The sequence below is a fragment of the Anser brachyrhynchus genome (genome assembly GCF_964034855.1).
Source record: "Anser brachyrhynchus genome assembly, chromosome: 1".
NCBI classification, from domain to species: Eukaryota; Metazoa; Chordata; class Aves; order Anseriformes; family Anatidae; genus Anser; species Anser brachyrhynchus.
Window position 1 is genome coordinate 138,299,537 of NC_137694.1, and position 72,089 is coordinate 138,371,625.

The 72,089-nt window shown below is 38.4% G+C and overlaps 2 long non-coding RNA genes across 6 annotated transcripts; both read right to left on the reverse strand.

Annotated features, from left to right (window-relative positions):
- Window positions 1–6,529: 6,529 nt before the first annotated feature.
- On the reverse strand, window positions 6,530–38,212 carry LOC308193160. Its single transcript, XR_013949425.1, has 3 exons — window positions 38,165–38,212; window positions 10,690–10,746; window positions 6,530–6,858 (listed from the first exon to the last, which is right to left on the reverse strand). It is a non-coding gene; the product is annotated as an uncharacterized lncRNA (long non-coding RNA).
- Window positions 38,213–38,322: 110 nt separating this feature from the next.
- LOC308193111 lies at window positions 38,323–42,359 on the reverse strand. Of its 5 annotated transcripts, XR_013949393.1 has the most exons (6): window positions 41,515–42,359; window positions 41,288–41,371; window positions 39,976–40,635; window positions 39,733–39,874; window positions 38,802–38,893; window positions 38,323–38,708 (listed from the first exon to the last, which is right to left on the reverse strand). It is a non-coding gene; the product is annotated as an uncharacterized lncRNA (long non-coding RNA). The 5 variants fall into 5 exon arrangements; XR_013949390.1 differs by having other exon boundaries at window positions 38,323–38,893; window positions 41,526–42,359; XR_013949391.1 differs by having other exon boundaries at window positions 38,323–38,893; window positions 39,976–40,036.
- Window positions 42,360–72,089: the final 29,730 nt, after the last annotated feature.

Consider the following 72,089-nt stretch of genomic DNA (forward strand, 5'->3'; position numbering starts at 1 on the left):
AATTCCACCTTATAGGCCTAAGTGATTTTTAAGACTGCTAGTCAGTCAAAGTAAAGCTTTTCTACAATGTGCCCCTCTGATGGCTGAGAGAGTACCAAGCCATGTCTGTTTTTCTGGCAGCATAGCACAGTTATTGCTGCAGGTTCAGACAGAGCAGAGTTGTGCCAGGTGGCACGTACTCAAAGTCATTCACTGGGACACAGGGCCACATTAATGCAGAGGTGTTTTGCATACCTGAAACAGCTGAGAAGCTTCATACAGCATTTTCCAGTACCAAAGGCAGTCATCAGCCCAGAGGTCTATTAATACGTTTTTCAGTGAGAGAGAAAAGAAGAAACATTGACACTTCAAAAGGGTAATGTAACCTGACCCACAGAAAGAGGTGGTAGAAAGAGTCAGTTAACAACTTTACTGTTTCCATGTTTTGAAATAAAACAGTAAGAGCACTAGAAACAGACCACCTACCAAAACGGTGACTATTTACACATGAGCCAGAGATTGCAGTCTGACTGTGCTACAGTTGATTGGGAGGAGCTACTCCTGTCATCTCTAAGTTAGTGCAATATTTCAACCAGTTTTCAGAGCTTAAATAAGTTCAATGTGCAAACTGTGTTTAAAAATGGTTCATGACTTCACACTAGTTCCTTCCCAGAAATCTATTTTATTTGGCAATATTCTTGCTTTCTGAAAATATTATCAGTTTGGCACATGGAAGGGGATATCATTTTTGGCACATTTCCTGCAACCAACAACAGGATGAGATGCAGCAATGCTGCCAAAGGATTTAACAAATCAATTCTGCTTGCAGTTGAATATCAGGGTTTGCTCAGGATTTTATCTCTTTTCAGTAGCAAAAGAAGCCATGATGTTCTTTATCAGACAAACTATCTATAGATAAGATGATAACCTCAAACCTACAGTAAGAATTCTATCTTCATAGAATAAGAGATGTCTTGGGACTCCATATCACACAAGACCCAAGTAACAATAAAATTTTCAGCAAGAGCCCTGGATTTTAACCTGGTGAAAAGTGAACTGCGTACATGCCATGCTCAGAGTGAGCAGTCAGACTCCTCTTACTATTTCCACACTCGTTCCCTTTATTCCTTTTTCTATAAACTTCACCAGACCCTACTTTGGAAACAGCATAAAAAAAACATATCCTTTTTTTTTTTTCTTTTCAGATGGTCTCTGCCACTGGATTCAGTCAGAACGAAGCCACAAGTTTTTATAAAGGGAGAAGCAGCACTGGGGACAACCTATTTCGTTACAAGAAGCTTCCCTGTGCATCAGAGCTCTTTATGTAAGTGATTCACAAAAGATCAAGCAAGCAAAGATACTCGCTTGAATAATGAGACATGACCAGCCAACACTGCACTGTTAACAATCTAACTTCCAAAAATGAATTTCAGGAGTTACTTCCTCCTGTACTCTTCCGATGCAAACATCAAAACAGAGATCATATGTCTGATTTTTCTTAGATGATTCAATTTGATTTTACCTGTGAATAAAGTATAAAGTGTATCACGATCGCTGGAGAAATATTTTACTTTATGCTCAGTAGTGTATGTTCATTTCCATTCAGTTATGTACATAAATGTAAAACGTTTCAAAAGTCAGAATAGGTAACTGGGAGATGGTTCCGTATTTTTCAGTATGAGCAGTGCTGACTGAATTGTGTGGTTTGTTTAACATACTACTTGAACTGGTAATATTAATGAATTTATGATCAACAAAACCATCACAGTATTTTTGTGCATATGAAAAGTACACAACAAAAAATTATCTTTTTTCCTCATTGGTAACCATTGAGATGACCCAAAGCTACAAATCTGAAAGTATAAATAAGGATTCCTACCACTAAAAAGCTTACTCAGAAAAATACTAAAAGGCATAATTGATGCAGGATATTTAACTCTCACTATGCCAAGAATTAATATATTTTTTTTCTGTCCCATTCTCTGTTTTCTACAGGGAGCCCACATCATCAACATGTGTCTCCAAGACTGGTGCATCTGCCAGAATTTTGGGTTTTATAATCATGGAAAGAGTCTTCAAGACAAAACTGCTGAGGCCTGATGGGACCCACCTGTCTTGACGCAGGAAATGTTTTTTGGCTCATAAGCTATTAAGACTGATTGAGAAGGCTTTAAACTAGGATCAGTGATGGAGGGGATACCATTAGGAACCCTGAGCTTAAGCCAGAGGATGGTGCGGCAGCATCTGAGGGTGGCAAAGCTAATGGGAGCATCTGTGTCACTCCAGGGAGCACATCTGAAATACTCATATACCAACACACAAAGTATGAGGAAGAATGTGAAAAAAATGGATGCTTTCATCCTTTCCCAAAGCTATGTTATCATCGGTATTAGTGAGACTTGGTGGGATGAGAAGTATGACTGGAGTACCGGGATGGAGGGCTATCAGGAGGGATAGACAGGGCAGGTGAGGTGGAGGTGTTACACTGTACCTAAGAGAGAGATTAGACTGCACAGCCCTTGCCATTAGGGATGGTGCTGTAAAGTCTCTGGGTGAGGATTAAGGGGACAGATAGCAAAACAGATGTCATCGTGGATGTCTACTATCGACTACCCACACAGGACAATAGCACAGATGGGCTCTTCTATAGGCAATTAGGAGAAATCTCTGGAACAGTTGCCCTTGTCCTCAAGGGAGATTTCAACCTCCCAGACATAAACTGGGGATATCATAATACTGCAACAAGCAAGTCTGTAAAATTCCTAAAGCATGTTGAAAATAATTTCCTGTCACAAGTACTCAGTGAGCCAACTAAGAAAAGTGTCCTTCTGGATCTCTTGCTCAAGAATAGGGAAGGCCTTGTGAGAGAGGTGACGGTAGGTGGCTGTCATGGCCAAAGGGATCATGAATTAGTAGAGTCCAAAATTTTTGGTGTAAGGAACAAAAATGTCAGCAGAGTTGCCACCCTTGACTTTAAGAGATAATTTTAAGCTTCTAAGGGAGCTAGTTAGCAGTGTGCCCTGGGAATTGGGCCTATAGGGTTAAGGGGTCCATGAGAGCTGGTAGCTTTACAAGAACAGCCTTTTAAAAGCACAGGAGCAGGCAATCCTACTGTGCCATGAGTCAAGCAAGAGACTGGCCTGACTGAACAGGGAAATCCTCCTGGAACTAAGGCAGAAAAAGAGAATATGTGATTTCTGGAAAGAAGGTCAGGCTTTTATCAATGATCTGTATGCAGGAGTTGAATGCATCCTCAGCGAGTTTGCTGGCAATACTAAACTGGGAGGTGTTGTGGACTCCATGGAGGAATGAGAGGCTGTGCAGAGGGATCTAGATAGATTGGACAGGTTGCATTGCAATCAGCAAAAACATGAACTTCAGCAAAGGAAAATGCCAGGTTCTGCACCTGGGACAGAGTAATGTCAGGCACAGGTGCAGACTGGGAGATGAGTGGCTGGAGAGCAGCTCAGCAGAAAGGGATCTGGGGTTGCTGGTCAGCACCAGGCTCAACATGGGGCAGCCAAATGGACAAAATGCATTTTGGGGTGCATTAAACACAGCATAGTCAGCAGGTCAAAAGAGGTGATTCTCCCACTGTATTTAACATTGGTGTGGCCTCACCTTGAGTATTGTGTGTAGTTCTGGGCTCCACAGCACAACAAGGATGTTAAGGTTCTTGAAAGCATCCAGAGGAGGGCAACAAAGCTGCTAAAAGGGCTGGAAAGCATTTCCTGTGAGAAGAGGCTGAGGACACCTGGCCTGTCCAGTCTGGAGAAAAGGCTAAGGGGCAACTTCATTGCTCTCCGCAATGTCTGAAGCACATAGAGAAGTGCCAGTTTCTGCTCCTTGACACTGATGGTCACCAATGATAGGACACAAGGAAATGGCACAAAGCTGTGCCAGGGGAGGGTCAGGCTGGGCATTAGGAAGATTTCTTTACTGTGAGGGTGGTTAACCAACATAAAAGACTTCCTAGAGAGGTTGTTAGTGATCAAGAGACACTTGGATAATATGTTATTATTAATTACATTATAAAAATAATTAAGAATTAATATGCTTTTAGTATGCTTAATAATATGCTTTAACTCTTGGTTAGCTCTGAAATGGTCAGGCAGTTGGACTTTCCAAGGAAAGTTGGACTTTTCCAAGAAAACCAAGAAGGTTCCTTCCAACCAAATTGTTCTGTTCTGTTCTGTTCTGTTCTGTTCTGCTCTGCTCTGCTCTGCTCTGCTCTGTTCTATTCTGTTCTGTTCTGTTCTGTTCTATTCTATTCTATTCTATTCTATTCTATTCTATTCTATTCTATTCTATTCTATTCTATTCTATTCTATTCTACTTTGCTCTGTTCTGCTCTGTTCTGTTCTGACCAAACTTTTTTTGGTCTATTTGAATATTTTCTTCCTTTCTGAGACTTGTTCCAGTCTTCTTGATTTAGCACAGTTATCATCGGTCAAATGAGGATCACCTGAGGGTCTTTTCAAGACCCTTGGAAGTGTTTTCTAAGATAACACAGATACAGAGCTTAGACTCCTGAGCATGTTTGAAAATTAATGCTATCACTAGTTTATCAATAGTACCCTTATAAATATATTATATATAGCCTTATAAATATATTTATATAACCTTATAAAAAGATGGAAAGAAATGTTATTGATACAGCTACATGCTGAGAATGACTAGACACAACTTTTCTTGACATTGTTAAATTTGTATTTATTAAAAGGACTTGTGTAAATCTTTCAGCAATTTAGATAATTAAACCTCTTACAATTATTATTTGTCAGCTATGATCAAAGAATGAGCCATGAAGGAATACTGCAGGATTTTCTTAGAACTTGCTAGTACAAGACAAGGCACTTTAGATAAGTAGACCACTCTTCCTTGGCAAAATTTTACAGATAAGTATTACTAATATTATATTATATCTGTTTCCCTTATACTGCCTTTTTAATAAATGTCTGCATGCATAGCACAGTTATTTTTTTGTGACTAAAACATGTGTTGCAGATTTAGAAGGTGATAAATCAAATGGAGCAAGAACTCTTTAAGCTTAGGGGAGAGGTCAGGAAACCAAGGGTGAAACAGTCTTGTCAAGCTGTCTTTAGGAAATTCACATCCTTGCACTACCATCCTGCAAACTTTACATATCTAAGTGTTCTTATAAATAAGGTTGTGATAAATGCATATAAATAAACATTTTAGAATCATAGCATGGCTATAGGCCCATAATTTTTATTTATAAGGCACATCTCATGAGATTGTCAAATATATGCACTTGTATCCAAACACGTATATTTTACATTCTTATAGCAATTATTCCTTCCAGATAGCTATTTTGCATCATCTTGAGTCAACCTTTGTTGTTGTTTACAGTGGTTTATATCAGAATCACTGCATTAGTTTAATTTGCAGACTGTGAATTACCAGTTTTCTAAGATACCATATTTTCTAACATCTTTAGACTAATCTGAGTCTCTCCTATAAGAAAAAAAAATTATTTTTACCTCTATAATACTCCTCAAAATATTGTAATGGCAATGTGAAAAGGTCACAGAATATGTCTAAAATTTATGTTGTACTTTGGAGCACTTCCATTTGTTTCACTTTGCTGTAATACCAAAGTTTAATAATCTTTTTCTGTTACAGACAAATGAATCAACGTGAACTTCCAATAGCCTTTTAATAGTTGATTTTGATGAGGCGTTGCTTGTTTCTTCTAAATTAAGGTGTCTAGAGAGTAGCAGTTTTTTGTTTTGTTTTGTTTTGTTATGAACATTTATCTTAGATATCCCAAAATAGAAAATGTACACGTACTGCACTGGACAGAGTATAAATAAATGTTGCAGAATGTTTCTGGTCTGTATATATGTATCAAATACAATCTTCAAATTTTTGACCACATTTAATTTGCTTTAAAGTGCAATTTTAAGGTAGAAGCAAATACCAATAGACTTCAGTAAATATATTCATCTTCCATGGAAAACAGTTTTTCAAGTCTTAGCAAAACATCAAGCTTTTGTTCAAAATAGACACTTGGAAATAAAAATTAGAGAAAGAATTTAGTTTCTCATTTAGAATTCCCCTGTGCAATTGTACATATTAAGTAAAGATATCTATAGGCTGGGAAATGCAAATAATCCTTGCTATCAAAGCAAATCCTTGCTAATCAAATTGCTAGAAACACACTTACTGCACTTCCAGTATAATTCAGTCCTGGTGGGTGTTGGCTTCTTTTAATATATATGTTGGGTAAACAGTTAAGTTTACCTCTTTGGATTGTTTAGCTTTTTTAAAGAGTATGTATTTATGATGGTTTCACTCCTAATAGCCTCTAGAGAGTTTAATGTCTATCACAAACCTTTGCTAATTTGCTAAAAACTATTTCAGTTCCTTGATTGATTTAATGTGGCCCAATTGATCTGAACAGAACAAATGCTTCCATTCCTCATGGTGCCATGGAAAATGCAAAAATTCCCAGATGTGAATATCGTAGTCAAAACTATTTTGGAATTTTTTGAAGTGTTATTAAAATAACTGATATGATTGATGGATATCCCTATGCATACCAATGAGTCATATATAAATAAATCATAGACTCACAGAATTATGGGGTTGGAAAAGACTTCTGGAGGTTATCTCGTCCAGCAGGACTCAAGCAGGGCCACCCAGAGCATGTTGCCTATCACCATGTCCCAGAGGCTTTTGAAGATTTCCAAGGAGGGAGATTCCACAAGCTCTCTGGGCAACCTGTGCCAGACCTTGGTCACCCTCACAGTAAAACGTTTTTTCTTGTGTTCAGAAGGAACTTCCTGTGTGTCAGTTTGTGCCCATTGCCTCTCATCTTGTCACTGGGGACAGGCTCTGACTTCTCTTCTTTTCCTAGTAAAAACAAGTATTTCCAGTATTGAATTTTTTTTCTCTTCAAAATTAAATCCTCATAATCAGGCTGTGTGGTACCAATTTGAAGTACTTGTGAGAGGGTTTTTTTCTCCCCTGTCTAAGGACTCCTGAGAAAACTAGAGGACACCTGAGAGAATGTAGAAAATAGAGGAAAACTGAGAACCTTTGGAAAGAGATTTGTCACACCAGAGCATGGCAGGCAAACCTGGACATACCTTGGTCTCTCCACTTACTATATGGCAGCTCCTGTGTATGACCGAGCTGACATCTGTCTTCTGATTTGGGGAAAACAGCTTCAGACATAAGTGCATATTCAAAATAAACTTGCAACTGTATTGGTTGAATAGGTAAGTAGAACCTAAAGACCTATTTTGAAATGCTATTTTATATATCTTCATTAATCCTATTCATTCTAAAATTTCAATATTAAAAAGAAGGAAAATTAAAAGTGCAGTGTGATTACTATTGCTATGAAGATAAAGGATTTGCACAACACACTTCAGTAATATAATACGGTTGTAAGGCTTAGTACAAACTTGGTATCAGAACTAAGTAGAGATATTTCACAATGATTCAACTTTCAACAGTTTGGTTACACCTGTCACTTTAAATTTTTCCACAAAAGCTAAACTGTAAACCTGAATTGGACTGACAGTAACACTCTAATCTACTTGACTTATTTTCTATAGATAATTAATTTGAAGAAATGTTGTATTTGCTCATTCACGTTGTTATATTTTGAAGGATAGATTGAGAAATTATTTTGAGAGGGGAAGAAAATTGCCCTCATAACTTTCTTTCAGTCACGGTAGTCTTTACTCAAAAACAGGATACATTTAGAAAGAGGAAGTAAAGCAGGAATTAATAGGTTAGTCTGCAGTTTTTCTGTCAGGTGTAAAATGGTGTGGATTGTGTTGTAATGTCCAAAATTTTTTGGGACAGATGTGGTTATGTTCTGTGATTTATGTGTTAAGCATGCTGTTTTGGTGAGTAGATTTCCTGTACAACTTATATTCTAGTAAATAACAGAGGCTTTTAGAAAAACACAGGAAAGAAGGATCATCATCTTCCTTTTCTGTGTGTTTTCCACTAGACCTCACAATTCATCCCAAGACGAGGAAAAGACAGCTAGCAGGAAAAACTTGAAGGTTACTAGAAAATCCTGGGAGAGCCATAGTTTAAGTCAACTTTTCACTGAGCCTAACAAGCTCATTCAGAAAATGTAGGGACTTGGAGAACTAAGCACCCCAGTCAGATAAAGTCTCTCTTTCCGAGAGGAAGGCTTTCAGATTGGCATATAGTGATGCACACTGGGATAGTCTGAAAAGTTTTGGACTTACCTTGGACTTACCTTCCTCTCCAACAAAGCATGGGCAGACAATAACATGAAATGCTTTTATATGGACTTTTTGAAAAACTTTGCATTTTACTGTGCTTTATTCTTTTAATATGAAAAAAAAATGGGAAATAGGAACAGGAAGAAATTTGAGAGACAATTTACTCCACCCACTGCCTGACAGAAGGGTTATCTGTAGATGTCATTCCCTTTGGTGTCTGTTTAACATGTTTGTTTATACATACTTTTACTGGGGAAAACTTTACAAACCTACTGGGTAAATTATTCCACAGTCTTATGGCTGTTAGCAATGACAAAGTTTTTTGTTCAACTCAATTACCCCGCTTGTTGAACTACAGACCCATTATTTCAATTAGCTATCAGGTAAAAAGTCTTTTGTGTTTCCATTACTATATGGAAGACAGTTATCATGTTCCTTTTAGCAGTTTGTTTGTTTTGTTTTGTTCTTCTGTCTAGGCTAAACAACAGCTTATGCAGTCACCCTTCTGAAGCCATTTTTTTCCATATTCTGATCATTCTCAGTGTTCCTCTCTGGTCTCTGTCCAACTGGTTCACATCCTTTCCTAATTACAGTACTCTAAATAATATTTAGTGCTCCAACTGAGGCTTCAAGATCTTCAAGAAGACTTGAAGGACCACTTATTGTGTTGTTCAGAACAATGTGCCTCCTAGAGCGCCTTTTTCACAACACTACTGGCTCACATTCAGCTTGTGCTCCACAATAAGCACAGATCCTTTTCGTTGTTAGAGAGCTGTAGCTCAGCCAGCCCTTCCCCGCCCTGCATTTGCACAGATGGCCGTTCCTAGTAAATACCTCGCCTGAAGAAAGCTACCAACAGCTCCACAGAGAAAACCAGGGATTGCTGTGCAGACCCAGATGTGCAACAGAAAACCAAGACTGACTCAAATATTGAGAAACAAGCTTTTCTACAAAGGGAGAGGAAGTCTTCAGACCCAATGCCTCAAAGGAAGTCATTCCTGCAGACTAGAAGGGAACCCCATGCACACTCCCCGGTGCCATAGTAGGGTTGGAAAGGATTGAGTTCAAAATAGTGAATAGTGAATACAGTAAAGAATTGATCCTTATATTGGGAAATGTTATACAATAATATAGGATGCCAGGATAAAAAGAGGGTGAGAAGCTTTAGGGAGAGATGTAATCCTCATTCCTCTGGAACTGCCTCTTCACCAGAAATTCATTTCAATTCACTTAGTGGTGACAGATTTACTAGAAAAGGCTGAAGGAGTGGCATCACTCCTTTTCAACTCCCCCACCCCTACACACACACACACACACACATAGAGGTTGGCATAGAACATAATCCTAGACTTGGAAGACAAACTCTCCCATTTACAGTTGCTTCCTCATCACCCTGTGGCCCTGTCATCAGACTTCTCCCTCACATTAGCTCCTGTGGCTGAGGTTATTGTTTGCGAAATGGAATTCTGATGATCCGTCCTTCAGAAGGGTTCAGCAATTTAAGCAACAATATTTCCTGTGCCATGTCAGCTTTTGTAATGATGCCCATGGCCAAAGAAATATTCAGAGGCATTTCTGTTAATATTTCAATTTACTTTCCCTTTACCACTTTTTATTTCTTCTTTACATCTAGTTGTAATAGCTTCATGCTGAAGCTTGGTCTCTGTAGAGCAGATATGCAGAGGTGAACTTACAAGCCACTGAAGAACAGAGTCAACGTGTAATGTATGTGTAATGGCATTTTTTAAATACAAATTAAAGTAAGGAGGAGGAACAGACTGCTGCCAAATGCTGAAGGCTGCAACTGGTAATGGAAGAATTATTTTCATGCATTTAAGAGAAAGTGCTGAAGTGCTGAAGAGTTTTATAATCTGTTTTATAAAGTACTTGACAGTGCCCCTCTAACATAAACCTGCTCAGAGTAATTACTAGATTCCTTGGCTATTCTCAGCAAGTTAAAATAAAAGCTCCACCTTTCCCTGTATGAAGAGCTGTGATTTTTGCCCCTTCAGAGGGAATGAACTCATTCTCCTCCTGCTTATTCCACCATATGGCCTCCTCTGAACAGCTGAGGGCCAAACAAAATGCAAGCCTTTTCTGCTTGTGGTTCTTCTTCCCAGAGCTTGAAAGGGCTGCTGCGCCCTTTCTTTCCTACATCAAATTTGTAATGAGCCTCTGCCAAAGCACAGGTCAGCAAGAAAAAAGGAAAAAAAAAAAAAGGAAAAAAAGAAGGAAAAAAAAAAAAGAACACAGGTTCTTTCCTTTGACTTAATCCTTCTGACAGGCACAGATCCAGTAACTCATGAAGATCCTCATCAAGTATGTCTGCTCCATTTCAGTCAGGTGAATATTGTCATGTTGATGAAGTATCCCAGAGGAACTGCTAAGCACGACTTCATTACTTACACTGAAATACCCCATCTACTAATCTTGGCAAGCAAGAGTGACTGTTTCTCTGAAACTCCCCACTCACTATTTGAGCTGTGGCAGCTCCAGCAGCATTTCAGCCATCTTCCTTTGGAAAACTCCTCTGTAAAACAGCAATGACAAGTGGGTCAATAAACATCTATGAAGCATTTGAGCACATATTCTACTTTTACTGGTCCATTAATGCAGGCTCAGTGAAAGATAACTGTGTTTTAATGACTAGCATGCAAGACATTGACTACCAAATGCATGAAAAAACTTTTAAAGCAGTTCTTTCAGAAACAAGTCCTTGACCCTGCAAATATTTCAGATCTGGGCTGCCAAGACATGGCATGTAGCGCTGTCTGTGAAATCATCACTGGCTGCAGAAATATCAGAATCGTCAGCTCTGACTTGGCAAAAGGTTATGTGGTGTACCAAGATAGCTTATACAATAACGGGGTGGAGTGTTCATGCATCTTTTGTCTTCAACTAGTTGCTCATGTGAGTGTGAGAGAGGGAAATCTTGTGGTTTTATCTTTTCCAGTTCTTTGGGGGATGGTCAAAAATATTGGCCAAGCGCAGGTTTTATTTTTCCAGAGAATGAATATACTGCTTTCTGCAAAGCAAAGAACAGGTTTCAAAGCCTCTTTTTCACATTGTTAGAAACTTAGATGTATACAGCAAGTACAGAATTACAAAGGGACTATTACAGTTATTTCAGTTGTGGATGTAATAAAAATTGGCTTTTCTATCTCCCAGAATTTTTACAAATTTATAGCATTTAATAAGGGTCATAGATATAGCAACAGACAAAAACTATGTAATCAACAGCAGGCTGGTTAAACACTTGTCACTCACTTATTTCTTCAGGAAACATTTTTTTCTCCGACATACATAAGTGTGTAATCCTACAGGAATAAACTGTATTTGACCAAAAGAGTCAAGACATTTGGTCACCTACCTTCAGCCTTCCCATCCCCTTCCAACAGGATAACACTACTTGAACTCTGATTGAGTTTTTAAAAAACTTATAATTATTCCCTGGTATCTTATTTACTTTGTAATACACCTTGACAAAGTTATACAAGGGCAAGACTTTTCTTAGCATTCAGAAAGTCATTTCCTTTCAAACACCTGCAGAACAAAATACTCTAGAAACAACAAAGGTCCAGGATGCAACAAACAAAACCAGGCAAAAGCAAATCCTTCTCTCTCATGAAAGGATCTCATGATCCTTAATGTTCGTGTTTTATGAAGAACAGTTTTCAAAACAGTCCTCTGGGAAGGAAGCACACCAGTTTAGGGCTAAGAGCTGCTGCAGAAAATTAGCTGATGTACCTGAGAAAAGGCAGTGTCTGCATCTCCTGCAACAACTCCTACTGTCTACTCTCTAGATCCCTTCCAAGAAAGAACCTTACTTTTATAGTTAAATATTAAAGAGGCATGACTAACTATCCAGTAACATGAAATGTGTTATCTTGTTCAAGGAAACACTGGGTGCTGAAAAACCCAAGGGCTATATTTCTGTTTCTGCTACAGGTTTCTTCCCCAACTATTGTTATTTGTGCCCTACTAACATCCCCAGGCAGGAATTAAAGCTCCATTATTTCAGGTATGGCATATTCAACAAAAGATGATTCATGCACCAAGGAGGCTAAGTTCATGATGACAACTATGTTCTTGTGGTTAATCATGAATATTTTGCTTTCTCTTCCATGAAAACTTGAGACAATAACACCCAACCCCTAGAATGTATTTTGAGGCTAGGAAGTGTTCATAAACATTTGGCAAGTGCTTGATTTTTAAGTTTCAGTTTACTAGAGAAATATAAAGTAATATATATACTTTCCCTCCAGAGCAAAAATAACCATCGTAAAGAAACTATGTAGCACATGTAGCTGTTGCAAAATAAGCAATTGTAATATTTCAGATTTTTTTCCACACAAATACGTGTTCTTTAAATGACCCCAGGGTGTTATGGTAACTGAGACCACATTCCTTCACAAGTCATCACAGCGCTTTTTTTTATTAATAATTATACTATAATGTTCGGTAAGTTACAGTAATGCTGGAAATCTCTGTCTCTTGCACACCCTCACTGTTAGATCATCAGTTTGACAGTGAAATACCCTAAATCCCAAACCAGCTCAGAAATGATCTTTCAGCAGACTTTAAAATTACTTGGTCCTTAACCAGGTCTCTCTGGCTTATCAACAGCCAAATTTTCCCAGCATATGTGTCTGCTATTTCAGACTTCTGTTTGCCAAAGTGTTCTTTTGGCTGGGATCATCCCCCTGGGTGTTGTGCTGGAAAATTTGCCAGAAACTGGGGGGATTGCACTACATTTGGATCCTTCTGTGTTTTCCTCAGATTTTCTTTTTAGTATGATTTCCTCTTCTGAAAAAGGTCAAGGAAATGACAAAAGAGTTAAGCAATTATAACATACAATATTCATGCAACATACTTGTGTAACATAAATACATCTTCTCAAAAGCACAAAAAATCCCATAATCTAAATGTAATTATGTAGAAGGAGAAATTTGGAAGCAAACTTGTTCTCCTTTATGTTAAGCTGTGTTGGACATCCAGACACTAAATGTAACGATATAGAAAGCAGCTGCTACAACCTGACCACTATTATCTTTTTTTAATTGGGTACTACTGCAAGACCTTCTACATTCCCTGTTAATTTTCCTTGCAAAGTATTTCCACATCAATATCCTCCACATGGTAGCAAAATGTTTGAAGTCCTATGCAAAAGAAAAAGTGATTGATGGTGTATTGTACAGCTAATCCAAAGCTTACTGATGTCAATGCAATTCTTTGCTTTGGCTTCTGTTGGTTTAGGGTCAGACTCTAAAGCAGTGCTTGTGAAATGTTAAATGTTTATTTTAAATAGCAAAGGATGAACTGCAAGCCAAACAGCTTATTCAAAAGAGAGAGAGAAAAAACAGCAAGGCAAAGATTATTCTCATTTCCATGCTGTGGACTGTGGAGGCATAATTCTTTTCTTAGTGTTGATTTATAAATAACTTCATTGCCAATCTGAAAACTCTTCAAAAGAAGAAAAGGAAAAAAAAATAAAAAGGCATTCACAAGAACACAAGAAGCAATGCTAGAAACATGAAGAAATCACATACTTTCTGAGGCAATAAATATTGTGAAGTCTTAAACACATGGTATTGTGGTCTTAGAATCTTAATCCTACATGCTCACACTCCTTTTTTAATGATTCCCATGAAATTAGTAATTTCGGATACCCAAAAACACTTCAGATCTCACATGTATTTTGAGTTCTGAATTTTCATGGTTTACTTAAATTATCCCAACACTCCGTACTGAAAGCAGTAAGATAACTGGACCCCGCTATCTGTTCAGCTCATCCCAGTGATTCTGCTCTTTCCCTGCTTTATCTGGCTGTATTTTCTGAGACCTGCTTCATATTAAATACAGAACTCCTGCCTTTGGAACAGCTATCGGAGGGCTTCACAATTCATTCCAGTAAAGAATGATGTGAAAGCAGATTCCCATGTATTAATGGACTCATTCTTCCTCTTAAGAAAACAGTGTAGAGTAGATTTTCTCATTCCAGATCAGACCACTGATACCGTATCTCATCTCTAACATCAGTCAGATATAGCTGCATCTGAGAAAAATACAAAGGGCAATCATATGCATGAGACCATTGAGAGCTTTCCATTGCTTCAGGCCACTTGCATTTTAAAGTTTCAAGGTCTTATTCTTTTAACACAACTTTGTGGCCCATAGGTCATGTATCATCAATAGGTTGATTATATATTTTGAAATTAATTTTAATTCATTTTTTCTCAGATTCACTGGAAGTACCTTACTGCAGTAACACAAGAAAGGATAAAGATCTTAGTTACCTCTTTCAGAATGTTTTGTGTGTTATTCTTCAGTCTCACTTTATGTATCTAGGCTAGCAGGAAACAGGTCCAATCTGTTTGATATTTCCTTGTGAAGAAACCACTTTCACTTTTACAACAGTGCCATGTATAATTGAGAATATTCCAGCTAGGAAAGTCTTATTTATACAGTGGAACTGTAATCTCTCCCATTTCACAATCTCATTTTCTTTCTTAACAGGTTTTTCTGCTCTGTTGCCCACTGTCTGGCACTAGGCTAACACTGTTGTGAGTCCATTCATTCCTCAGTTTGAACACTCTTGCAGCTTTCAGAGGGTCCTCATACATCTTGACTTTTGATTAATTTTGAATAATGTTTGTCACCACTTCACTATTGCATGAGCTTTGCCAGCCTTTGAAAAGCAAGCAGACAAAATGTGTAATAGACTGTAGGATTCTTAAGGCATTCTGCTGTTAATTATCTTGTAGAGCTTTTTCCTTCCTGAAAATAATGTTTAAATTATATTTCTTCAAATTTTATATTTTTTCCTAAGCCATATTCTTTGGCAAAATGAAGACTATAACTCCTGCGCGTGATTTAAAGGATAAACATAAAGGGGGGAAAATAAATCTGGTAGTCCAATAAAATAATTCTGCCAGAGAAAAAACATAGCTAATGTCTGATTAGTGTCAAGCTTCCTGTGCTACTTGCACCTTACCTTTCCTTGAAGTTACATTTCATGGAGGGATGGAGGACTCTCTCCAGCAGCCTACCTTCTGGTTTATCTTCTCATTTTTGAACAATGCTTCCTCACCTTCCCTGACAAACACAGCAATGCATAAAAGTCATGTGGTACAGGGGTCTTCAGTTTTCTGAGTAATTGCATTGAGAAGCAAAAGTGGAAGCCAAGCTCAGGATGTCTCCTGTGACAGCCCATGCCAGCAACTCCCTCCATACAGCGTGGAACTACCTGGGTATGTCCATTTCCAAATAAAACAGCCACCCTTTGTTGAAATGTGAACATTAAGCAGTTTTACAACCTGTAATAAATATCCTAATAAATGCAGTGTTTTCATCACTGTCAACTAATTCATGAAATAATCATTTACTGAGGATTATTTGTATGTCAAAGTTAATGCAGTTGACCTGTTTCAGTTTACCTAAATTCTTTGTATATAATGACAGGCAATTACAGTCAATAATGTCAACCACAGTTATTGAGTAATATTGCCAAATGACAAGATGCAAACTTTTCTAATCATAAGCCAAATCATAAGAAAAAACTCACCTCTTGAGAGGTCAATTGACACCATGATGATTAACAACTAAGAGATTACATATTTATTACTTATTAAAAGTCCCAGCTACCTATGAATAATTTATATATTTCACATAGTTTATTATTCCTCAGCATACATTTTAAGTATGTGCATGTATATGTCCAGAAAAAATAAACACATCTTCCTTGAATCCAAAATCTAAGGCATAGGTCCTTGGGATATTAGAACCAACATTATTGAGTGTTGATACTTGAAATCAAACAGACCACTAAATCATCTGGAAAACAGTACTCAACAACCATTAAAATTGCACCCAACTTTCAATAGTTGATTCAGAGACCTAATTTTTTTTCACTCACACTTAAAGGAAAATTGGTCTTGACATCTTATAGGCTTTTATTTTAGTTTAATCTATATTTAAAAGAAAAATGAAAAAACAAACTTGCTGAGTTCTGAATTGTGACATACATTTTAATTTGTTGAAAGTAAATTTTACTGTGAAATCATTATAGAAATGTTATTTATTTATTTTTAGACTTTTTTTGTTGTTGTTGTTGTTATAAACTAGAAGTTGTCTTCATTTTTCATACTTGAACTCTGAAATATGGCCACACTGGAGATGGCAGTCAAGCTGCACAGCAACTTAAATCTTGAACAATCATTCAGTTATTCACTGGCCAACTTGATTTCACCACAAATTGAATCCTTTCTGAAAAACACTACCAGAGCAGAGTTAAAATAACAGAAATAGGGATTATTTTAGCAGTACTGCCTTTACAATCAAAATTATTACAATTTCAATAATAGCTTTTAATTTAGGATAGATTACAGTGTTTGACTTTACAGTAGAATTATATGATTTCATCTTGGATCACAATCTTTCTTTTGAAGAAATTCCTGCTCTTCAGAAACCCTGTATGTAATAACTGTAACTTTCTATCTGACCTTTCTGACCTAGTAATAGTTCCCATTATACTAGCATTGATCTAGTGCCTGCTATCTTTATCTTCCAAGAAATACCTGAACTTTTCAAATTTTGTGGTTCTTCTGAGAGAAAGCTAGGTGACAGGAGCTACATTTTTATCTCAAAACCTCTCATGCTGAGATATAGTAAAGAATATGGTGAACTTATCATTGGTCAATATTTTAAACCGAGATTAATTAGTTCTATGAAAAGAAAGGTCTATCTCAAAACCAAATGATAGGTTTCATGCAGAGTTCATGTGTAAAGTGGTGAGTTTTTTTCATAGTTTACAGCTTCTTTCATGCAGCAGATTGGATTATAGCAAAGATTTTTTCCAGCTTTAACATTCAATGTTATTTTTGTCTTGCAAAACTGAATTCCACAGTTGTCAAGAAAATATCGTGCCTTCAGCAAATGTCTGACTTTTAGAGGTAATGGATCCAGTGAAACACAAAATCCAGTTCCACACAGCACTTCACAGTGCTGGTTATGCATTTTAGCAAAGCTGAACTCTCATTCCAAGCAACATCTTTCAAAAGTCATTGAATTGGGAGTGTGCCTGGATAAACACACATTTTTTGCTGTTTCAGACCACTAAGTCCCGCTTGATGAAAGTGAGACCCAGTCTACCACCTCCCACCCCAAACCTAAGCAACCCATGCACTGGAAGGTGCACCCACTGCGATTCCTCTGTGTCCTGTGCCTTTGGCACAATACCCATGTATTTGTCTCACATGTGAGCATTCAAATGGCCTAAGGTGTCTGCAGTTTTTCAATGTTTATTCAAAACTGAATTCCTTCAGAGTTTAAATACATAACCGGTGGAACTAAGTGAGATTAGTCCTACAGTCTGCTGCTTTCCTTATGTATGTGCTGCTATTTTTAGGGAGATCACAATATATACTATTCAGGATAATAATAAACGTTAGTAATTCCCATTAAAGGGAGTAGAAACACTGGAGTTCTGCTGTGTTTTTAACTAACTTTTTGGCTGGCTCTCTGCAGTGTAGTGGGTGGTGGAAAATCACAGCACACCAATGGCATGGTAACAATTTCCTCTCCAGCAACAGGCTTCTATAGGACATCCTTATTTGAAAGCAGTGATATTTTGTAACCAAAACACTACCTGAAAAGCAAAAAATGCTATGTAGGTCTAACTTACATATTAGGCAACTTACATTTTTCCTAACACAGTTTCTGCTCTTATTAAGTATTATTTTTAAAAAAATGACATAATTAGAAAGACATTGTGCAAGATTCCATAAAAGGATTTGCTGTTAACAAAATAACAGCTGAACAGCTACAACTGAAAGTGTGAATCCAGCATAGTGAAAATGCAGGCCCGATTCAAAATCCTTATCTGTAAGTGTATCTATAGTGATACTGAAATAATATAAAACCTTAAATTCTGCACTCCTCTCCTGAACTTTTTTATATTTTTCATTATTTTGATTTAAATAATATAAAAATAATAAGCTAAAATTTGCAGTGCTTTTACAGAGCAAATGCTGTGTTGAGAGGAAAAAAAATAAAAATAATAATAAAAAAAAAACATGGTTATAGAAACAGAAAAATGAACAGATATACAGCAAGCCAAAGGAAGCAATTGAAAATCACAGCAGGCAGGAAATATCTCTATAAATTTAATGCTCATCAAAGAATATTAAGAAATAAGAGGGGGTTGAACAGCCATAACACAAGATAATAACACTACTGTTAGGGCTAGTGAAGAAGATGAACTCAAAAGAAGCAAACAACAATCTGTGTGCAAAGAGCACAGTGTAATAGTGAAGCAAAACTGCAAGCCAAATAAAGAATTACCTAATTGTATTATATATAACTCACTGTAATAAATGGAAAAAAAATCTGAAATATTCCACATTAAAATAATCAGCAAAAAGGGAGGTGTGGAAACTGCATTTAAAAAAAAAAAAAAAAAAAGGAAAAATCAGCAGAGAAAATATTTAGTCTAGATGTCACTGTCCTGTAAATTTAATTAGTAAATAAATAAATATTCATGAGCAGGATGCATTTATAAAGACTAATTATCATATAGCTACCGTAACACACAAATGAAAATCTTAACAAGTTTTAAGAGTAGAGTAATTTTGGGAAAATGAAAAGACATGATGTCAAATAAAACCCTAAAGTTTAACCAAAATGGACAAAATTAACAAAAAGAGACAAATGAGGTTGGGGTCTCTCCAGCCAATCTGAGTGGGGATTATTAGAAATGCAATCTTTGGCCTATATGTCTAAAATGTAGGTTCGGCATTCAACGTTTGAGTCTTTTATTGAATCAGGCTATTCCACTCAACTCTCAACAGCTGCCAGAAATCTTTGTATATAACATTTTTTGTCTTTTTTTTTTCCCCATACTCATAGGAGTTTATCATTTAATCCTCTGATTCCAGTCTGATGTGCTAATTCACTGGTGATGACTGCACTCAAAAAGCTAGCGGTGTTTTGCAAATTGCATAGGTAATGTATTTTGCACATAATTAGAATCTCTTTTTATAACACAAGCTGCTGTATCTCCTGTGTGTATGTTCCTATTTCTAAATTGGTCAACAGCACGTATAGCACACTGCAGAGTCTGAGAGCTTTTCAGTTTGAGGCATCCAGAAACTTCAAGACTTAGCTGGCTCAGTGAAGGATCCAGGCTGTGAAATCCACTGGAAAGTGCCAAAATGAAGCATGTGTTGTTTGACCTACCTCAGAGAGACAGAGGATATCAGGAACATGCCTGCATCATATGGTGGGGACCTCGGGGATCTTGATGGATGAGCTATGAGCAGGTGCGGTGAGGACCCTCTAGTACTCTAGTAGCCCCTTACAGGAATCCCAGTCTCCTTGCAGAAGTGGTTTCCCCTGCCCGGGGCTGGGAGCCATAACTGAGGTAATGCACAAAGAACTTTGGTCTCTCTTCCTTTCTGGATACTCTCTAATTACTTCATGTAACTGAATGATTCATAGTGACTTTCTTACTAATTTGGTGGAACAAGAAGTTAGGTCACATTTGTGGGCGTATGGAAACACACATATTGAACAAACTGCTAAATGGACAGTGCTACTGACTCTTCTGTTCCCTCTCCTGAGTAGTCTGACTACAGCCTGTTCCCTTGTAATTTTCCTACTCTTCCTGGGAAATGAGTGAGAGTTTTAGGTCTGACCCTATCAGCTACAACAGCCATTACATATGTTTGCCACTTGGTTAGAGAAGAAAATCCAGCCACTTTTTGGATGTGTTTGCCGAGCACGTGTAGTTAAATTGCATTATATAGCAGCTCTGTTTGGTGTTGAACAGCTTACCCAAAGTGTCTTGTATCTGGCTTGTCCCACAAGCATAGCTAATCCACCAGTGTTCAGGGAGCTGAGGCTCTGTCCAGATACCACCAGCCTTTCTGCTCAAACGGGGCTCCATGGCCAACAGCCCATATTCACATCCTGACGAGTACAAGCAAACTGAGAGAATAAATTCCTAGTAAAACTGGGTGACCCACTTGGTTTGTTGAGTCATATAAGGGAAGTAAATGATACGTCACTGACCAGATTTTGCTTGTTTCTCCATTTTGCTTTTATGATTTTGCATTTACATTTACACCAATGCATACTTCACCAGTCCCCCCTCCCACAAGACACTCCTTGTGTCACCTCTGCACTTCTGTCCTTCCCACCTTGCTATTCCCTCAGAGTAGATGTTTTGTATATGCTTAATGTATCTGCTCTTTATAAAGCACAAAACAGAGGCATTTCTGAATTAAAAAGCACAGGTATGGTTGAAGCTAAAGAAACAGGATTTCCTGAATAGAGCCCTAAAAAGCACACAAAGTGCAGACAGAAATAGAAGCAGCTGTTGCAAAGCAAGGAATACAACTTTCTGGGGAAGGGAGTTCAATAATTCAGAGGTGAGCAACTGCAACCAAGTTAACCCAGGTTTCTAATTTATGGGAGAGAGGGGTTTTTGAACGTTGTAAGTGGAGGAAACAGGAAGGTGTTGAATAGGAAAAGTATGTATAGTGTCAGCAAAGAAAGTGGTGACAAGTCAAAGGACCACTTTTCTTGTTCAAGAGCTGCAATCTAGGGGGCCTGAAGTACTTGAAGTACCTGAGAAAATAGTAGGAAATGGGGCACAAAATATCTGAATTCAAGGTTGAAAAGATGAGTGTTGGGATGGAAGAGGAAAAGGGTATAGTGGAGTTTGGGAAGAAAGAGAGTCAAAATGTGAATAAGATCATTAAAAAACAAAAACAACAACAACAACAAAAAAGTAAAATCAAGTTTCTCTCCTTCCACCTGTTAAGGTTTGTTGTCTTTTATTGAAAAATTAATTTTTTTTTTGAAACCAGGATGTTTCCTGCTTTTAGACTGAGAATTAAAATAATAACTATTATTATTATTATTGTTATTTAGCAGTGCTGTATCCTTGCGTCTGCTGCTTCATTATCTTCTGTGATGCAGCTTAACTGTATTGGTCCAAAATGCACAATAGTGCCTCACCAGAAAGTTCATAAACCCGTTAGGCTTGAAATGAGAGTGAAAGTTTAGTTCTTGAATATCTTTCCTTTGGAGACCTGAAGGCAACCACCCTAGTGAGTTTTAAGAGATGCTTGATATGTTTGTGATTGTGAACGTGAGCTTAAAGCCTTTTTATTGCAATAGCAGACTTCTGGACCAAATGAATATTTTCCAGGACTCGGTAAGTATTTTCAGACCTACATGCTAATGATCTATGAGAGTACCATACATCAAGTGAAATGTGGACAGCCCCACAGAAGGACTAAAGGTCATGAGAAACTAGAAATACAACTCAGCTGCCCTGATGGGTTATTTCTAAATAAACAGAAAATAAAATAAAATTAGTCTTTAGAAACATTTTGCATCTTGCACTTATTATAGGAAATTCATGAGAATTTTCAGTAAAAATTTCTTTATGTGTTAATGTTACCTTCTAAGTCAGAAGACACAAAAGTAAAGAACCCTCCCACCATATCTAGTTCTCCTCATTTCTTCCTGAGTAAAAAATCATTAGAATGGGTGTGTCAGGGAAGTGGTGGGGTCCGCATCAGTGGAGGTATTTAAGAGACATGTGGACATGGTGCTAAGGGTCAAGGATTAGTGACGGAACTCAGTAGGTCAGGTTGGTGGTTGGACTTGATGATCTTGACTCATTCATGCAAATTCCATTTAGCAGAGCTTTGTAAAGATTCCTTTACAGCCCCAAGGTGTGGCTTTGCATTGACATAACAGAAAAAAAAAAATCAAATTCCGCGACAAGGCTGTGAAGGTCAGTACAAAAATCTAAATCAACCATACCTTGGACAGAAGTATACCACGGAAATAGGTTGCTTAAGTTGTTTTAAGTTTAGCTTCAGCTAAATCACCACAATGTGTCCTTGAAAGAAAAGTAGCCTGCAATATCTTGCAAGGGACAATGAGGTGCAAAATTACATCTACTCAGGAAATTAAGAACGTTTCCTTGGAAAAGGCAGCCTTTCTGAAGAAATGGTGTTGGTTAAGCACTATATCCTCAGAATGGTGGAGTATGGGCTCAAAATTTACAACAGTAAAACAATGTTAATGGCTAATGATTTACAACTTCTAAACATTTTGGAGGCTTCCTGTTGGAGACACAGGTGATCTTCTTAGCTGTCAGTTGTAGCAAACGGAAAAATGAAAGATTTTTGTTGCTTCTTTAATCTATGAGTATTTCTCTAGAAGTGTTCAACACTTGCAAAAATGCATTACTGGTAGTGATAGATTCAAATCTCATGTCTGGGCTTTGCTAATAGGACTGTCTTTATATAGAGCTTTTGCACAGCAAAGAGATTCTGTAGAAATACCTCAGATTTGACTCTGCAAAAGATAAGCACATTTCAGTTACTAGACTATATTCCTGACAAAAGCACTATGCCAGGAATACAATGAAAAGCCTTAAATAATTCCAGTTCCCTTCTGAAGCAACTTTTTTTTTTTTTATCAGCATGTATCTAAATAAATTTGTTCAATTAAAAAAAAAAAAAAAAGGAAGTGAAGTCACAATATGTCCATGATTCTTTGATGCTGAAAGATACAAGATCAGTTAGTTAATTGTAGAGGGAGATTAAAGTCTGATTGCCCTGTTAGACTGGGCTGGGTTTTTTGTTTGTTTCTTTGCTTGTTTGTTTAATATCTGTGTGTTAGCATACACTACTGAACACATTCAATTAAGCTCATGTTGCTTAATTTGCCAATTCACTTACAATGTGATGTAACATGCCAAACAGATATCCATAGGGATTCATTATTTCAACATGCCCATCAAAGGATATAGGAAAATGTTAGTCTTACAGGTAAGGAGGAACTTCACTATGAATTGCAAATGAGAAAATCTAGATATTGGCATTTTGGTGTGTTAGCACAGACAAATAAGTGAGCATAAGAAATAATAATTAAAAAAAAAAAAAAAGGAAGAGAAAAAAAGAGGTGGAATAAGCTTTTCCCTTTTCTTGTAGTGCAGTTCTTTCAAATTCATATTAGCTTATCTTTTCAAAACTGTACCTAACCATTGCATAGGTATTTTTCTCTCCAGACAAAATTAATTTGTTCTGGATAGCATTTGAACAGCCCTTGAGCAGATGTTTTTCATTTTAAATGGAGCTTGCAGGCTCAATACTGATTCAATGAATTTTTTAACCATCAAAACTTAACAAGCGTCTAGTACAGCACTCCTTTTACCTCTAGTCAATTTACCAGTTTACAATGTTTCTATCCCTCATGTAACAGTAGTCTCATATTTTTAAAATCTCAAAATTTTGTAACAGTCTACTCTTACATATCATATGAAAATTGTTACTGCTCTTCCCCCTCCCCCTCCTTTTTTTTTTTTTTTCCCCCAGAGTATGATGAATATTTTATGGTATCATTTTTTCCTGAATAACTGAACCAAAAAGTTTAGGAAAAATAAAACAAACTTGTTTTTTAATTAAAATAACTGAAAGAGAGCTGTGCCATGATAAGCCACTGGAGAACTTATTACTTGCTACACCAGTAATGAGACCTAATAGTTGGACAATTGTCTATACAATGAACTTTTAAAGTATTCCTGAAAAAAAAAAAAGTTTCAGTCATTCTAATACAGTTACAACAACAATTAATTCTTCATTTAATATTTTCAGTGTGCTTGAATTGAAGCATTGCCAAGCTGCTTGAAATTACCAGCAATAATCACTGTGTCTTGTTCTGAGGCCTTACTAGACCTTTACCTCTATCCCAACTTCAAAACAACTCTGTTCAGCAATAGAAAACCATGCTGAGTCCACACATCTGCTAATTCATAGACATACATTTGATTTTGTGTATGATCATAGAACCACTGGATTACCCATGTGTGTAGAGCATATGATGAGCAAAGTTTGGTGTTTCCGACTTCACTGAACTGGAATCAATTCCAAATTTGAGGGGCTGGAATTTAGACCAGTATTAAAATCTTTCATATATTCAGACACTCTACACTAAGGGGGAAAAAAAATCATCTGAATTTTATCTATAGATATGATGATTTCAGTTTGACTCTTCTCTGGCCAAAGAGTGGAAATTGCTGCCCCCTGATGCCTCACTTGTATGTGTAATAGAGACGATGATAATCCAACACATTTCTGGTGAATAAATAATGGATTGTTCATTGTTCTGTGCCTTGTAGATTTACCTACATCAGATAATAAAATTGAGATGTTCTCAAAAAGCGTTAGCCTAATTGGAAAAAAAATGGTTCTGCTGTTAATGACCACCCACAGTATGAAGCAATGGAGACATGTGCTTCTGTCAGGTTTAGCACAACATTTTGGCCAGAGTAGCAGGGAAAGGTCTCCAGAGCTGAACAATGCTTTTCCCAGTATAGGTCATTCCTGAAGAGCAGAAAACCAGTAAACGATACTGTAGTTAATACTGCTATGCACAGGCAGTAGATAAAACAAATTATATTGTATTTAACTGCATGTGGCACTGGCTCTCTTCTCCTCCTTTTCAGGTATCGCATAAATTGACAAGATCAGCACCAAATAATGGGGACTGGACATGGCCAATCTGTAGAAAATAAGGCTGTAAATTTGATTTTTAAAAGCAGAAGCATGTAATGAAAGCTTTTAAAAACACATGCTACAAGTAAAAAAAAAAAAGTGTATGTTTTTAGATAACTATGATACTTGAAAAATGTTTGATCAATGTATTTAAATATGTGGGTTTCATTAGGAACTCCCCTACTTGAATTCCCTGAGTCTCAGAGAATTTTTTAACGATGTTCCTCCAGTTTCCATATTTCATACACAGATTGTGGCTCCATGTTTGAAATTTGGGCCTCTACTCTGATACATTTACTTAAGCTGGCTCTTGCCTTCTTCTTCAGTTAATTCCCAATAATTTCACTGGGACTGTTCACAATGTAAAGGAGACTGAATGTGGACCTCTAAAACTGAGACATACCTTCCAAGTGGGTAAGCAGCTGTGACAACATTGGTGTCTTTTAAAGAAGTATCAAGTACAACTCCTCATCAGATTGCATGGGTTTTCAGGCAAGAATATCTTGAAAACTTTTACATACTATTACAGAAAATTTTGTTCTTTTCTTTCTTGTGAGTTGGCCAAACCCCAGCAGCACTTCAGTGAGCTCCAGATGTTGTTATGCCCAAAATTTCAGTGAGCTGAATTCCCGTAACTAGAACCACCTCAGACATGAGTAACACTCCCCAGCAGCTTTCTGGTCCATAAGCTTACAGAAACAACTGCCTCACCTAACAGCACTGCATACTTCTGTCCAAATATTGCTTTAAATATATATATTAAAAAGCATGGCAATTTTTGGCAGGCTTTTTGAGACTTATTACTCCTGTCAATTAGAGGCTATGGGATTTTCCAGATCAAAATCAGGCAGCCCTAGAGACACATGACAAAACTCCCAATGACATCCTGCAATCCTCCACCATTTTAAGAAAGGAATCTTTTCTTTCTGTTTCTCAAAGTTAGGGTTAAAATAGATTTCATTGTTTCAGACACTGGGAAATGTGTTTGAATTTTAGTTAATTTAGTTTCAGAAGAAAACAGTAAAAAATATTATCACTTAATAAAAGAGAAATCAGTGGGCTGGATCCTCTATTCTGGATACATTTTAGAGTATGTGTATCATGAATCTGTGTTAAGCCAGTCCAGGCCTGTTTCCTTATCTTCGCTGCACTCTGGCATACCACAGAGCAGCTCACAGCAGGATCTACAAGGACCAAAGAGAATGATCCCTGCACTGAGTTTATCACAGCTGTACACAGATAAACTCCAAGCCACCTAAGCACATAACTTAAGACAGCAGTGTGTAGCTTAACTACACTGCAAAACCTTGCCAGAGAACCATAGACATGAAGACTACGGGACCATAAATACTTTTAATAATAAATAATAAATTCCCAGAATAAATTCATGGGATCATAAATACAGTTAAATATGGTTGCAGCAGCCACCTTAATACCACCAACTGCAGTACTGACATCTGTCATTATATTCCAGTTGTATTCAGCCTCGGATAAGGTTTGTTCATAAGGTGATGCTTTCCAACGTTTTATTTTCTCAAAATTTAGCACTAGGAATTGAGTTTTCTTTCTTATGCAATTCATTACAAATATGCCCTAAAAACAGCATCATTGACATCATATCTGATTGGAAAGTCCATGAATTAAATACAACAACAACTTACTAATGTTGTAATATCCATCCTTTGATTCCCTGTCAGAGGAAGAATCTCATTATGTCATTATCATTATACCTAAACAATGCAGAGGGTTTTCGCATTTGATTTTCACTGGAGAGTTGTGATTATTGACAAAAGGTAAGCATCTTAAAAGCTTAAGACAAAATATATGGTTTGGGTTTTTTTTGTTTGTGTGTTGTGTTTTGTTTTGTTTTGTATTTAAAAAGGGATGACAGGACTGGAGGGAATTTATAAAGCAAACATGGGCTATGTCTTAGTATTAGTCATCAGGTGAGCTTCTTAAACACAGCTGTATCCTTGAAGTTGCTGGAATACAGAAGTTTCTGGGGAAGGGAGATAGTTATAGTCACTGCTGTTTTACTGCAAAGGGTGGAATCAGAAGTCCATAGTTAGTAATTTCAGTAGTTCTTTGAATTTGAAGTTGTAATCCGAACCATTTTTTTTAATGATGTATAACAACAGAAACCCTCATAGTGAGATGCAGGGGATTCCCAGCTTCAGCATTTGAGAGTTGAGAATGAGGTGTTCTGTAACAGGCCAATTTTATCTCAAATAACTACATAAATCGGAAATAGGTATATGTTGAAGGACATAAGAAAATTGAATCAATTGTAAAAAATAAATAATGAAAATGAAAATGAAAATGAAAATGAAAATAAAAATAAAAATAAAAATAAAAATAGAACTTTAAAAATAAAAATAAAAGGAGAACTTTGTGCAGGGAGGACAGAAGGTAGGCCACTTTCTTCTATTTTGGAAGCAACAAGAAGCAGCCTTCTACTGAAACAAAAATAGTGTCCACCCACTGCAACAGCCAGGCTGAGGATGAAGCTCAGACAGAGTTTCACAACCTCTCCAGGCAATCACCAACACCCAGACAGACCTCCCTAGGATCAAAAGAGTTGCCTAGACCCTCAGCTGAAGGGAATTCCAGAATCTGGAAGTATCTGTAGGGCCTGAAGGCAGAGGTGGATGTCATGGGTGCTAGTGTGGCCAGCTGGATGGAGTTTTCAAGTGAATTGATGTGTTGTGAGAGGAGCTCTCCAGCCTTATGTACTTGCAAGGGGAAGGCAAGCTAGCTTCCAACCTGGAGCTTATGGACTTGACTGACTCACAAGACAAGGGAGACTGGACCATTGCCTCTGCCCAGAGCAGAGGGAGGGGTCCTCCCCTTGCCCCCAGTGTGCCCCTACGCAACAGATACGCAAGTCCAAGTGCAAGGTGCTGCACCTGGCTGAGGGCAATCCCAGGCATGGGTACAGACTGGGAGAAGAACTCATTGAGAGCAGCCCTGCAGGGAAGGACTTGGGGGTTCTGGTGGACAAAAAGCTCAACATGAGCCAGCAGTGTGCGTTTGCAGCCCAGAAGGCCAACTGCATCCTGGGCTGCATCAACAGAGGAGTGCCAGCAGGTCGAGGGAGGTGACTGTCCCTCTCTGCTCTGTCCTTGTGAAGCCCTACCTGGAGTACTGCATCCAGGTCTGGGACCCCCAGCACAAGAAGGATGTGGGGCTGTTAGAGCGGGTCCAGATGAGGTCTATGAAAATGATCAGAGGGCTGAAGCACCTCTCTTATGAAGAAAAATTGAGAGAACCAAGGATGTTCAGCACAAAGACAAGGCTCTGGGGAGACCTTATAGCAGCCTTTATAGCACCCCCCTAAAGAGGGTCTACAGGGGAGACCTGGGGAGGGGGAGTGACACTCTTTGTCAGGGAGTGTAGTGATAGGACAAGAAGTAATGGTTTTGAACTTGAAGGGAGATATAGATTAGATGTTAGAAGGAAAATCTTCACTCAGAGGGTGGTGAGGCACTGCAACAGGTTGCCCAGGGAAGCAATGAATGGATGTCCCATCCCTGGAGGTGTTCGAGGCCACATTGAATGGGGCCTGTGGCAATCTTATCCAGTGGGTGGCATCCCTGCCCATGGCAGGGGGGTTGGAGTTAGATGATCTTTAAGGTCCCTTCCAACCTGAGCCATTCTATGATTCCATAGGAAGAAAAAGAGTAAGATTTGTCCAGAAACCTTATTTAAGGTCTTTATATTGCACACTATTGGATGAATTCACATACATGCTCAAGCTGCCAGGGGACTTATTGATACATGACTTAACTCACACAGACTGTATGCTTGGATCTGTCTGTTAGCTCTCGTATAAATATATAACACACTCTGCAAATACCCCAGCAACTTAAATTATTTCATGGCAGGAACAGGTATTTTTGGAGGTGAGGGATCAGTTTATTTCAATATGTCATAATGCAAGCCTGGTAAAGAAATTAATTAATCTACAAAGACTCAATGTATTCCACTCTGTTCAGTAGTTTAGTAAATAGTCCATGATTTAGTACTTCACTAATGAGGGAAGATGTCTGAAAGCCTGCGCATCCAATACTTAATGGAGGAAACATTTTTGTATGTCCATAAGAGATCTTTAAGGGCTCTGTAGCCACTGCATCTTTCACAGATTCTGATTCAGGAGAGATTATGTCATTATGTCAACAGGGAACATGCTCAGGACTGGCATGAATTTCATCTCTCCGTGGCCTGACCACTGCAAGACACTTCCCCTTAATCTGGTCCCACTTCTGAGCTTGTTACCTTCCTTTCTGGTACTTTCCTAGCAGCAGAGATGACACTTTTAGAGTTATTTAGGTCATTAAAGCTGTCCTTCTGTCCCTAGTGAGACTTTCAAAGGCATTTAAATTTGGTACCTTGATTTCAAACCAGAATGTTTCAATGTGCTGCTGAAAACCTAAACTATGTGATGATGTGTATGTTTAGTTGCAAAATACTCCGAAAATATGCTTCAGTATGTGCCTCCACTGTGCAACCAATCTATACACTACATACACATGGAAACAATGAAAAAATGCTAGAAGTGGTAAGGAATTCTCCAGTGAAACTCTGATCCCACAGGGCTGCCCCACACAGTGCCCTGACTCTAGCACACTCCTTCAGTAATGAAACAGTTGGTGTAAAAAATCAGGAGACAGAACAATTTCCCAAACATTTTTTGTATTATTTAATTCCTGTACAAAACTTAAAAAATTTGATTTTGGTTTACATTTCAAAATTTCAACACAGAATTTGAGGCTGTAATCAGTTATAAATGGTATATTGAGTGGAATATTTCAATATTTTATATTGAAAGTCACTCAGGTAATTACTCATTCTGCAGCAAAAATACTAATAAAAATGATGAATTTTTAGTCCACTCCTACAGCCAGAAGAGACTGATATGATTCTTATATGCTTATTTTTCCTGGGTTTTAGACCATTACATTTTCTTGGACATACTCTAGCGAAAAATGTTTGATCTGTTTTCTCAACAGCAATAAACACTTGAGTCTTCTGTACCTTCCATATTTCAGTGCCAATAGTCAGAAAGACATTATCACTTGAATTCGAATATGAAGGAACCACAAAGTCAGATCAAAGTCTGTGCGCAGAGTAGACGTATTTTCTGTCTGGTAAATAGCTGCTTTGAAATGACATTTCCATCTTTGAGATTTATATGCTCATAAAGTCAGGTGCAGTATTGTAGATCTTTACTTAAATGCTTTTGCAACATGCTTTACTATGGGTTTTAAATCAGCCTCATCTTTGTAAAAAAAGAGGTTACAGTGTTGTTTCCAGGCAAATCTGTTCTACAAATCTGCACCTTTTTTCTTTATTTGTTTTACTGTCACTCAGAGAATGAAAATGTATATAAACAAGTCATCCATGAAATTCCATGCATTGGTGTCATAACTCTGAGGCCTTTCAATCTTTGTATTCAACCAGTTCACAGCTCAGACGTTTGACTTGATTGAGTACAGATGTCTATGATATCACTAAGTTCTCTCGAAGACAGAGTATATTATTGCAGTATTAACATTGAATATGTTTCTGTTTAATATGTACTCCTGAGACCAAATTCCCTGTGTCATCTGGAATGCTTTTTCCAGATAAGAACAAATCAATAGAGTTCTGCTAGCAGTTAAGGTCAAATCCAGCCCCAAAACCAACAAGTGAAATTAATATAACTAGATAGTTTGTTGTGGATGCTAATAGTTTATATGACTTCAAAAACATATCAGACAAACTCGTGGAAAAAGAATCTATTCAGGACCATTAACTACAAAGCTCAGGAAATCCCTGATGGAGGTGAAAAAGTATGCTGGTATACATTCCCTGTTCATACAGTCTTTCCTATGCAGATGCTATTATCACTTATATAAACAGGAAAAATTAGATCATCTTTAGTCTGATCCATTATGGACATTTATTTGTTCTTATCTATATTTTGAAGACAGCAAGAGCGATTCCTAAAAAATATTTCAGTCATGTCAGTAAATGAATTAATCCAATCTAATCAAAACCACACAAGAAACCTTAGGAGACTGTAACACTTAATAGCACATGCTTGCAATGCAGCAGTGCCAATACTAAAACAAATCGTAAGTCTTCTGGTGTTCAGTGAAGACTCTAGTAAGGACAGTGCAGATCAAAAATATTAATGAAAAAAAAATCCCAAAATGTCATTACTGGAGAGACAATGCAAATGCATAGCAGCATAAAATTTGCGTATTCCAAAGTAATATTTCTTGCATTGGGTAAGCCCTTTGGTTCTTCACCATTATTTCTGGTATACAAAAATACTACATTTGCAGCTTTCATAGCTGTCATATACAATTTTTAATCAGTTGAAATTCTACACCGCCCTGCTCCCAAGGTGTTTGAAAGGTTGCTTTCTTGCTGCAGTGAAAATTCAAATGTCACTACAAAAATCAGAGCTCACTCCTTCTTGTTTAAAGTTCTGTCACAGCTCCTCATATATCGGCACTTCCTGAATTAACAACAAAAACAGATCCAGAGTTTCCTGTTAAAGTAACTAGGGAAGCATTCCTGAATTCTTCTCCCTCCCTCTCCCACTATTACCTGAACAGATGTGGACTTTATTTTGGGTCAGCCATATTCCTTACCACATCCTGTGACTGGTTTATATTAAATTCCTTGCTTATCTCTCCAATGTCCATTCTAGTTTTACGACACAGTCTCCTTACAAAAAGAAATGGGGTGTTGATTAAAGCAGTACAATCAATCATTTATAACCCCTGTACAGTCCAATAAATGCTGATGTTGTCATTTAAGCCTTGTTTCAAAACACACCTTAACAAATGTACTTAAATCAAACATAGTTAAGGTCAATTTAAAAGATAATGGGTTAGGAATAGGAGTATATATCTTAATGTACAACACCAACCATCATTAAATTCCAGTTCTGCAGAATTCACAGAGTCTTCAAAGTTAGCTAGCATCCAAAAGTTTAAAAAATCAGCTGCAATTTATCTACATTAACCAACCCATTATGCTTTTAAACTCAGCATTAACTGAAATCAGTCCTTAAGTGTCTCCTGAAAGTCCTGCTAAAAAGACACAGTTCCTTAAAGTGATGCAATTATGTATCTCAATGGTCTTAAAAAAATAGCAATTTATTTCTACTTCTCCTGACTGCAAATAAGTCTGAATATACAGCTTGTAGTGCTCAAAAACTGTAAGGCTGGGAAAAAGAACACAGAATGTACTATCTTTAGAGATTTATTGTATTTAAAGAAATCCCATGATTTGGGGAACTTTGCTCATATTCATGAGTAGTTGAGACAGAGAAAATCTCAGGTCTTTCTGTTTTTTGCATATTAGCATAACATTTATAGAGTAAATTGAAGGTGTTATTTTAGTTTACATCAACTTAACATGCCTAGTTCAGATAGTTAATAGCCATGAAGTTATTCATGGTTTTGCTCAAATTAGGGAGCAGAATATGCATTTGTAGAATTTGAAACTTGATTGCTAGTACATCCCAGGGATCTGTGGATCATTACTACTGCTCTCCATTGATTACGTTTATACAAGAACGACGGTATGTGCTTTGTTCACATCTCTGTTTTGTGGTAGAGAACGCTATCTCATGTATATTAAATAAGTGCTACTTTTCAAGCCTGGACTTAGGATCATATGCACCTACAAAATGTCTTGATGAAATTTTGGGGGAAAGTATTTCTAAAACTTAATATATATATATATATATATGACTGAAAAATCAGCCTTATTTCTACTGTAAAACAGCTTTTAATTTTAATTCTAAACTAAAACTATGTGAAGATGATATTTACAAAATCACTCGATAGTGCTAAGGAAAATGCAGTGCAGTACAATACAACATTTCACTTCACAGAAGCTTAGAAATTTCAGTAGTATATATTTATGGATCAGAAAGTCAAAAGAGAAGTTGTTTTTTTCATTTATGTTAATGTCTTAGTACCACTCTATTCAGAACCCTCAATGTGAAATAAATTACATTCTCCATCGGTCCCTTTTCCTGAGATAAACACAAACAGATGGATACATGTAAGTCAGGAAAAGAGATTAGTCCTATGGAAGACACATTAAGAAGAACCAAATTACATCTGTGCTTTTACGGTGGGCTTCAACTAATGTTTGCCTTCTTAACTATGCTATAACTGAGCTCCAGAATTCAGAGGGCTCTTCTCTCTGAGGATTTGCATCCAACGCAGAGGGGATGATTCACAATGCGAAGAAGTATTTCTCTCACCACTGACCACAGTGGAGGCTGGGTGCTGTACTTCCTTACAGTGAAAGTTAAGTGAGGTTAAACATTCCTTCTCATCATATGTTCCTTCTCATAATATTGAGCATTCCTTCTCATCATATCATATACCAATATACCAATACTAAAAAAAAAAATAAATAAATAAAATCAAAGACCTCCCCAGTAGATGATATCCTATATAGATGATACTCTAGTTTATAGTGATGCTACATATCCAGGGATAGCTAACTAATTAGTCTTTCCCTTCCCTTTGGAAAATCCATAAAGTTTTGCTGTGGTCTGCAGCTGAAAGCAGTTTGCTTCCAAGTGATAAACACAGATGTTTTTCATAAACAAAGATACAGCAATTAAAATTTGCGTGCATATCAGATCTTTCTATGAAGCTAAAAGTAGCTCACAGTAACGGGTTAAATTCAGAAGTACTTCATTGTATTTTAAAGGGCTGCAGAGACCATCAAGCAGCTGTTGCTGATGCCCACCCAGCAACTGTTTGGGGTGCATTGCAGGGGGCATGGGATACCTGAAACTGCTCCCTCCATCTGGGCAAGCTGCAGCACTGGTTCATATGCAGTCTCTCAAGCTCTCTGCTTAGCTCAGGTTAAACTTGGAATAATTGGTGGATACTCTACAAAATTGGAAAATTACTGCTTCTGTTTGACACCAAAAGAAGTCTCGTGGGCTTAAAGTTTAACTGTTTTCTGAATATACATGTTAGCTAAACAAAAGCCATGCTTTCACCCTCCAAACTTGCCTTGTTTATATCCTTCTGTGAAGAAGTCACTTCTACAACACCATGGCTACCGCTCGTCCAATCTCACATATTTCATGGAAAACAGACTCTCCCTGTCACTTCCTCACATAAGTATAACTTCCTGGCTTAACTACCAGTAGTTTAAGTAAGTCTCTTCCAGAGGTCTGCTGTTAGGGACACCTTGGGTTTTATGATTCACCTATTCACTTTCAGTTATTGCAGAAAACAGACCTGCAGGCTTCACGAGGTTTCCACATCTACTCACTTTCACTTTAGGTAACTGAAGAAACAAAATAAACATACTACTTAACACCCACAATGACTTCCTTGCTTCATCTTCTTACTTGCTTGAGCTGTCTTTGGATCTAGATGCAAATCTAGTTAAAGTATCTTCTTTCTCCCATGCAGCTTGCCTCTTATATGAGGTTATGTGGTGGGTTGGTATTCCCATGGTTTTCCCTGCATTACTTTATACCATTCTGTTCAGCTATACTCATCCCCTGTAGGGTACTAAACCCTTCATGATTTTTAGGCAAGGACTCTTTGCCTCGCTACCCTACAATGCAGGAGGTACCAGCTTGTGGGTAGACAGGCTGAACACAGTCAGGGTCTGTACAAACGATGCAGCCATGATCATCCTAGCTTAACATACAGTTGCAGCAGCTACTGGACACCAACACCTCATTCTTTCAGGATTAAAGTTTCAGCCACTAGTCAAAGGGGTTATGCTTCTGCTTCCTTCACATCTTTGGCCTTATGAATCTTTCGTTCTTTTACACCAGCATTTTATCTATTATGGAGCAATACTTGCACAGTGCAAAGGGCTTATCCATTTCCTATCTTTCCCCCCAACAAGTAATGGGCTAGGAGTGAATAAAAGGCTGGGAGGGGACACAGCCAAGACAGTTGACCCAAATTGGCCAAAGGGATATTCCATACCATATAACATCATGCTCTGCAATAAAACAGGGGGAAGCAGGCAAGAGATCTTCCAAGACAGCTGTTGCTCAGCTGGTACGAGTGGGTGAGTGTTGCTGAATCAGTTGTGGGCTCTTTCTCTCTCTCTCTCTTTTTCTTTCTTTCCTTCTTTCCTTTTCTTTCTCCCTTTCTTCTTTCTCCCTTTACTTATTAAACTCCCTTTATCTTGACCCATTAGTTTCTCTTGCTTTTGCCCTTCCAACTTGCTCCCTCATCCTGCTGGGGAGTGGGGGTGAGCAAGCAACTGCTAGGAGCTTAGCTGCCAGCTGGTGTCGTCCTACCAAAATGCCAGAGAAGAAAAGTATTGATGACCCACTTAGGATAAGTGTTTTACTTGCTGATTTTTTTATTTTTTTGTGTGTTCTTTTACATCATTATCCATTTTCCTATTGTGCCACAGAGAGTGCCTAAGTATTTTACTAGAGGTCTTTGGTTCTATCATGAATCAAAAAGGTTTCCTTTGTGATATTTGTTTTAGAGCCTAAATCCACATGGGCATCAAGCCCCAGCTGCATATGCTACATTTGAAAAATAGGAATTAAGTGCTGACATTGTTGACCCTGGGCTCAGAAAGTTCTGCCCCACTCCCCCACCCCCAGTATGTTAACATCTATGTGCATTGAGGATACTGCCATATAACATTGGTGGTACACATACAGAAGCCTACCATTTTCTATTTTCTTTCTGGATAAATATTTACTAGTAATGACATTTCATCCATCATGCTATGTAATAACCCATAAAAATGAATTAGAAAATTACCAGTTGGCTGCAAACTTATGTTGCTATAGTAACATTTCCATTGCAAATCATATTATTGTAAAAGCCAATGTGCATGGAAATTTTTCCATTAGCCTGCATTAAGATTATAGTCATAACATGCCTATGGTTTTCCAAATATGCATGTGAAAAAAAAAAAAAAAAACACCTCACATCTAATACTCCAAGATGCCTTTTTTTTTTTTTAATTTAAATAACTGTAGACATATGGTCTGATATGTACAGGCCAGTGACCCACTGGAGTGACAGAATCCCCTTCCTTGGTGTGCGCTCCATGTGGCACAGCGATGACACACGGGAAAGGTGGCTCACGGCTCAGTCCTTCACACAGATTAAAAGCTTGTGAAGCACTTGACACTTCTTGTATGCATAGGTTGAAATGTTGATGTCCCTCCCTGAATTTTTCAGGGGTATGAGCAGTCCACTAGAGCTTGACCTCTTATCATGCTAATACATTTCTGCTGTTGTAAGAGCCACTCGCACATGTGCTTGTTTTTGCAGGTTGGTCAGATATTACTGACAGCAGATCTTTGCAAAGCTTTGTGGCTGTGCTCAAGGTAGCTGTCACAACTAGCATTAAAACTAAGTTAATGGTTCTGCAAGAAAATAATCAAAAATAGCCAAAAGTCCAAAATAATTTCTAAGCTACTATTAGCAAAACTATAAGGAAATTCATACAGTAAAATTAACTTTCTGAAATAAACTTTGCTTTCTTTAGCAATTTGAGGTCTGTTATAACAACAAGAAAGCAGTGCTGGAACTATCACAAGTATCCCTGAAGGAAAATCTACAACCAGGTTGAACTTTTCAACTTCTAAGTATTACTTGCAAATAAAATTGTCTAATTCTGCCCAGCTGGAAGACAACTATGCAAGTACATCTTTTACTAATGCTGTTTACTGAGGTTTTGCTTTGTTTTTTTCCTGTGTAGCACTTAGCATTAATCATATTTTCCACAATAGGTATTTTAAACCCTACGCTCAATTAAAAACCTAATTAAGATGAGCTAAAACAAAAAGTGGTCTTACAACTTGAAAAATTTTGCCTTGTTAAGTCATAAGTGAAAAACTGAAGGCAAGCCTACAGGTATTCAGCATGGTCTGAATGGGTTCTCTAGTTATCTATGTCTTCTCTTGGGAGATGTAGTACTATTCTAAGGAAGCCCTTGAATAAACCTTTCCCTGAAGGACTTTCGTTCTCTCTTTAAGCAGGTGCATATGCACCTATTCAATTTACTATGCAGCTTCTCATGGCAGAAGGATCATGGTTGCTGATAGTGCATACTCCCATGAGAACAGAAGAACCTGTCACTAAAGTAGAGAAAGGTGGAAGACGCTGAGGAGCTGGTGGTGGCTTTCTAGCTAATGCAGCCACACTAAGCTGACATCTTCAGGCACTGCCCACCCACAGCCAGAGCCCAGCACCATCAGCCCCTTCTCCCTACACAAAAAATGTCCTGTCCTACTCACCCAGGAATGAGACAAGCAATGCCGCTGCAGCCCCCCTCCACCTGAGGTCAATGCCCCACCACTAGGTACTGACCTTAATGAGGTGCAGGCACGTCCACCATGGATAGAACGGACTAAAGCACTCAGGGGAAAAAAAAAAAAAAAAAAAAGCTCAGGAGTGAGTTCAACACTGTCACAGCACTCTGCTAAAAGGGTGCTTAGGGTCAGATTTATTTTGTTTATAACCAGTGTAGTGCTGGATCAGAGAGAAGCTAGACAACATTTAATGGTATGTCCAAAAAGCAGTGTGCTTCTGTGGTGGTTTTACCCTGCTGGGCAGCTGAACTTCACTGCAACTGCTCTCTCACTCCCCCTCCTCACTGGGAAACGGGGAGAAATATGATTAAGAGAGCTCAATGTTTGAGATGAAGACAGGGAGATACTCAATAATTATCGTCACAGGCAAAACAGACTCAACATAAACAGTAATTTAATTGTTAATTATTGCCTATTACCAACAGACTAAAACAGTGAGAAACTAATAGCAAACTAAAAATACCTTCCCCCAATCCACTCTGTTCTATGTCCTTCCCCTGAGCAGTGCAGGGGGATGCGTAGGGGCTGCGGTCAGTGCCTAACTCTTTGTCTCCGCTGCTCCTTCATAGTCCCTCTCTGCCCCTGCTCCCCATGGGGTCCCTCCCACGGGATGCCGTCCTGCCCGAACTGAGCCTGCGGGGGCTGCCCACAGGCAGCAGCTCTTCAAGACCTGCTCCCACACGGCTCCGTACCACGGGGTCCATCCATCCCCCAGGAGCAAACTGCTCCAGCACGGGTCCCCCACGGGCGGCAGCTCCCCCCAGACCCCCTGCTCCTGCGTGGGCTCCTCTCCACGGGCTGCAGCTCCGGCCCGGGGCCTGCTCCTGCGGGGGCTCTCCATGGGCCGCAGCCTCCTCCAGGCCACATCCACCTGCTCCACCGGGGGCTCCTCCACGGGCTGCAGCGTGGAGATCTGCTCCGTGTGGGACCCGTGGGCTGCAGGGGGACAGCCTGCTCCACCAGGGGCCTCTCCACAGGCTGCAGGGGAACTGCTGCTGCCTGTCTGCAGCACCTCCTGCTGCACTGACTTTGGGGTCTGCAGGGCTGCTTCTCTCACATGTTCTCACTCCCCTCTCCCAGCTGCTGTTATACAGCAGGTTTTTTGTCCCCCGCCCCCCCCCCCCCCCCCTTTCCTAAATCTGTTCTCCCAGAGGCCCAACCAGCATCACTCCTTGCCTTGGCTCTGGCCAGCAGCAGGTCCCTTTTGGAGCTGGCTGGAGCTGGCTCTGACATGGGGCAGCTGCTGGACTCTTTTCACAGAGGCCACCCTGCTACCAAAAGCTGGCCACATAAATCCAATACAGATCAGAGTTCCCAAACTAAAATGAACCAGAAGGCCTCACGTTGTCTTGCCTCTTTTCTCTCGCATCCAGGCAGTGTGTGGCTGCTGCAAGCTCTCAGTGAAATCAGGGCTCTTGATACTATGTTTGCCACAGCACATGGCTCCATTTATTAACTAGGAGGTCTGTGCTCATAATGCAAAGGTTAATGCATGGAAGAGTTTCCTAAAAGCAGAAACAGGTTCCAGACATGGACCCATTTCAAAAGAGTGAGACTGTGCAGATTAAAGCCCTGGAAAGATAAGAGGTTAAATAATACTTTAGGGTAGAAGGGTCTGTGCTGCTGCAGCAAAACCATGGCATATTCAAATAAAATGAAAGTGACCTTTTAGATATGAATCCCATCATCCACTGATTATATTATACATGCAGTTTGGATGTCAGACTCTGAAGATACTCCATTTCTCTTGGCTTACACTATGGAAACAAAAAAAAAAAAGGAAAAGGAAGACAAAAGTTAAGAATATCTTGATCACTATGCACATCTGGTTTTAATTAGACAAACTGCTATATGATTTCAACATTGTGCTCCTCCCCTTTCTTTCCTCCCTGCTACCCTGTGTCAAGCTCCCCATTCTCAGTGAGATCTACAGGGCCATCCCTCCCTTCCTTTCTGCAGCACCCCTTTTACTGAACAACAATGCTTGCTTTTTCCCTCAGATGTTCTGCTGTCAGTGGACAGGGACCATGCATGAACTTGTCCCTTCAAGCACGAGATCCACACTGTCATTTTTTCTAAAATACACACAATTGTCAGTTTCTGTTAATGAATCATTATTTCTGCTGCTTTGTGGGGTTTTGTAAAGCAGTGTTCCCATATCCAACTACAGACAGCTAAATAAGACAAGCATGAGAAATTAATATAAGAACTGAATGCCATTTGCAAACGAGAGTGAGCCAAGACAAACCATCCGTTACAACAGCTTTCTTTAAAAGCAGGTTTAAATGAGCAAGTTTTGAGACTAAGGAAAGGAACACTGCAGAAACAAGCTGAATGAAATATAATGCTTCCAAATAATCAAAAGAAAATATTCACAGGTGTTAATCAATACACTTTCACACGGAGAAATGAATTATCACCATAATTCTTCCCATATCACCATTATTATCACCATTCTTCCCATATTTTATCAAAGAGTTATCCTCAAACACCCAAAGATTGAATGGGATTAAAACCTCAACCTAACAAAAGATTTGGCCTCTCCTTTAAAAAACAGTATTGTGGAGAAACATTCACATTTTTTTGATTTACAAACCTTGTGAGCCATCAGTGCATCATGGAGTGTTTTGGTATCAGCAAAGTAGATACCTTACTCTCTTCATATGACTCTCAAGCTTTTATCATGAAATTACTGATTAGAAATCATCTAGTAAGTGATTGTTATGGGCCTGCATGACCTGAATAACAGAATTGAGAGTTAATTAAATTTTTTATTAGTGTCACGGTACTCAATTTACGAACGCTAGAAAAACATGGATTTGTGCTTGTCACCACCTACCATGTCCCTTCAGCTTTAGCTCACAACCACTTTCCAGTAGTACTCGTGTTCTCATAGAAAGCTGAAAAATTTACTTGTAAAAATGTGTTGGATTATTATTATTTAAAAAAAAAAAATAGTGCCAGTGAATCCGAACAAACAAACAAAAAGTTTAAAAACATCACACAGATACATAGAACTACCTTCTTTAATAGCCCAAAATAACACTTCATTTGACAGATATACGTGCAGGACAGAAAACTAGGCACGAGGATCAGAGTCTAAAGGACTAATGCATCCCAGCTTGGCAGGTAGCAGATGCCAGCTCCACAAGCTGTTCAGAGTCTTCTGTCTTGCACTTGAGATGCATTTCCTCACACTTCTCTTTTTATGGACAAAATGACCTTGTCCTACTTTCAGTCTTTTCCACTGCCATAAATAGATATTAATGCACTTCAGTTTTCCATTCCATTTTAACAATGTTCAGGTCAGAACTTTCTGACCATTGGAAGTGGATATATTAACAATAACATGCTAGTTCAGTCTGTTTCTGTCCTGCAGCTATTTGATGTAACGCTTAAAACTGAGAGATTTTATGGACAGAATATCCATCACAGTTATGGGTATTCCACTACTGACATGACAACTGCCATTGTTTTCCCATAAAGTGATGATAACCATCTGGAAACACAAGTAAATGAACAGACAGCACTTCAGATAGAATAAATATATTTTTAATGAACATTTTTACATCCAAAAGCCCAAAGAAGAATATAGTTTCTTTGTTGAAAAGGTAGTAATTTAAGTTGCTTTTTTTTTTTTATTCCTCCTACAGCTTTAGCAATGTCAGCCTAGCATGAAAATTTCCAGTTTGTAAAATTTACCCCCAATATTTTTCTAAAAACATGTTTACCTAATTTTGTCATGGTTGCTAAGCATTGCTCTGACAGAAAATTTTATCATTTGAGTAATAGCTCCCTAAATTACATTTCAAGGATTTATTACAATAATGAGAATGTCATTTCATTCATTGCACAGGTTTTCAAAATCTTCAGTGCTTATCATAAAAATCAGCAAAAACATGAACAAATAAATTTTGTCATCATTACAGAATGTTAATCAGGTTTAAATTCTGATTATGTTCACCTGAAGAGCTCACCTGATTTGGAGGCTTATGTCAGATTTATAACCAAATATTTTAAGCTCCTTGAGGATGAAACAGAAGACTTTTGCATTCTGATGATGATTCTAATAATTTCACTTATAATGCTTTAGTAAACCAAGGAAAACACACTATACATCACAAATAAATGTAACAATATAAAACATATACCTGCCACGCAATACCAGCTTAGTCCCAGTACCCTGAAAATCACAAGACTTGGTTTCTGCTTCAGGTTTTGCTTCTGAGCCCTGTCTGCAAGAGGGATTTAAGAGGCATAGGAGGTCCAAGTCAAGGATTAGGATAAAAAATTTCATTCCTATAATAAAATGTGCAGTATCAGAAGAGGATATTAGAAGAGGTTAGAGAATCTCTATTGATTTTCAAGGTTTAATTACACAAAGCTAACTTCATGTGTTGCTGGTGCTAGATTTGAGGTAGTGCTCCTCGAAGTGCTCCTTCCAACCAACTCTATGATTCATTGATTTCAGCAACAGGAGTGGCTCTTGCCCAAATGCATCTCTAAAGGACTGCAGGCATACTTTAAAGATCTGATATTATACAACAGCTGACACTGATTTTCATGCAGATGTAATTTACAGTGACTATGTGGAATTTGTTCTACAAAATCTTTCCTTAATAACCTGACCCCAGGCTTTTAACATGCAGTTTAGTTGATTAGGTTCAAGTAAGTATAATATTATGGTTTACCATAGAGTCAGATGAAACACTATAAATAAATGTTTATATTATTCTGGGTTTGTTTTGGTTTGGTTTTAGTATTCTACTCAAATACTTAAGTTGCATGAGATTTTTGTACTGTTGGCTAATGCATCTGATTACAAACCCAAGTATACAATACACATATGGCTGAAGACACCAATGACATCTGATTAGATCATTTTATGACTGTAGAAAATAACAAGGCATTTCAAACCCAGTTAAAAAGCATTGTTGTAATATGGTCCTGATATCACTGTAGGGTTTAAAATACAACAAATTCAACAATATTTTAACAAAGAGAGAGGAAAAAAAAAAAAGGGAAACTCATCATAGTGGAGCTAACAGAGCTCTGTTTTGAAACACATGCTTGCTTCCAGTCTCTTATAGAATACAGGTTCAGGAAATTATTTTATGACCTAATTTCCCCTGACAGTGTTTGTTCTGATGCTGAGCAGTAAGGAGCTCTGCCGTGTCCCTTGCTTTGCTGATTGCAGCCCTGGTGCTCTGCAACTAATGAGGCCCAGATGGGGCCACGAAAAAACAAAATGAAGTGGGTGGGAAGGGACTGATTTATAGTCCTACTCATTCTCCTCCCCCTCCAAAATAAACAAAACTAAGAAATAACAAATCCCCCTAGGCTACCAGAGAAATCTCTAGTCCATATGACATATACACTCTTAGAGGTCTCAAAATGGAGCAAGACAGTGAGACCATCAGATGCATTCCTTTCAACATAGCATACTAATCTGTAGCTACTATAACTGCTGTATCTTTTTTGGAGTCAGTTGGCCTTGGAGGAACATGTGGCCTACGTGTGATATTTCAAACAAATGGTATACGTTTTCAGTCCTGCTTGTGTTAGTTGTTCTATTTCAGTCCTACGTGTATGGTAGGGCTTAGGATCTCCAAGGACTATCATGTCTGAAAAATCTAGCATAGCAGAAGACTAGACTGTTTGCGTGTGCCTGCCTGCTCATAAAAGTTATCTACACAAATATTTGATTGTAGGTACATGCTGACTTACCAGATAATGCATAAGATGAAGTATGCTTCCTTTAAAATAAAACCATTTTAGAGGTAGAAATAAATCATTCATGCATGAAGCTCCTTTCATATGATTCTTGGCCCTTCCACCACTGCTTTTTTTCTATGCACATACCCCCCAAAAAAGATTTTGTCACTGGTAAGACTTGCATAACTCGTCACTGGTAAGACTTGCATAACTCACTTTTTATATGATTTGCTCTTTCATCTGGTCTTCTTCATATTTGTTGTAATCATCATTTTGGAAGAGGGAAAGACTGTTGATGTAGTCTACCTAGACTTCAGCAAAGCCTTTGACAAAGTCTCCCACAGTATTCTCCTGGAGAAGTTGGCAGCCCATGGCTTGAACAGGTACACTCTTTGCCAGGTTAAAAATGGGCTGGACGTCTGGGCCCAGAGAGTAGTGGTGACTGGAGTGAAATCCAGCTGGCGACTGGTCACGAGCGGTGTTCCTCAGTGATTGATTGGGGCCCATCCCCTTTAATATCCTTATTGATTTGAATGAGGGGATTGAGTGCACCCTCAGTAAGTTTGCAGATGACACCAAGCTAGGGGGAAGTGTCGATCTGCCATACAGTAGAAAGGCCCTGTAGAGGAAGCTGGACAGGATAGGTCAACAGGTAGAGGCCAATGGGATGAGATTCAACATGGCTCAGTGCTGGGTCCTGCACTTTGGTCACAACAACCCCATGCAACACTGCAGGTTTGGGGCAGAGTGGCTGAAAAGCTGTGCAGATGAAAGGGATCTGGGCGTGTTGGTTGATGCTCACCTGAACATGAGCCAGCAGTGTGCCCAGGTGGCCAAGAGGGTCAACAGCATCCTGGCTTGTATCAGGAATAGTGTAGCCAGCAGGAGCAGGGAGGTGATCGTCCCCTTGTATTCTGCTCTGGTGAGGCCGCACCTCAAGTACTGTGTTCAGTTTTGGGTCCCTCAGTACAAGAAGGACATTGAGGCCCTGGAGCTTGTGTCCAGAGAAGGGCTACAAAGCTGGTGAAGGGCCTGGAACACAACTCCTATGAGGAGTGGCTGAGGGAACTGGGGTTGTTTAGTCTGGAGAAGAGGAGGCTCAGGGGAGACCTTACTGCTCTCTACAACTACCTGAAAGGAAGGTGTGGGGAGCTGGGGGTTGGCCTCTTCTCACAGATAACTAGTGATAAGACTAGAGGGAATGGCCTCAAGTTGCACCAGGGAAAGTTTAGGTTGGAAATTAAGAGACATTTCTTCTCAGAAATAGCAGTCAGGCACTGGAATGGGTTGCCCAGGGAGGTGGTGGAGTCACTGTCCCTGTGTGTGTTTAAGGAGAGGTTGGACGTGGTACTTAGGGACATGGTTTAGTGGGTGACGTCGCTAGTAGGGGATGGTTGGACCAGTTGATCTTGAAGGTCTTTTCCAACCTTAATGATTCTGTGATTATATGGAAATCTACCAGTGATCTAAGAGCAGTATCATGCAGATAAAATGGTTTTATGAGGTAACAACATAGCATGCTTGCTTTACAACCCCTCCATCTACAAATTAGGGTATAGGATTAAATGACATTTTAAAATTTGAGATGAGTAAAGAAGGATAATGAACTGTCTTGATAAGAACTATATTGTCATACCTCTTGACACCTCTTGATTAACCATAATAAAAACTGATCTTCATTAATATTTCTAAGTTTTCAAAAAGTGGTTACAATTTGGAAATCAAAGGCACACTTTGAATATTATATTAGTCTCAAAAATGGGACTTTGAAAATGGTGTCACTAGGTCTGTTATTTGCAATTCCAAGAATATATGAAAAAACACCTCTCTAATATCGTTGAAGCTAGGCATGTGGCAAGGTGGCTTTGATTTCAACAAAATAATACCATGCAGCTCTTAGGCAGTGATGGCTCTGAACCTCAAGCTCCAGACAAACTGTCCTACTAATAGTTTGCAGAAGATGCTGACATGTTAGGGAAGTAAGAAGTGCTCACAAGTGCACACTGGAGTGTCAGCTTCAATGTATTAACAACATCTAACAATACTTCATGTATACTGTAATCTTACATCTCATGTACTTCTGTATACCGTACTCATAGTGTTTTATTCATATTCTCAATCTACCCATGAGTCTTCACAACAAGCAGCAAGAACCAGCCATGGCTTCACATGCTTTCTCTTCTCTTAGGAAAATTAGCTCCCTGGTTAGCAAATGCAAGACTGGAGGACTGTGGTCCCCTGTCATCCAGGAATTCTGCCTCTGAGCTTTCCAAGAATGAAAAAGAGGAAAAAGTCTATCTCAAGCTTAGTGAATAGTATAATGATTTCACATTTTTTAAATAATTAATTGCTGGTTGATGTATTATTTAGTAGTGTTCTAAGAACGAAGAAATGTAAGCATAGTCCAAGGATGCTCGTATTGCCCTGCTGTGGAACACCATGAATGGTAGCAAAAGACCAAATCCAGTATGGAAAGGAATGGAAAGGAATGGGAAGGGAATGGGAAGGGAATGGGAAGGGAATGGGAAGGGAAGGGAAGGGAAGGGAAGGGAAGGGAAGGGAAGGGAAGGGAAGGGAAGGGAAGGGAAGGGAAGGGAAGGGAAGGGAAGGGAAGGGAAGGGAAGGGAAGGGAAGGGAAGGGAAGGGAAGGGAAGGGAAGGGAAGGGAAGGGAAGGGAAGGGAAGGGAAGGGGAGGGGAGGGGAGGGGAGGGGAGGGGAGGGGAGGGGAGGGGAGGGGAGGGGAGGGGAGGGGAGGGGAGGGGAGGGGAAGGGGAGGGGAGGGGAGGGGAGGGGAGGGGAGGGGAGGGGGAGGGGGAGGGGGAGGGGGAGGGGGAGGGGGAGGGGGAGGGGGAGGGGGAGGGGGAGGGGGAGGGGACCTGATTTCTTCAAGAGTCTCTCCAGTTCCCCCAGATCACTCAGTTTAGGGTAGTTTCTCACATTGCAATATGCCTGAAACTGTAGATATTATTTTGTAACTTAATGGTGCATTCTTATCATTAAGTTAGACTATAAAATCTTAGGGTTTGTATTACCTTACTTAGAGAAGGTGGAGATGCCTTTAAAACAAAGAAAAAGCCCCTCTGAAGGTAAGCCCTGCACCACTGGTTCCTTACCAAGGTGCTAGTAACCCCACTGGGCTGAGGCTGCCAACGTGAAAAGCATGGCCAGGTGACTGCTCCAGAGCCGGAGGCACGACGGGGGTGGGGAAAGGGGAAGCATGTGAAGATTGGCAGGAGGAGAAAACCTCAGCACTGAAGCCCAACTAATGCTGGGAAGTGCTGTGTACACTTCCCAGTGTATACATTCATTCAGATGCTATGGAATAAATTAGCTAAAATGTCATTGTACCATGTCGCATTTTTACCAAGCTCTTGTTCCTTTTATTAGGTATATCATGAAACAGAACATCACAGATGCCCTCCAAATTTAAATTATCACAGAGGCATTTTTCTTTTCCTTTTCTCTCTCTCTCTTTTTCTTTTTTTTTTCTTTTTTTTTTTTTTTTAGCAGCAAACCACCAAACTCAGGATGACAAATTGTCTTCACTGCAGGAACACCAGGGCTTTTAATCACATGGTCCATGCTGTTGGGAGATATTTAACAATCTTTAATCTACATTGACTACTTTGTAAATGAAGCCAGCCACAGGGTCTGATGGCTTCTCTTTGTCCTTCCACATGGAAGGCCAGCAACAATCAGTGTAACATTTCGTTTTGCCTTGAGCTGGTTTTGTTTGTGGCATAAATATGAAACAGTATCATTAAGGATGGGTGACCTAATATGACACTGCTCACCAAAACATTTTCACACTCTGCAGGCTATAAATCTATTGACGTTCCTGTGTTTTGTGAACGATTGCTGTGAAAGTGAAGAATATCCACATAATTTTATTTGACACGTAAACTGCACTGTGTGTTCCAAATCTGTCATCACTGCACTGAAATCTATCCTTGACATTAATTTGTACAAACAGTAAGTCACTTGAGGAGGAAAATACTTTTTTTTTTGTCTGGAAAGCGGTGCAGCTTGGTTTGGTAGGAGACAAATCTGTCAAGGGCACTTTGCCAGTCACTAAGCCATGGCTGTCATCTAGATCTCTTTCTCATGTAAATAAAACTCTCTTCATAATGTATTTTTTTCCTAGAAGTGTTTTGTTTACATACAAAAGAATGCAAACAGTGATCACATTAATTTAAATTGGAGAAAAAAAGGCTAATGAAGATTGACGAGGTGGAGGGTTGGCTTTCTGAAAAATTCTGAAACTTCAGACCAACTTCTTAAAAGCATAAAATTTAGCATTAAAAAAAAAAGTATAAAACTTAGCAAATTTTTTGTCTTTTTTTATAGGCTTTTGAAGTACAAATGCATTGCTGTATTCATAGTATTCAGAAATCAGTAAACAGTTAAAGACAAAGCCAGCAAAACCCAGATACCTTTTATACTTTTTTTGAATGTAAGACTATAAACTTAGACCATGTCATGATCTGTTTCCTTAGAAATGGACTACAGTGAAAATTAATGCTTTACAAAAAATATAAAAGAGAAAACACTGTACATTTAGTAATCTTTGAGATATTGCATAACTCCTGGATTCCAAACATTCTCCACTCTTGCTGATTTCAAAACCTCACAGCATTAGGCCCCACGTATTTTAAAATAGGTCCTAACCTATCCAATAGTCTCACCTCCCTCACTGAAATCCTGATGAAAACCCAAGCCACTTATAAGCCAACTTAATGTCATGGATAGCAAGATCTGAAAGGGTTCTTGTAAGATTTTTCTTCCAAAATGGAAAGAAACATCTTTTCTTTCATCCACGCCAAGCTTTTGAATGTCTGTTCTCAAAGCCTTGAGCATGAAAATAGTTGGAAAACCTTAATTCCCTATTTCCAATATTTGTAACTGTCCCCCAGACAATCAAAGTGAATTCATACAATGAGCACCCCAGCTCAGCCCTAAAGATTATTTACTGTAATTATCCTCCTCTCTCAACACACACACACACACACACACACACACATTTTAGGCTCCAGAATATCAACCCTTTGTTCCTAATATAGTTTAAAAGGAAAGTTTTCCCACCTCGTTCCTTTCCAGGTTTGTTCATAAATGGAAATATGTCATAGTTGGTTTATATGTGTAATTGTTTTTAATTCTGCATTAAAACCATTCTTCATTAACTGTAAAACTGGAATGTCATACATGAAAAGTAGCTTATTTTTCCAAGAGCTGTGCCTGTTCTTAAGCTCTTCCTGGATGACTGGGATAACAACAAGCACAGTCATCAGAAATTCCAGATTTCTCACTCCCTGAAAATGGCTCAAGTGCTTCCTAGGTTTGTCACAAAAATCTCTGCTTTTCATTCTGACCTTGCACCACAAAGTCAATAGGAAAAAGATTTGAAAAGCAGACAGTGCTGTTCTATCTTCAAAGACTCAGAAGGCTCTTTTTTTAACTCCAAAACCCTATAATGGGACACAGGACTCCTGCTGACACTGCGGGTCTGCTTAAGTCAAACATGAAGGAACCATGTTTGGTTGACAGACCCAAGTTAAAGTAATAGTAAAGTTATTTCTTTATATTCGTAGTATTTATTTAATGTGTTTATTTGTGTACAGTTCTGCAAGTAGGATGGTGGCTATCCGTAGTGAGGCTGAACATCAACATCTCTTCTCTGCTTTCTGGCTTGTAACTTCCACAAGCAAGTTCCTTTTTGACATAATTTTTAACACAATTGTCACTTTGGGCATAGTTAGAAAGCAGAAGACTCAAAAAATTCCCAGGCATTGCATTCTCCTTGTTTATTTTCTACAGTCTTTGTCTCTGAGAAAATGGAGAGAGCACAGTCTCTCTGTCTCAAACACCAGCCTCCAACCCTCACAAACGATGGGATCTTTCACTCACCAGAATAATAATGAATAAAAATAGGTAATTTCTTCCAAAATATCATTGGTGAAATGTGGTGAAATAGCTGCTAGATTTCTAGCAGTCTTCCCTACCTACCTCCTTAATTCAGAGTACCCTGACCCAAAGCAAACTTACTTTCGTTCTGCCTGTATCTCCTCCGTTACAGCATGCCGAAGAGCAGGCAATAGGAAAAGTCCACATTAACTCTCATTAAAGCAGTACTTCCATCTGTGAAAAAGACAGTTTTGTTATCAGGTTCTCTAGCATCAATACTCTTGGTTAAAACTAAATTTTACAGTTTATTCTTTGTAGTTCATGAAATTCACATTTTTGTTATCTTGGAACTTCAACCAAAAGCATTTTCCCACTGCTGCTACTGCTAGGCTACTTCTAAGTGTCAGGCAACAAGCCTGTTCTAAACATATCTCCCACACAGAGAGTTGGAGGCGATGGCTTTGAAATCACAGAATCACATAATAACATAATCACAGAATGACTGAGGTTGGCAGTGATCTCTGGAGGCCACCTGGTCCAGCCCCTTGCTGAAACAGGGCCACCTAGAGCCACTTGCCCAGGACTACATCCAGATGGCTTTTGAAGATCTCCAAGGAGGGAAATTCCACAACCTCTCTGGACAGCTTGTGCCAATGCTCAGTCACCCGCACAGTTAAAAAAAAAAAAAAAAAAAGTGTTCAGAGAGAACCTCCTATGTTCCACTTTGTGCCCATTGCCTCTTGTCCTGGCACTGGGCACCACTGAAAACAGCCTGGCTCCATCTTTGTTGCACCCTCCTTTCACGTATTTACATCATTGAGATCCCCTCTGAGCCTCCTCTCCTCCAGCTCTCTCAGCCTCATAAGAGAGATGTTCCAGTCCTTCAGTCATCTTCGTGGCCCTTTCTTGTACTCTTTCTAGTATGTCTATGTCTCTTAAATCCCAGAGACTTCCAAAGATCTGCCAGATAACAAAGGCCATGTTTCTCCTCCAGCTGTTAGGGACCTCAGAGCTCCAGAGTTTCTTGCAAGGACCAGCATAGGACTCAGAAACAGAATAAGAAAACTTCTGAATGTATTTACAGACAAGCTCCCTCCCACCCCCAGATTTCTAACCATTAAAAAGAAGTCATCTCAACAAATTTCCATCCGGTTTCCACAGGGCTTTCCTATGCTGGAATTGAACAGAGATACATTATTCTGAGCAGCAGCATTTAGAGACCAAGCAGAAAAGCAGAAAATCACTACAAATAAAAGCAGTTTATGCTCTATCATTTCCCCATCTTGTCTGCCAAATGCAGCTCACTTTCTGATACTTTTCAAGAGAAGGGCCAGCAGCTGAAGGTGTTTCTCCATGCAGTCTGCAGCCCCAATAGTTCCTTCATTTTTCTCACTTACACTTTTCCTTATTTCTCCTGTTATCAGGAATGTCCTGTAAAATTATACTAAATAAGATCCATGCCATGGAGCACTCTTCTGTTCATTGGTGAGCTGACTGATAGCTTGCTGACACAGGAGCAGAAGGTTCAAAGCTGGAGGTGAAGCAACCCATACACATATCTTCCCTTTTCAGTTCTTAGAACTCACAATGAAGGCATGCTACCTCTCACATCCCCCTGCCTTTAAGAAATTGTTCTTGAAATAAATTATACCAATGAAAGCTGTGAAATTTGCCTGTACCAACAAGAACCTAGAGGTGTATTTCAAGTGAAAGCTGTGAACTTTTTATTCTAAACTTTACCTTACAAATATCAACTAGTTGCACATGCTTTTTCCATAGTTATTTCAGCAGTATAAGCTACTTGTCTTGTAAAAGTTTAACATATAAATCATAAAAATATACTGTAGATCATTTCCAGACTGTATATGATGTTTCATTAGTGCCATATATTCTGCTCATCCCAGATGAAGTATATGTATGTCACTAAAAAGACTGATGAAGAGCAATAAAAATTAATATAATATGCCAATGACTGGTAAGAAAGTAAACTAAGTGGACAACCAAAAGCTGTAATGTTAAAAAGTTCTCTAATGAAAGTTAGCTGTGAGAACAATCAATGTGCTGCTTCTAGGAAAATCTATACGCAAAGAGCCATTGAGAATTAAACTAAGCTTCAAGATACATAGTTAGAATTTTATGATTAAAAATTTTTCCTAGGAATGGGGCACAAATCCAGAATCTTTCATAATAATGAGTCTAATTTAGGTCAACTGACTGGTTACAAGAAAAAGTAACTAATCACAAGCCTAAAAAGTGTTTGTTAAATCCTTCCAGTGCTCTGTTTCAACCTGTTATTCATTTTCTGCATGACAAAAGCATAAAATGTAGTTCCTAGTCCAAGAGCAGTCAACAAAATGTACAATCCACAAAAGTATATATAATATTCATTCATTATATTAATTTTCTCTACTCTCCAGAAGCATCTTGACAAATTAATTGAAGTAATGTAAAGGGGTAGGAGGAAATGGTCAGAAATAAATGTTATTATTATTTATACTTATCAGATAATTATCATTATCAGGTGATATTCTCTGTCCTGAATGTTAACATTGTTCTGTGAATAATTCCAGTGAGAAGGATAGAGGTTTGCATACAACGTAAACTCATTTTAAAATAACAAACGCTGAATTCAAACTCAGTATAATCAAAGAACTTTAAAAATAAATAAATAAATAAATCGTTGCACTTCTTCCCAGGGAATGAAACAAATCTTTCAAAAATATTCAGATCAGGAAAGACTCTCGCCTCCATTTCACCATATTTTTCTTCCTTCACTCTCATATTAGTCACCTACTCACTGATCAAGTTTTATTTTCCCAATAATTGAGGGTATAGAAGGTATAAATTCAAAATTTTGTTTCTCTCAAACTGATTTCTTGGGAACTGGTGTCTCTATGGTTGGCTTCACTTCTGTGACTCAAAAAAACTAACAGTGTAGTAATTAATAATTCTGTGTAAGCTGCCTGGTCAAATCAAACCTGTTTCACTAAATTTTGCCTTTTGTGTGAGATGCAGTAACCTCTTATTTTCTTGGGTCATTCATGCACTTTTATTTTCATTCGTAAAATGCCAGAACTGGAAAAAAATATTTAATTTAGATACAGTGGGTTCCCCATATAACAGGCTTTGTAATTTGATTCTGAGAAGAAGATTTATAAAGAAGTTTATTAGTTTGCATAACATAAACCAATCTTTTTTTCTTTTTTCTTTTCTTTTCTTTTCTTTTTTCTTTTCTTTTCTTTTCTTTTCTTTTCTTTTCTTTTCTTTTCTTTTCTTTTCTTTTCTTTTCTTTTCTTTTCTTTTCTTTTCTTTTCTTTTCTTTTCTTTTCTTTTCTTTTCTTTTCTTTTCTTTTCTTTTCTTTTCTTTTCTTTTCTTTTCTTTTCTTTTTTCTTTTCTTTTCTTTTCTTTTCTTTTCTTTTCTTTTCTTTTTTCTTTTCTTTTCTTTTCTTTTCTTTTCTTTTCTTTTCTTTTCTTTTCTTTTCTTTTCTTTTCTTTTCTTTTCTTTTCTTTTCTTTTCTTTTCTTTTCTTTTCTTTTCTTTTCTTTTCTTTTCTTTTCTTTTCTTTTCTTTTCTTTTCTTTTCTTTTCTTTTCTTTTCTTTTCTTTTCAGTTTAGGTTGAATAGTCCTTGGGTTCTCTAAATTTCCGTGGAGTAGGATGATCATTTACATCCCAGAACTGCTAAAGATTCTTGGTACACCTTTTAAGCTGATTTGCTGCTTTTGCTCTGGAAAATATTACTTGAAAAATCTGATCTCTAGACAGTTTCGAAATACAAGAATATCATAAAAGGGGCAGGTCAGCTCTGTGTGCTGAGTATGTGTTAGAGTTTAACTATGCTCTGAAGTTTTGCCTCTGCTAACTGCAAACAGCTGACTCTTCAGCAGCTCTTCTTTGAAATGAGTCTTTAGTACTGAAGCACCAGCAATGGAGTTGTTAATCACGATCAAAATAGAAATAGGAAAAATTCAGTACTGAATTCAGAAAGGAGACAAATGGAGATCCTCCAAGCTGGTGGGGAAAAAGAAAAGAAAAGAAAAAAAAAAAAAAAGAAAAGGAAGGAAAGGGAAAGGGAAAGGGAAAGGGAAAGGGAAAGGGAAAGGGAAAGGGAAGGGGAAGAAGGGAAGGGAAGGGAAGGGAAGGGAAGGGAAGGGAAGGGAAGGGAAGGGAAGGGAAGGGAAGGGAAGGGAAGGGGAGGGGAGGGGAGGGGAGGGGAGGGGAGGGGAGGGGAGGGGAGGGGAGGGGAGGGGAGGGGAGGGGAGGGGAGGGGAGGGGAGGGGAGGGGAGGGGAGGGGGGAAGTAAGATTGTTGTCACCTATTTAATTCAGTCACAAAGCATTAGGTGAATTCCCACTAGATTTGTGTCCTGTGCTTTTTTTTTATTTATTTATTTTTAAAACTAATTTCAATATAAACTCTATTGGAAGTACCTTAACACAGCTAGGATATTGTCAAGTTTTCCATTGTATCTGTTTTCAGAAGTCTAAACTAGAACTTCAAGGGGAGAAAAGGTTTCTGGGGCATGAAGGGATAAAATTTGACTTACAAAATCTTCATCCTAGGAGAGCCTATTTTTCCTATTTTTTAAATATAGAGACAAAAAAAAGTGAGTTTAAAGACTAGGTATACAGTCAATTTATTATTCCACTGTCTCAACAACTCCTGTCAAGCAGAAGCAATAGATTCTGGTATGATCGATAGTGAAGGTTATTTGGCATATAAAGTTTTTAATGTATTTGGGGCTCATTTTTTTGAGGTAATGGAATTTGGGTTTTCCAGAGAGCTGGACTGGGATCTGATCCAAGACATTCATATTCATTAGCCATGATTTTGTATCCCAAGGTAACTCTTTGGAAGAAAACAAATACATCTGGATTTCACATAGATTGTAATGCAAAGCTGCAAAAGGAAATGCGAAAGTAACTGTTTCATTGCCAATGTAATAGACCCAAAGACTAACCAAAGTCAGAAAGAGTATAACGCAACTTGGGGAATTTAAGTAGCAACCAGACTGTCCGCAGTATATTACAGTGATGAGCTTATTATTCATTAAAAAAATGTTACAGGTCATAAAATAATAAGAACCATGTCGCCTTTTCTAGACAAAGAATTTGTGTATTTTTCCTTTAAAAATAACTAGAGATACTATCTTTTTCTTTTCTTTTCTTTTCTTTTCTTTTCTTTTCTTTTCTTTTCTTTTCTTTTCTTTTCTTTTCTTTTCTTTTCTTTTCTTTTCTTTTCTTTTCTTTTCTTTTCTTTTCTTTTCTTTTCTTTTCTTTTCTTTTCTTTTCTTTTCTTTTCTTTTCTTTTCTTTTCTTTTCTTTTCTTTTCTTTTCTTTTCTTTTCTTTTCTTTTCTTTTCTTTTCCTTTTCTTTTCTTTTCTTTTTTTTTTTCCCGCAGAACTGAGGAGGAAACAAATGTAGTGAAAATTGCTTATTTCTTATCCAAAAATGCTCTGTCCAATGTTGAAAATCAAAGTTGGCAACCAAGAAACCAGTTAGTAGGATCTCTGTGTGAAAAGGCCACAAAGCATGGAGCCATCTATGAAATACGGTCTTTTCAATGAATGATTCATAATAATCCAAATCTATAAAGTTTTCTGAGTAGACCTCAGAAGAAAAGTAAATGTGAATATTTCTCTTTAGAGCCATTTGTAAATGTGTGGCCTCTGAAGTCTGTCTCCAAGGGATGCAGTTTGAAGTAATATTATTTTAAATTAGTGGTGGTAATATGGGCTTTTAATTCCTAGGGAAAAAAAAAACTTTTTTTCACTGTATAGTATTTATTGGCATAGAGTTCTGGTAGTTGAAGTCTTCAGTCGCCTTGGAACAGGAGTAGAATGTCCCATTTTTAATTTGGTGGATCTATAGCCAGCATAGAGTCCAGCAATAACAGCTGCAGTGCAGGTGTGATAGGCAAGGAGCCTGCCTGGACAGAGCTGTCTCGCTGCCACCTGGGTCTTACAGGAGCAGCCTTGGACTGAGCCTGACAGGGGACGCCTTTCCAGGACCCAGCAAAACCAGCACCCAGGCTCCCTGGGCTTGGCAGGAAATGTGCTGTGGCCCCCAGGCATTTGCACACGTGTCAGTGTGTGAGATCCACAAGGTCTGCCGGCACACATGCTCTCATATTTTGGATCTTTTCCCTCCAAATAGGTAATATAACTTAATTCCGCAGCTTTGCCTGGCCTCAGTTCTATTGTACAAGTGCACAGGTGAAGAACGATACAGCATACTCTAGAAAACACAAGGTTAAGCTCTCATTAGAAAGTCGGAAATAACTTGGAAAAAGAACATAAATTCTCTTAAAAACAGCTAGAGTTTATTTATAAATTCCCTATTTTGGCTTTTCACTTAGGATGTTTAAGACATGTCTCAGCTGTTAGAACTGTAGAAACAGCTCATAAGGCAACACCCCCTTTGTGCTCAACAGAACTGAAACTTTTTATTTTCTAGATTGAACATTATCTTTGGAAGCCAGAGACTTTGTGCCACTTCTTCACACTGCAACTTGCACAATCATTTTTCTGATCCACTCTCTCCCCCTTTTTCACTGTAATACAATATCTGTGATTGTGACTGATTCCACCTCTGCATCAGTTCCCGCATCAGCTGATTATCAGCATCAGAGACCAGCTATGGCTACCACAGGTTGTTTTGTCTGTTGTCTCATTTTACATGGATACCAGTGAGCATGGGCATTCTTCTTGCCCATCTATTATCCCATTTGCATTAATCTGTATTATATAAATAGAGAGAATACATGAATATTTATCATTATGCTATTAACAATTAATATTATTCTATTGTAAATATAGTAAGCATCACTACCTGTATCCACACTTCTTAGTAAAGTGAAAGAAATTTCTGTTGCTTCTTTGTTGCATCCAATCTATATTTACCATACTGGTTTGTGTAAAAAAGCCTTTATTTTTCATGAGTTCATCTTCTACACAATCTTCAAAGTAAATTCTTAATGCTGACAGAACTTCCCCAATGTACTAATGAAATAAATAAAGGAGTCAACTTGTATATCTTGCGCTCCTTTATTTTAGTGCTTTTTACCCAAGTTGCAGGTACTTCATTGATCATCATGGGTAAAGCATTCACTGGACACCCGTAAAATAAAGCAGAATGATGATTGTCCTCCCTGGCCCCATGCTCTCATTTCACTGGCATCAGACAGTGCTAAAGCACATAAAACTGCAGGGAAAGACAAACGGTAAATTTATCAGTTCTCAAAATTAGAGTATTTCTGTTTTGAGTATGATTTTTTTCTCAGCCACAAGAGGTTACTAATTTGTTCCAATATTGCTATGAGCAATTGTGGCCTTCTTTAGGTAGCACATAATGTCCTTCTGCAACGGTCCCTCTGCCTGCAGGGGAGCTTCCTTGTCTTTGGGTTGAGGCTGACTCTCACTCTTCCTGGCCAACGCACAGGCTTTCAGGGCTCTCTGTTTCCCTGCAGCAGCTCTTTTCCAACAGCAACACCATCTTCCAAACAGAGAAAAGCTGACAGCAGGGAGAGAGAAAGGATTTCCTGCAAGGGAAATCCTTTAGTAATGAATGGATTACTTCCTTCATATGCTTTCAGAATAGGGGTCCCTCCTTTTACTTTGCTTGGAGACATGAAGAAAAGAAGTAAAATGGTGCTAAAGCTCTGTGCCTAAGAGCACAGGAAGAATTGTTAAGCTGATTTTAAACCCATGAGAATGTGCATGAATCTGCAACAACTGTGCATTTTTAGAGGTATCAAAAAACCTTTTGTTTCTGCCTAGTTACATATATTAATAAAAACTAAAGGCATAAATCTCACATAGATTTTAGCATGTGCCCCTCAGCAAAGGAAGGTCCACAAAGACCTCCTTTAGGTACCTCTGGTACCTCTGGAGTCAGTTGGTCTCATAGCAAAAGAGTTTCTTTCCATTGTTTCATGCTGCAGAAACAGGACACTGCAGATAGAGAAATCCCTTTACTTTTTCATTATTTCTGATTCCTTCAATAGCACATATTCAGACATACATCAGAGAAATTAATGTATTTCTTTTTACTTCTAGGCAGTATTCATGACTGACTATTAACTTTTTGGCTCTCTCTTTAACAGCCCTGAATACGACTTAAAATATATGATAGTTTTAATAATATATTAGCGAAATTTATTAGCTAACTTTGCACATGAGAATGGAAGGCACTTGCTCAGTCCTAGTGTACGATTCTCTACCTATACAGGCAGAGATGTTATATAATTCTTATTTAAAATAACCCATATTATCTAAATATATCTTTAAAGTACTTATAGGTCTCATTCTTGCAGAAAAGTTTATGCAGAACCCAGTTGGTCCTGGGGACATTTCTGTCCTTAAATCAGAAATTATTTTTTCTCCATTTACCTTCCCAAAATGTATATAGACAGGATTTATGAATGATGCCACTGTTCAATTCATTATCTTCATTGTATGTTCGAGAATTTCAGCTGATCTAATAATGCATCCACCACCTATCACACAGAATTTTCTGCCAGTTTGTAGATGGGAAGTGTAATTGTCTGTTCTGGACAGAGGAAATGCAAAGTGCTGGTCTATCATACGTAGCTTTATGGAGTACAAGACATAACACTGATGAAGTTTAACAAAAGTGTTTTAATTTAAAACTATAACTCTCTATATGTCTCTAAATACTCTCTAAGCTTACGGTAAACTTGAGATGTTTGATGTCTTGACTCTAGAATTATCCATCACTGTATATATATTTTTGAAGAGCTTAATGAAAATATCAGCTACTGGGGTAGAAATAATAAATTACAGCAATTAAGATATAAATAAATAAATAAATAAATAAATAGAAAATAGAGAGCTGCATAGAGACATTAACAATAAATTCAAATAATTAGTGTGAATGGATTTTCTAATTACTTAAAAACACAATTGTTTGAATTCCCCTTAGATCATCAGTCTTTCTTTACAAAATCTTTTTTTTTTTTTTTTTTGTACAGCACTGCACAATTAGGACAATGGGTTTCCTTTTAAGAAGGAAATTAAACTAGCTGTAATATAAATATCCTTTTTTACTTCATAGGTCCTCAAAGCTATTTACAAATGCTGTGTATGCAGGAAACACTTCAACATCAACGCATATCCTCTTCGAGGAGAGAGAGGGTAGGAGCATTATAAAACAGTTGAAGGCTTGCAGCCAAACAACACAGCTAAAGTTTGAGGAGGAACTGGGGGATAAATAAAGGAGTGCTGTCAAGATTACTAGGACTAACATGAATCCTCTTGCAGAAACCATCATGTTATCATAATGCACACAGAAATTGTAGAGTGCTGGTGAAATGCTGTAGTGTACTGCCCTCACTTCCCTGTACCTCATTTTCACCAGCTAGTGAAACACCAGCCTGGATTCTGTTTTAAAGACTGCAGGAAAATTTGCATAGATTTGACTCCTATTGCCACTGTACATGTGTATCTTAATGCACTGTCATTGACATTTCCCAGTCAAGATTCAAAAAGGGAATAACAGCTTGTGAATAAAGCATTAGATGGAAATGAAAGACACTATTAGAATAGTAAGAAAGAGTTAATATTATTCATAACTGTCACCAAAAGTTATTGGCCTACTGCCCATTAGTTATTTATGTCTTTTGTTACTGATGCATATGCATGTGCAAGAGTCCTACAGCACATTTACAGTGTCATACTTAGATGTTTCACACAAGTATAATCCTCCCCTGGTGTTTGTTCAGAGTTGTCAGGTCCACAGTCATAAAACCAAGGACTACAGTTTGCTTTAGGAGAACAGCAGCATCTCTGTCCAAACATCTCTATCGCCACATTAGCAAAGATATTATCCCTTGCTGTAGGGGTGGCCATTTCTTTAGCCCATCATTACATCATTCGGTGCGGCACCTGAAATTCAGAAAGTATAGGTTTTGAGAAGCATATTTAATTTAGGTCTGTAATTTGCAAAGATTACCCAGAACTGCAGCTCATCTTACAAACACTGACAGGGCTTTGCAGGGGTTGTGGTCTCCCTGGGGGCCATGGTGGCTGCCAATGGTTGCTGAGGGCAGGCCCTGACAGCCAGGCCCCATTGCACCGCCCCACCACCTGGGCAGCCCTCAGCACTTTCCTGGGGACAGGCCGGGCTGTGGGGACCTGGAGCCTGGCCCTGCTGCGGTCTCACTGGGACTGGTGGCCCCAGGGTGATGGGGGGCCTGGGCCTGGGCAGGTGGGGGAGCCCCTGGGAGGTAACAACCACAACACAGACTTTGTACAGAACTAAAAACCTCCAATCTAGTAACAGCGCTGTCTTTGCAAACCAGTGTTTCATTAGTAGTTCCAGGAATCCTGACCAGCTTGTTGGTTATGTCCATGCCTGAAAACATGTCCCCCTGCACTGGTGCAGATGAACCCAAATGTTCCCTGCCCATGCCCCTGTGGTGCTGAACTGGGGCCAGTGTTGACCCAAAGGCCGTACATTTCAGTGCAGTTCGGCAGCTGGCCGAACTCCTCATGTTGAAGGCTGTCAGAGCTCAGCACCATGCCCAGGAAGCCGTCTGCAGCCGAGGTGGGTGTGTATCAGCCTGGAGAGCATCACACCCCGCCTAAGTGCACCTGCCATAAGTTATGGCCTGAGGTTGGAAAACTCCACAGTTAGCTGATGGTTAGATTCTTCAGAGCTAATATATTTTAGAGACAAGCATATTTTACTGTGGTTTGTTGTTTTAATTAGCATTACAAAAAAGCATTTCTGTAACTGACAGAAACTGACACCATTACATTGCAATTCATAACGAGCCTTTTTTCTTCGTAGCCCCAAGCCACTAAGTGAACACATCAAAAGCTGTAAATATGTTATAGCTCTGAAATCATAATGTTTGGCATCAATGTAGAAATGCTTTGTAAACGTTAAAGAATACAGGGTCTTGCTACATGCAAGCACTACATTCCCCAGTATTGTAGTCATATATGGATCAAGTAATGTTTTTGCTTTAAATGGGTGCATCTACTCTTCTGAAGCAAATCCTGTGTCCATTCATGTACATGGTGCAGTGGTTTGCATTGTGGAGTTAGTTGAACTGGCATGCACAAATGATTTCTTTCAGGGGAAATAAAACTTGAAGATGCATTGCAGCACCACACCTAGTGTACTGCAGCAGCTCCTGAGCGTTCAGTCTCTGGGACCAGCCCGAAATAAAACAAAAGCCCCACAGAGCACTGTGAGATTGTAGCACAAATTGCCCCACCATGCAGATCCAGCAAATAGTGTGTGTATTTGTCCTTGGTCCTTGCTAATGTAGACAGAGCCTATGTGACATGATAGTCTGTTTTTTCACCAAATTTCACCCTTTAGTTTAATGGCGCAAAAGACACTTTTCATACAGAAGCATTTTACATGATATATTTAGCATTCATATTTCCACAAGGAGAACACAGGATAATGCAGGTTTTATGCTGTATTTCCTCTTGTAAAATGGCCTTACATCATGATATATTCTACTGCCTTGCCATCTCATATGATTGTTTCCAAGAACAGTTCATGCTGTCTTATTTCCCAATTTTAAGTTCCTTTCTGTATTTATCTTTTCTCTCTTTCAGTATTCTTCATGCTAGTGCTGGAATTACAAACAAGAAACTACCAAGTGGCAAGAAAATTGCTTTCATCTGTAATGAAGCATGCAAAATTTGGTATATAACTTCCTGAAGAAGGTGGGATGAATGCATTCTGAGCCCTTTGGCACAGCAGACTAACTGAGCTGGGAGTTTAGGGTGACATAATACATTTTTCCATGTAAATGCAAGGAAGAAAAAACACAAAGGAATCTAGGTTTCATCCATGTTGTCACAAAGTCTGGTAAAGGCATTAGTGAAAGGCACTGATTAACTTAGCACTCATATAAATGAAATGTGCTGTCAAAGTCATTTTTACTCTTAGTCCAAGTATAACTTCATCATCAGCTGTTGGTAACATGTCACTTTCTAACTGTTGTTATTTCTCATCCATATGCTCACTAACATATTTGCTACTCTGCATTACCACAATAAGCCTTCTTTTAGTACACATGCATTGGTGTTTTCATAACACCACCAGAACATTATCCAGTGACAATGTACTTCTTTTCAGATATGACCTCATGACTAAATTATTTCTGACTTTCTGCCATGTATACCCCTAGGTCACATATGTATTTTTCTTAATGGGGAAACAAATTCTACTGCATGGATTGAGGTATGCAAAAGAAATGTTGCTCAATTACTGTTCTCTCTCCCCTGACTCTCATTTAACTTTGCCCTTTTTTCTTTTTCTCCTTTTCCAAATAATTATATAGAACAGACAAATGAAGTACAGAATTTCTAAACTGGGCTTACTGCACCAGCATATAGGAAGAACACAAGAAGATACATTGTTTTCATGATACTGTAAAACAGGAGCTCAATAAGAGACCTAATGTCATAGAACATGGGGTGGGAGCTATTCCAGGTCTAAGTTTCTTGAAAACAGAATAGGGAAAAGACAGTGCACACAAGTAAAGTTACCCTAGTAAGGCACAGAGGCCTTGTAATGTTATTCATCTCCACTAGCTTGGCTGAGAGCCCAGTGACTGATCTCCTCCCTCTACCTTGTACCCATTGCCTTCCTTCAAGAATCTTTGCAGTACACATCTACTTGCTTGTCAGGCTGCAAAGAAATTTTGAAACTGTAAAAGTCAGAGTAGCTGTTTCCCAACTGTAGGATATCTTTCTGCATACTTGGTTTCAGCAAGAATACTGCTAACGCAGTATAAGCATTAAAAAAAAAAAAAAAAAAGCTTATGATTTAATATATTTCCTTAACTTTACTGCTAAGATCACCTCTGGAAGATGAAATTTTCCTTGAAAAACAAAACAAAACAAAACAAAACAAAAGTAATAGCAAGCACCTGGCAAAACATTGACTGGAACAGTGAAAACGGGGGCAGGAGGGGCTTATTATTATTTTCTCTCCAAGTCATATTTCAAGACAATGTTTAAATCAGTCATACCACTTATATGATTTTCCAGCTACCTAGATCATTGGCAGAGATTTCCATGTAAATGTTGCTTCATAGCACCACCGCTCTGACAGAAATTGGTGCTTATAAAAGGGGAAGTACCAGCATGTGCAAGTGTTGCTACTTGAAATAACATGGCAAGAGGAACTGAAGGCTTGTTTTGAAACTACATAAAGACTGTTTTGCCACATTAACACCAACTGGATGTGCAAAAGCTCCAGATCTCGGAAAACTGAACTGTTTATTCGGTCAGGTGCCTAAAAAGAATCAGACATTAAAATCTGTAAGCATTTAAATTCGAGGATTGTTTGGCATCTCTAATAATAACTCACCAGACATTTGCAGTCATGTGAAATAGCTCAGCCATGTCAGTCAGGCTATAATGGCTAAATGAAATCAGTCTAAGTTACTGTTTGTGCATTCACATTTGCCCAAAGAATATGCTGTTTGAAACAACAGAATCAAACTCTGGTTAGAGAAGTCTGAGTTTGGAGGAAAGCCAGGGAATTCTTTCATCCACAGAAAGTTAGATTCCTAAGCAAAGTCTCAAAATGTGGGCAAATGTGGATTAGTATAAGAACTGGATTATCATAAGAAATATGGAGTCCTTTTGTATGATGTCTTTATACCAGTACGATACATAAAGCTGTAATTGTGCTTGCATTTTTTATCTGCAGATGGTTAAGAGGCAGAAAGGTTATGTCAATTTCTCTATTTATGCATAGAAATCTAGTAATTACATGTAAAATAAATGGAGGATTTAGATTTGTAACCCCTGAAAAATTTGCATTCCATAAACAGATCTTGTTAAGAAAGTCCTAGGCCCTCAGAATTTAGGTATTCTATTGTGCTGACTGCATCTTGTAAAAGCTAAGGCAGAATTGCTCTCTATAAAGTCAGTGTATCTTGTTCTTGAATGGGCCTTTAAAGATGTGGCCAAAATAATTTTAAAAAGATAACTAATGTAACAGGATTTATAGTTCACATAAGGCACAGATGCACAATTATAGGAGACACTTGGAAGAAAAGAATCACTGTGAATTTTTCTACACTAGATTATTAAAAGCCATATATTAATATTAAAGAGCAAGAAAGAAACAACAAATTACTCCATTTCTGTTTGAAACAAAAACTGCAGATATTTATACTAATCTGCAGAATCAATCACGGGGAAGGGGTAGCTTTCATGAATGGACTACAAAATATATGCAGTTTTAGTAGTGAACATTTTGTATTGGCATGAGAAATATGACATAATTGTTTTCTCATATGCTCAGAAACAAGACGCAATTGACTGAAAAAAAAGTACGGTAAGTTGGATCAACAAAATGAAAACTCTTGCAGAGGAGCAGCAGTAGCTTTCAATTGCTCCCTGACCAGACAACACCTTACTTGTTATTTTGGTGTTATTATAAGGCTGCCAAGGACAAATGGTCCAGGAAGGTCATTCCTTCTTTAAGGCCAGTTTGGCTTTTCTCCTGTACTGAACCAGTGGGTTTTGTTTTATAATGAAAAGGAATCCTGCAAAACTGCTTAAAAGCACTGGTTCCTAGTGTGTGCTTCAGTCTAGACTGTCTTGTCTATGCAGTTGCTAGACCGCGTTGGGTAACAGCCTTCTCAGAGACTCATAGAGTTGTATGTCAACAGGGACCATTACATCATCTAATCTGACCTGCAAGATATCATAAGACCTCATCCAGTTATTTCTGTTTTAAGCCCAGTAATCTATTTGGCTAAAACTTTTCTTCCAGAAAGCCATCCAGGCTTGAGCTGAACATATTAAGAAAGAAGACTATGCCTTCTCAAAAGGTTTTTTGCAATGTTTGATCAGAAACGGTGACTTCTTTCCTGTTTGCAGATGTCCAGATTCTCCTGTTAGCCATTAGTATTTGTTAAGCTGTTTATCATTATTATATCAGTGACTCCAATATTCATTATTTTCCCTCCTAGATAAACCTTCATTCTTTTGAGAAATCACCTCTTGCTACATTCTTTAATCAAGTCTTTTTAAGCCTCTCACTGTAGATTGTGTTCTGTGACACTAAAATTATTTTTCTATATCTTTTTCATTGTTTCAAAAGTCCTTTTGAGAAAGAAGGTAGCAGAGGAACAGAGTTCTAGCACTCTGCTACTCCTTTGCATGTATTCATTCAAAGATCACACAGTCTTCCTACTATAGTAGCATTCTGGCATTTCATACCAGGTTGAGGAAACACTGTAATCACCAGACCCTTTTCAGGGCATGCCCCTGTTTGATAACAGCTTGCCTTTTGAGATCCCGTGGGTGAATGCCCTGCATGTTAACACCCATTTTGTTGAAAGGATCCAGCCTATCAAGCGATCCAGTTTCCAGTGTAAGGTCGTCTTGTTTTGATCATTACTTAGTCTTCTTCAGTCCTAGAAATAAGTGTTTTCAGCAGGTTTTTTGTTGTTGTTGTTTTGTGTGTTGTGTTTTTTTTTTTCTCTAAGTCACACTTACAAAGTCAATTGTGCTATATTTAAGGCAGATATTTAAAAACACAGGTCTTAGAATAACATTTCCTCACTGACAACTGCCTTTGTATTATATTGCTGTTAGTCTATTCTCAACCCATTTTATATATTCTTGGGTAATGTTGTAGGGTATTCACCTTGTAAATCAGAATTCAGTCTACATTATATAAAGTCTTTCAAAGCTGTACGTAGATTGCAAACTTGTAATTAACATCACCTCCCAAACTAGTAATTGCAAAGAAGAAAACTCATGTTTGTTTGACAGCTAATGCTAGTGTAGCTGGTCCAAGCTTGCTCAGGTAAATCTTCCTGCACATTTTAAACATCGGTACCACATCACCACTCTCCTATTTTTTTTTTTTTTGAAACTTCCCTGGTATTATCAGTATTTATTTTAAAAGCATGGCACTAGGCCAAAGATTTTCTTTACCACCTATTAAAGTATGAAGTAAATGCAGCATTCACTTCAAGACAGACAGAAGGGATGTCTCCGCACAATTATCTCATCCAATTTGGGTTATAACTAATCCGTCTGCTTTATAAAAAGGTCACAGATGAGGCATGCTTGAGAGCTGTTAGTCCTCCAGCATCTCCCACCATTTCTGGTTGCACTCAGAAACAGACACGTCCCCCCCAGCAGCACCCCGCAGTTCACACGGGTCAGTTCACCAAATGTAGTACAGGGAACCAGAGGAAGTGCCTTCTAGAGACCTACACTCACAAGAGGTAAGAAGCCAAGAACATAGCACTAGTAAGGAAACAGTAATTGAAGAAAAGACTAATATGCACTCTCTGAGCTGGATGTCAATCACTCAGCTGGTGTCTGCAGTGAAAACACAACCTCGACAAGCACAGCTAAGAGCAATTCCTCAGTTGTTTCTGGGTCTGTCCCATTACGTGCAGGCTCAGGCTGCAAAGAAGCTGAAAACATTCTCACCCCTCTCCCCACATAGCCTCTGTGTCACGCTCCCTTTCTTCACATTTAGCAGCATTAACACAGCCAGCATGGAGAGGCGGCTGTCTTCCAGCTCTCTTTCAAGAGTAGGGCTGGTGGCAGTGCAGTTGGCTGCACCCACTGGGTGGCTATAGACCTCTCCCCATGGCTGCAGTAGGTTGAAGGCACACTTTCTACTCAAGAGCACCTAAAGCCAGGACTGTATGTGCTAGGGCTATAGGTGGTGCTCCACACACGGAGGTTTGGGCTGTTGCCTTCCCCTCCCACTTCTCCCGGATGCCCTGTGCCAAGAAGTGAGGAATAAACAGGGATCCGGCCATTCATTCACACTGGGGCTGCCTCTGTTCCCATTTTGTTTTCTTTGCTTCAGCCCGAGCTGAAGTGAAGCTGTTGATGTGTATGGCAGGAGGCAATGAAAGGTGACTGCTTCGAGGAGGAATTCTTTACAGCAGATGTTTTTTAAATAAAGCAGAGGGTTTGTGGTTTTTTTTTTCATCTAATGCTTTTAGCACACTCTAAGGAAGTAAAAATCTGTTCGGAATACATAAAAATTCAGCTTCATGAAAAGATGTATTTAACTTCTGATTTTTTTACTTTACATATAATTTGGAGGACATTTTTCTCTCTTTTAACTGTGCTTCTAAAAGACTGGCTTCTAATGTTTCTTACCTAAAGAGCCATATTTCAATTAATGACATTTTGGAGAAGAAAAACATTGTTTTCTGAGAAGTTTTTTTACTCTACAGACTAAAAACAAAATAAGGAGAGAAAGCAGAACTGAAAAAAATCTCTCAAGTTATTGTATCTTATTGAGACCTAATAAATATCTCTCAACAGAATTATCAGTAGTAACTCCATTTCTACATTAGGTTCTCATATCTGAGGTAGGTCGAGCTCACCTGGAGTCCCCACAACCCCTGCAGAGCACTACCATGGAATCCTACTGGAAAAATAATTACTCAACTAGAATATATCTGGCACATCAAAACTAATACCCTTCAGTCTGATGAATGGACAGATGCCTGTGTAGGATAAAACCAGAAGACATTTATATAGAACAAACCCCGATTCCAGGGATGCCACCTAAAGCCCTTTGTGCCTTTTATGCTTTCTCTTTAATGAGAGAGTTAAAGATTGCATTAGACAGTATCTGAGCTGTCTGCAACAGAATTTGTTGACCTGCTGATGTTTTCAGTAGCAGACAAATTTTATCAAGTCAAGTTAGAAAGATGTCCTGAGGATGTTCATAGCCATACTACAGTGTATTTTGTTTCTGCTATATAAGTTCAAAAAGTTGTCTTAGGATTTAACTAACCAGTTTGTAACTTACAGATGCTTTAATTAGAGTGCATAAACCTCCAGTCAGTTCAACCTTGAGAAGTTGCAGTGATGGTTGCTCCACATACCATATTTTGATTATATCGCCAGATGTTTAGGAACAGCCTAATTGTATTTTAAACATCTGCCTGTTCCCAGATGCTTCATTCTTGCATGCAAATAAATTCTTAAAGGACTCTAAAACACATCACAAACATAGATATCATGATCCCAGTGTTTTAGATTGCAAAGCAGAAGACAAGTACTCATTAAAAGTCTGACCAGCATTATGAAAGTAGGCTTACTAAAGTACCTAAGTACTTAGTACTTCGATAAATAGTTTGGGTTGCCTAATGCATAGCTAGACTTCAGCTTTCCAGCTTTAGAAAGTAATTGGCCTCTTTGCTGCAAACGTAACATTCAGCTGTAAGTGAACCGCAACGTTCAGATATACTAGCAGGGAAGATTTTATTGGCAGACAAAACAAGGTGACTGTATGGACTGTACTCATCTTTTGTCTGAGCTGTATTCTGTTACCTTTACTCCGTCTGAACAGTCCCGTTGAAGAGAAACATGGAAGAGCCCTGGGACTCCAGAAGCAACAATACAGTTATTCCTAGAGATTAGGACATTTTTACTTGCTGTCCAATGCTGTGTTTCTCTGCCCTCTAGTGGTGAAAACACCATCTCAGAAAAAAACCTAAATTTTTAAAAAACATGACCAAGATTTTAGACAGAAGATATTTGAAAGTCTGGAAGGTCTTAACAAAAGATAATATGATGGTTTACATTTAAATGGGATACCAAAGCATTTAAGGCACCAAAATGTGCCTTAGTAGAATATTAGTATAAACATCATATATTAGTAGAAATACTAGTAGAAAATGGGGCATGACTCATATAACTGCTTGTTACATATTTGTTACAGTATTTTAACTGTGAATTTCAGGTTGAAAGTGTAATGAATAAGCAACATGTTGTTAGCAGTGGCAGAAAAAGATTTATTCACGGAATGTGCTTTCTAACTAGATAATTCAAGCATGTGTTGTAGTTCAATCCTACAAACAGAAAAATGAGAACTTGATTTCCATATTAAAAAGCTTGTTTTTCTGAAGATTATGTTCAAGGCTTCTGGCCATTCATCAAACTGAAGGTTATCAGTTCTGAGGTACTGGGTATAATCTATCTGGAATTATAGATTTTGCATAATTTAAATTTCTAGTTGACTTTCTAGCTAAATTAAGCCAACAAGCTGGGATAACTGAAATAAATGTCATGCACATGCTGTATACCTGAAATGTGTTGAAATACTTAAAATGTATAGAAGCACACTAACAGCTTTCTTTTAAGAACTTTTCCGTTATTTCACCTCCTTATGTTATTGCCCTTTTAGATAATTTCTGCCTTGACATTTATATTATGTGGTAGTAATTACAGTAGAGTTTAATCAATAGTTAATATCAGATCCTAAATAGTGAATAATAATATTTCTTTTTGATGAGGGTATAGAAGCTGTCAATGCACTATAGATCACAGCTGTCACATCAATTAATGCCTGAAACTTCCACATCAATGTAATGCCAAACTCTGTTCATATAATCTTCTTTACATTACAGGATTATTTTGAGGAAGCCTATAGTAATTAGCATTTCTTCTGATACATTTCCCATACTTACTAACAAACTAGCTAGCTCTATAGCATAACAAATATTGCTAATATTCTGGTTTTAATTTTCTCATGTGTATATTTATATATATACATACTATGCATACACATATATACACCATATAATAATATATGAGAAAATAATTCCATCTCATAAATGCATAAGAAATGTAAATGATTGTCTTAGAGTTGCTAACGTGTACTTTTGCTAGTGCAGAGTCTGTAAAGCACAGACATTAATAGTTGTGTCATTCAAAATCCCATCCCTGCTTTAAGCAACAAGGGCAGCTTTCTGGACAGTCTTCAGGAACAGTTATGGGAACTGCACACATCAGAGTTGAGCCTTCTGAAGTCAGAGGGACACTTCTAGTATTTCAATAATCCCCGCATTTATGCCTGTCTTAAAGAATTTGAGCTTCAAACCCAAGCACAGTTCTCTTCCTTATCACCCAGACTACAAGAGGGCAGATGAAGGCACAGGGAGAACAGAGAGCTGCAGCACAGCCCTGGTCCTGGTAGAAGCAGTAGTAACGCCTGTCAAGGGGAGATGACAGGGTCAGGTGCTGGATGTGTTAGCAGACATTGGGGCAGCAGCCAAGCAGGCAGACCAGGCTCTCTGACGCACCAAAGGGTCTTCCCATACAGGGAGAGATGGAGAAAAGTCAGCTCTGCTCAGGGAGCACTGCAGTCTCCAGGTCTTCAGCAATGAAGTGAGCACTTAGCAAGACTCTGGAACAAGAGGGCTTGGGTCAGGGCATGCTGTGGGGTTGCGTTGGGCAGAAGGGGAAAGGTTTGCAGGGGAAAGAATCAGCGAGTGATAGATGAGACTGGAGCCTTTTGGGGTCCTTGGTAACTGAGCATAGATGTAGCCCATATTGCTGGTGATCAAACGCTGGGAGAGGCCCTAGAGAGAAAGGTTGACTTTGGCAGCAGAGCAGAAATAAAGTACCTGGTATTACTGAACACTTATGGTTGGAGACCAGTTAAATTATAAAACTACAGGGGAAACTCTTGGTTTGTTTAATATTTTGAAACTGGCCAGTGTCTGTAACGCAATATGGGAAGGAAGGAAGTCTGTAGTTTGTGGGGAAATCTGATCTGCCTCGTTGGTAAACCCAAGCCAGTAAATTCCAGGATAGAACTAAAAATAAAGAGGCTTTTAAATAAGTGCTAGGGTTAATAAATATATAACATTTAAAGTACAAGGAAATTTTGTTTTCTGCAGAAGTATTTTGCTATTTTTCCAAACATTAAAGAGTTGTTCATTTTAAAAATGCAGTAAGGGAACTCTAGTTCTGCTACTGAAAATCTGCTTAAAACAATAGTGGCTAAAAAGTCATTACTTAAATTTCTGTAACAACAAAGTAAATAACAATTGTCAAGTTCAAACACAATTTCCAATGCCTCAGTAAATACATATAGAGAAAGAGAAGGAGCAAAAGACAAAACTTTTTTAACTGTATTTGTTGGTATATCCTGCAGTGGAGACCTTCCTCAAACTACCCTTGCAGTAGAATTTAATTCAATAACCCGTAAAAAGGGGATCCGTAGTACTTAGTTACAAACCACAAAAAGCCAAAAGGGAGGGAATGGGCTGGAAAAATCAGACATATTAAAATATAATATGCACATGGGGGAAAAGGAATTAAATCTATAACTTCATAAACGGAAAGAGTACCTGAATGGGAATTTTTAAAAAGAAAAAAAAATAAAGAAAAATAAATAAATAAGGAAAGAGAGAGAGAGAGAGTTGTCAGAATTTTTATGAGGCTACAGGTGCTACAGTATTTGGATTCCAGATCATAGCATATAAGGTACCAGCAAAAATTCCAAGGGTATTTCTGTATGTTTGTCTATTCACCTCCCCCCAAAACTCTCCAGATGTTGAAGTGAGATGCTAGCATAAAACACAGCACATTCATGAGTGAAAAATGTGAGATCATGTCCACTGTAGGAGTGCCTGGATGGCATACTGTCACTTAATCATTCCTGCCGAAGATGCATTTGTACCCAAAAAAAAGCCCATTTCTAGCATTTTAGTTTATTTTAGCAATTTCTTTCCCACAATGCACTAGCAAAAATGCACTTCACAACCTTAGCCAACATACCTATGCTAGCAAAAGTCTGTGGTACAGCCTTGGGTTAAGAATGCCACTGATATAAAAACATTTCACAGAACCTAATCCATGTTTTTGTTCCATGTAGACCATCACAGTAAAGTTGGTTCTATGCGGCTTCCTCAGGAATTTTCCCATCATTGATTTCTGGAGCAAAACTGCCTTGCCTGACAGTGCAAACAATATCTGTTTGAACTGTTATGAACTGACGTCCCCTTTCTGCAGTGCTGGAGCTGTTCAGGTGCTCAGCTGTTGAAGTGGGCAATTCATGTGACTTCTGATCTGAAATAGGCAAAAGGGGCTGTTTTCTGAAGTGGATCCTTGATTCCGAACGAAAAATGCTCTTCCCCAAGTTTATAATACAAAAATACTACTTAAAAGGACTTTGATTTAACAAGAACTATCCATAAGGCTCTGTATGTACAGGCTAGCGTTACCCTTTTTTCTCTTCATTGTTTTCTCAGTGTGAGGATTACAATTAGAAGGCTTGAAATCAAATCATGTCATGGTTTCTGAAATACAAAACTCAGTCACTGCAGCTGGTGGCGGTTGCCATGAAAATACTGAAGATAGTTTTAAGTTGGTACGCGAGCTGCAGTAACAAGACACATAATTTCTATAACTCTAGAATAGTAGTCATTACCAAAATGTACTCCAGGATCTCTTTTCAGCTTTGCCGCTGGGGCTCTTTACAGATAAATATGAGTGTTGTTCTGTCCCCTGCAAGTCATATATAATCTACATGCAACGCATGCTCTATGATACCGTTTCCAGCTTTTTAAGGAGTCTCAAGACCTTTCACCCTTTCAGATCCCATAGTTCTGTGAATGCTGAATTACAGATTTCCTGTCTCATGTCGTAGGAACTGTTGCATGTAAGTTAAATGACTAATAACAGGCAGGAGGTCTCTCATCCTCATTATTTCCTTTATCATGGGATCACTTTTCAATAGACAGAAAAGTTGACTTGAATATGGAACACTCAAAGTTGTTAGGCCATTTGTTTTACTGGCATTTTATATAATGCCCAATTATTAATAGTCATTAATTGCTAATGAATAAGCAATGGAAACTAAAACCTCCTATACTTCCTTTTGAAAATCTTTGATAAAGTATGTTAGCATAAATGTATTTTTGACTTCATACTCAAATTTAGAAAAATATTGAAAATCTGTAACACCTTGTGAGTGCCTTATCTAGCTCTTTTCTTTTAGTGGCAACAGTGGCTTGTAGTTTTCCACTGTGTTACCTTATAAATTGCCATGCTAGTAAAAATATTTTATAAAATTGTCATAAGAAGTGTTCTAGATAGACTCAAGCTGTATGAGTATATTTGGTCTCAGCATCAGAAAACAGACTGAAACTAAATACTTTAGTCTTTTAACCATCCCCCTATAGCTGGACTAGCACCCCACTGAGAGTGTAGCTCTCGGTATCTGCAAGAACTATTGCACTGCTGGAAACTTCATAAGATGGCAAAACACAGGATCAGGTAATACCTCCAAGTTTCAAGCACATGCTTTATCCCAGCCTATTACTGGTTTAAGCAGTTTTAAAGGGCAGCACTTTTAATAACATGTTAGATAGGGTCCTTACTTCTGCAGACTGTCAAAATAAAAATCTATTTTGTGTATTTTGTAGCTTGTCTGAGAAAATCTATGATTTTTTTTTTTCACATCTCACCACTGTTTCTCAAGCAGTAAGATCAATACATTCTTGTTTTATTGTTTTTCCCTAATATTTCCAATGTACATTTTAGTCT